This window comes from Lactuca saligna, chromosome 9 (assembly GCF_052625555.1).
Source record: "Lactuca saligna cultivar CGN05327 chromosome 9, ASM5262555v1, whole genome shotgun sequence".
In the NCBI taxonomy this organism is placed as follows: domain Eukaryota; kingdom Viridiplantae; phylum Streptophyta; class Magnoliopsida; order Asterales; family Asteraceae; genus Lactuca; species Lactuca saligna.
The window spans coordinates 68,283,733-68,355,821 of record NC_136425.1 but is presented as its reverse complement, the minus strand read 5'-3'; the positions used below and the strand labels follow the sequence as shown (position 1 = coordinate 68,355,821).

The following is a 72,089-nucleotide window of genomic DNA, read 5'->3' as shown; positions in this document are numbered from 1 at the left end:
AGCCAAATTTGTTTTGGGAAGTAGGGGTTCCATTGAAACCCAATGTCTGTGGATTCTTAGAATCCTTCAGAAAGGAGGAACCTATTGTTAGTTACTGTCCTCAGGTCCGGAGAGAGTTTTGTACCGTGTTCTCAGGATGGTCTAATTATCTCTGGAGAAGGTGATCAGTATTCCTCCAAATGTTGTGGGTATGTCATATTCTGCTGCTAATAGGTGGATGATGGGGATATGTATCGCTTTGGAATTGTGAGTGAGTTTGGATAGGTTGGATCTCGGGTAAGTTTTCTGCGAGTGGTTGGGTTATCAAGGATCATATATTCCATCTTGCATTCCGAAAAGTCCTTGATAAACCCACAGAGGGATGCATATTGCGGAGTGGGTTCCGCGTGTACCATTATCATTTTGGATCCTTGTCGAGATTTTTGCAGGAGTATTATTTGGGAGATCCTTAGTCAAGAATTAGTGGGATGGTTCTCCAGTGAAGTCAGAGTTCAGTGATTCTATCATTTATTCATATATGGTCGAATATATCTATGGATGAACTTTGGAGTTCAAGGCACTACTATTGCTAAGATAGGATTATTAGCACGAAGATGGTGATGTCAGTTGCAGGTGTTAGATGCAGAAGTAGTTGGTCCTTGGATGTTCAAGAAAATTGCATTTCTCACATGGGTTGTGTTTAGTTAGAGTTCAATGATATTGCAAGAATAAAAGTGGGAATAAGGATTCGTCAGCCGTAGCGAAGATTAGAGCCTTTAGTTATCAGCATGGGAGGTGGATTGAAGTGTCAGACTGGACCAGATTTCAAGATTACTCATCGAGATTTCCAAGTATGGGTGATCTTAGGGTTTAACCGTCGATTAATCGCTAGCATTGATAAGCACAAGTTGTCGTCAGTGGGATACTAGAAAGTGAGAAGGATTGGGAATCCCTCAATTCTCGCATGCCGTGAAGACTTAGTTGAATTTAAGTGGGGGAGAGACTTTTTATAAAGTTCTCCAAATGTGAGTTTTGGTTACACGAGGTGCAATCTCTTGAGTACCTTGTTAACCAGAAGGGTATTCTAGTTGATCCGGCCAAGATAGAGGTCGTGATTGTAACGCCCGCAGATCCGGGCTAGTCAATTTAGAGGCAATAGGGGTCGAAAATGACTTTTCGACAAAATATTATTTAGAATAAATAATCTTAACCAAGTTGTAGAGTATGTCACAAGCTTTCCGTACATATAAAGAACGCCGAAATCCGAGTTATAACGAAGAAGTTATGGCCCGCCGAAGTTTAACGGTAAAACCGGCACGGCACCGGGAGACGTAAATAGTGAATTTACGATAGAAAACTTTTTAGCCTTATCAATCTAAACAAAAGTCATAGAATATGTTAAACTAAGAACATCGATAAAAAGAACGCCCAAATCTGACTTCGTATGAAGAAGTTATGATTTTTCTAAGATTCGGCTTAGCAGTGCACGGCCCGAAACTTGAATTTTAGTTCGAGAGGTTTTTGGCTTACGCGACCTAAATGAGAGTTGAAGGTCTCATTAATAGGAACTCAACGGTAAAAAGACAGACAAAAACGGAATCCGGATGAAGGAGTTATGAACTCTTCGCGATCATTTAACAATCTAAACGCCTCCTACTGTTAAATTTGAGATCGGTCGAGAATTAGCCGACGGAGTCTAAACGAAAGTTGTAGATCTTGATTTTACCTACGCGTGGATATAAATAACGTCGAAAATGGAGCTCGTATGCAAAAGTTATGATTTATATAAGTTTGAAGGCTGATACGCGATAGGAGGTGACGTGGCACCACCAGAATTGGACACGTGGCACCACCAGAAGGCCACCACATGGACCAACTCGATGAGTCATGACTCAGACTCGACGAGTCCATCAGGTTCCTCCCCTATAAATAGAGGTGCCGGGTTCCATTCATTCTCACACCTTCAACCTTCTTCTTTCTCTCTCTAAACTCTCTCTCTAAGCCCCCTAACCCCCCTAAAAGCCTAGGTAAACCCCCTAGCACCCGAAGGAAGCCCCGAGGCTCCCAGAGTCCCGAGAAAAGAGCCTTTCGGCTCGGGAACGCTGCTCCAGCGAAGCCCGGTTTTCGAGAAAAACCCGCTGTAATTGAGCTGTACCTATCCTATCTTTAGTTTAGCTTATGTTTTAATATAAGAATGTTATTAGGTCCTTAAAATAATTATTTGGGCTATTATTATGAGTTATATTGAGTGTTATTAACGCTTATATAATAATAATAATAGTCAGATAATTAATTTGTCGCGGTTATCATTAGACTAAACCCTAGTGGTATCAATACTAGGTTTTATCGAAGGAATATCATTTTGAGAGTATCGAAGCGCTGTCCGAGTGCTAAGTCACCACCTAATCAAGTGAGTGCATGGTCCCTTTCATCTTACACATAGATATGAAGTATTTTAATATAAATTACGTGCTATGTGTACATATTATCTGAATACTTGTTGTCTATGCTGGATGAATGATTTATACATGTTTTAAATGATTTAAACTGTATATTTATTTTATATCTACAAATATGTTGGGATAGAACATGGGTAGATGAAATAGTTGGTGAGTGATGAAATAAAATAATGAGAGATAGGTGATGATAGGAAGGTGATGATAGATAGGTGATTATGAATCGGTGATGTAGGATACTAAAACCTTGTCCGACAATTTGGAGATGTAGTCATCTACCAGAGTATAGATGGTGACCGCAGACTATTATAGACAACCCCGTGGAAACACCAGCAGGCTAGTAACCTGTAGGTGATGAATTACGAGTCCAGGCGATGTTGTGGCTACGTATTCATGCGATGATAGTCTAACCCATATTATGATTTACGAGTCCAGGCGATGTTGTGGCTACGTATTCATGAGATGATAGTCTAACCCATATTATGATTTACGAGTCCAGGCGATGTTGTGGCTACGTATTCATGTGATGATAGACTAACCCTTATCATGATTTACAAGTCCAGGTGATGTTTTGGCTGTGTAATCATGCGATGATACCCTAAATCTTGCTAGACACATATTGAGTGAGTAATCCCCGGAATAGTATTGTCTATGCAATGTAGGCGATGATCCTTAGGTAAAGTTCGTAGGAACAATCATATAAGGAAATACGATGTAAGGAGATGAGAAGTAAATATGATATAGGAGATGACCCTTGAGATAATATCTTTAGGGAAGACTAAAAGAAGATAATGGGGATGGGTAATTGGGTTGAGTGTTTGATTGTTTAAACATAATAACTATATTATTGTGGGTTGAAAACCCTATGTACTCACCACGTTTCCCAACCTGACCCACTCAGTTTATTTACATCATAGGTGGCGATATGAAGTGACATTACACTGAGAGATTTAAAGAGATGTAGATCACTAGTGTAAATAATTGTAAGTTCTGTTTATGCTTATGTTTCTGTATTAACGATGACATCCCAAACGTTTTAAGATGAATAAAAATACGTTTCTTCGAAAATGTTTTAATAACGTATTTATCGTGTTTTTCTGGGAACAAATTCCGCAACCTTTTTATAAAATGAAGTACTCTGATTTTTATAAAGCATAAACAAAATCGGTCTTTTTTAGCCGTGATTTTGGGGATGTCACAGTGATGCAGTGGGAGATTCCAAGGTATCCATCTGAGATTCGAAGTTTCCTAGGTCTAGCAGGTTATTACCAAAGATTTACATGGGACTTCTCCAAGATTGTGGTTCCTTTCACCCAACTGACCAAGAAATCGATGGCCTTTTGATGGGGGCCTGAGCAACAAACAGCCTTCGAGACTCTCAGACAGTGGTTGTGCGAGGCACCGATTCTCACCCTGCCAGAGGATGTAGATGATTTCGTGGTTCACTATGATGCTTTGATCATGAGCATGGGTACAATATTGATACAGTAGGGTCACATGATAGTAAGTTTCGGGAACCAGATTAGACATCTGGTTAGGACTCAAGTTCAGTGGTTTGTTAGGTCGAGTGTGTGTTCGAACCGGTTTGGGAAGTGTTGTTTGACTATGGGGGTAGCCGTAGCATTCACTAGTAGTTAGTTAGTAGGGAAGGTGTTGTAAGACTACGGGGTTAGCCATAGCATTCACTAGTGGTCAGTTAGTATGGAGTGTTGTAAGACTGCGGGGGTAGCCATAGCATTCACTAGTGGTCAGTTAGCATGTGATGTGTTGTAAGTCTGCAGGTGTAGCCGTATCGTTCACTAGCAGTCAGATAGTATTAGAGTGTTGTAAGTCTGCAGATGTAGCCGTAGCATTCACTAGCAGCCAGATAGTGATAGACTGTTGTAAGTCTGCGGGTGTAGCCGTAGCATTCCCTAGCAGCCAGATAGTGATAGAGTGTTGTAAGTCTGCGGGTGTAGCCATAACATTCATTAGGTTGGTAGATAGCATGAGTGCGTTGTTAGGATGCGGAAGGAACAGTAGTACCCACCAGTTCAGGTGCAGCAGTGAGGATATGGAAATCCATGGATTGGATTTCGGGATTACCCAAATGGATTAGATCTGGTTGAGCCAGCGATACGACAGTTGGAACGTCACTATAGTTATGAGGTCAAGGAAGCAATGGATTGCTTAGGTTCGTGTATGATATAAGGCTACCGTTGGTCATGGAGCCATCACTTTTAGCCTTAGGTTTGGTGATGTCAGGATTCGACGCATGGAACCGATCGGTTAGATCAGAAAGTTGTTAGAGTCATAGTGGCATGATAACTAGTTGCAACAAGTTCCAGAGAAGGATTTCGTTCAGAAGTCATGTGAGGAGAATATGTGGGAGCCCTTTTAGCTCGGCGAATGGGCTAAAACCCGGTAAATTCAGATGACTGATGGATGATTTGAGACCAAGAAGGTCTCGATAGATTTGGGAAGCAGCTATGTAGTAGCATACTGCTTTAGGCAGTTCAGTGTTCAAGCAGTTTCATCATCGGGCAATGTTAGCATTCGTGTTTCAGGTTGCGAGTATGGACGGAATAGCTAGATGATTTGGGGAGTGACAAGTCACTCACAGCAGGAGTATCTAAGCCTTGGCAAAGTATTAGTAGTCTGCAAGGATAATTGGGTCTGTGACCATGTTTTATAGTGGGAACCTTAAGCTATCAGAAGTTGAGTAGCCTGTTGAGGGATAAACGGACTGGATTCAACGATAATGATTCTGTATGAGTGGTCTGTCAGGGAATCAGACAATCTCAAGAAAGCAGATTCAGATGGAGACCATGTTACTTGAGTGGGTTGGGGCATGAGAAATGGTAAGGAATGATTTCGAGGATGAAATCTAATTTAAGTGGGGGAGAGTTGTAACGCCCCGTTTATTTATTAGATAAATAAATAAATTCATAAGTGAATAGTAGCCCTAAAATAAATAATCATATATCAATGGATGGTCTCGAGGGGCTAAATGTCATAGACTTAGAAGTTAAGGACTGAAGGGTAAATTCTGTACTTTAATTAAAAAGAAATTGTCAAGCAAGGAGCGGTTTTGTAAATTCTGGATTAGTTTTGTGAAGATAGGGGTTGTTTAGTAAATCTACACTTATTGTGAAAGAAATTTATGGATTCAGTGTTTAAAAGGTAAATATTGGCCTTGCTTTGAAAGAAAAAGAGGAAGGGAGGACCGATCTTGACATTATGGCAATCTTTTGTGGATCCGGGTATAAAACGTCACCACTAGCCAAACCCTAACCCTAGATGCTTCATTCGGCCGCCATCCTCACTCTATCTCTCTCCAGCCACCATGTCTATCGCCATCGGAGTTCACCGGAGCACCATCGCCAATTGCCTCATTGTTGTTGAAGCTAGAGTCCTCTGCAACCACATCGCCAGCGAAGCTGCTGCCAGCAACGAAGTGCAACACAAAGAAGCCGGCAGACGACAGTCGCTGCTCTCCTCTGGTGAACCGCGTTGTGTTCGCCGCTATGCACGACGGGTGTGAATCAGAAGCTCTCGGGATGGATCGCACCACCCATATACTCCTTTTTCTTCATTCTTTTTTGTGATTTGGTGTTGTTCACGTCAACAGGAATTGACCGGTGGCCTTGGGTCACCGTTTCGGCGTTTTCGATCGTCACCTGCCACCGCGGTGGCTGAGTTGGGAGTAGTTCGGTGTCCAGCTCGTGCTTGCGAGTGTGTGAGTCGTTTACTCAACTGAGGACCAAGAAAGACCACTGTCACCGCCATAAGGTGGTAGCTAACATCGCAGCTGCCGCTGCTGCTGCCTTTTTAGTGTTGATGCCACCGCCGTGAGCCACCAAGGGAGTGTGGATGGACCTTTTGGGCAAATAAAAGGTGTTGATGGCCGGAAAACGGAATAGATATGCATCATGGCTGCTAGCCATGGTGGCTGCAACTTTCTACCACCACCGGCCACCATAGGGTGGTTGTCTGTGTGTTTATGTTATTTAGTGTGCATGTTTATTTTGAGTTTCATCATTGTAAATTGTAAATTACAAATTGAATAACGGAAAGAAACTGAAAACCACCACCTTAGGGTGGTGGCTGCCACCACCGGCCGTTGTGTCGGGTGGCAGTGTGCCTTGTTGGATTGTGACTTGTTTGGATGTTTGGACAAAGGGATTAGCAAACGCTAATAGGCCCAATGAGGCTTAATGGGCCTAATAAACCCTAATGGACCCATTGAAGATTAATAGATCTAAACACCCAAACAGATGACTAATGGGCCTAGTGAAACCTTAATGAGCCTAAGGAACCTTAATTGATCAAAAGACATATCAATTGGGTCTATTGGGCTAAGATGGGGTTGGAAACCCTAATTAGGGTTTAGAAAACCCTAATATTGGATTTATGGGCTTGGACTTATCGGGACCCATATTTGGGCAATGGGAATAAAATTGTGTATTAAGCCCACTCATACCATATGATTTATCTAGTAGAGTGATGGACTTAATAGATTAAGTCCTTAATGGATTAAGTCCTTAATGGGTTAAGAAACACTTAACCCTAATTATCATTTTATGTGAAAACCCTAATTTCACTTGGGTTTACTGGTGGGCCTTTTATTGGGCCTTGATGATTGGGTTATTAATGGACCATCCAAGATCAAGCAAATGGACTAGAATAATTAATGGGCTTTAAGGTAAGGCCCATATGAGGAGTTAGGCCAAATTTAGAAAATTGGGCCATAGATGGGACATAGTTGGGCCTTAAGGATTATATAATATTGGACCATTAGACTGTAAAAGGTTGGACTGGAATAAATTATTGGGTCTTATGGTAAGACCTTGTAAAGGTTTGGGCCCAATTTGGAAAATTGGGCCATATGTTGGGCTTTGACTCATAGTTGACTTTTGGGCTTTTGGATTGGGACTTGGGCTTGAATAAAGTTGAGTTAGGGGTAAAGTAGTATTTACCCAAGTATATATTTATGGTTATATGTTGGAACCCAATTATTAATTGGGTGATGTTTTGATATTGACAGTTCGGGAATCTGTCATTCAGCAGTGTAAGGTTGGGTATGCGGGACTTCAGTAGTGTGGGGTTGAGTATACGGGACTTCAGCAGTGAGAGGTGATTTACCTTCGCGTAGAAGTGGGTCTATGGCCACAATGTCGGCCCACTAGTAGAAGTTGTGTGATAGATGATTGTCTTTGTGATAATCATCTAGGTTTGCTACTACCTGATATGTTTTATGTGTAATGATGTTATGGGATAGTGGCAGTAAGGGGAATAGTCCCCGGTTACCGATCGATAGGGTCGAAGGGGGTAGTTTAGTACCCAACTATTCTAGACAGATTATGATATGTGATATGATATTATGTGGTAGTAATAGGGAGTGAAATAGTCCCCAGAGTTCGGTTGCCAGGACCGATGAGTAGGTCAGCACCCCAGAATGGCTTGACACGGTTAGGTCAGCACCCCAGAATGGCTTGACACGGGTATGTCAGCACCCCAGAATGGCTTGACATGGGTAGGTCAGCACCCCAGAATAGTCGTACCAGGTAGGTCGGGCACCCCAGAATTGTCCGACAGTATGTATACTATGTGATTGTATGGTATGTGGTATGATGGGGGAACTTACTAAGCTTCGTGCTTACAGTTTTCAGTTTTGGTTTCAAGTACCCGTTTTTAAAGGAAAGGAGCTAGCTTGATCACAGTGCATCACACTATGGTTTTCCGCACATGAGATCTTTGGGATTACACTCTAATATTGTTTGATGATAACATGTTTTGATTACTTCTATTTTGGTTTTGTCATGACATGATATTATGGATGATTTATTATATTGGTGGTTTTATAATAACGTATTTAAAAATGAACTTTTTGGCCTTGAATTTTAGGATGTTACAGTTGTAGTAGCGAGTGGGTTGCACATTGACATATGTAAATGCACCGGTAACTTGGATGTTATAAAATATATTGTTGTGTGTAATTTTATGAGTAAGTAAAAGCAAGCATTTTGTCGAAGTTTATCTATTCCTTTTACCCAATGTGGATAAAAGCGATATCTGTGGGCCCCTCGATGATTTAGTGATGACAACTCTAAGTGTTCGGCTGGGCCTGGACTGATTTGATTCGTTCAATTAGTCGGTCATTATCATAAATCGGAAATCGGGAAACAACGTATGGATAGAGAGAAATGGTTTTAATCCATGTCGTAGTCCATATGATATCATCCAGCATGGAGGAATATATGATCATTTATCTAATGGACGCGTCATTGACTAGGTTCAGAGTTCGACAACGGATTTTAAGAGCTACGATTGCCAGTCAGGATTATGGAGTCGTACTTGCAATAATAGTTACTGGACTTATCCAAGTGGTAGACTTTTGGATTAGGTGTCTAAGCCCATAACTATAATTGGAATGTAGTTTACTCGAGAGTAGCATGGTCAGTTTGGGTTGCATATCATCAGGACAATTTGTTAGGATGGACTTTTGAGAAGAGGTTGTTTATGGTTTATTAATATACTATAAGTTCTAATATATTAATATGAAATCATATGATTTAATTAGTATTGATCAAGAATTAGTTTGGAATTAATTTAGTGATCAAAATAGACTAATTAAATCAATGGGGGCTAATTGTGTAAATTAGTTATATTTATATGTTGGGCTTATGATCCATGATGGACTAAGTTTATGTATAGATACATAAAGAGTTGGGCCACATGAACCATGGATCATGAACCCATGGGTATGGATTAAGGTTAACCCATGACCTTTGGAATACCACATATAAATATGTTACTCGTAGCCAAAATCACCACTTATGTATTCTTGGAGATTATGGACGATTTTGGTGGCTAGGATTCTCTCTAAAAAATGTCAGCGTTTGTCCATGGTGTGTTGTGATTCCATTTGAGGCATCCACACTATTGGTGCTAAGTTCTTAAAGGCCAAATACTACAAGTTCTACAAGCTACACAAAGAGGTAAAACTCCCAACTAGCATTTTATGTTATTTATATCATTTGCATGCTAGTTGTAGGCTTAAAGCTTTAGAAACAATATGGCATATATAATTAGAGAAAACATAGATCCAAAGCTTTTAGGGTTGTATGTGCACCATAGGATGTTGTAGTATAGAAAACCCAACATGAATAAGGTCCATTACTCCATAAAATTGGTGACTTTAAGCCTTGGCAAGGCTAGACAAGTCTAAAACTCATAAACTCTAATCCTCTAATCATAAAGGTCCATATACTTCATGCATGGAGAGATCTTGATGACCAAGAACTCATTTTTATGAACCCAAATGTCTAAAAACACCTAAAAGGACAGGAGCTATGCTCTGGAGTTCATCAAACTCATAAAGCTTCAAGCTTGGGACATAAAACCCTAGAAATGGACCAAAACATGAACTATTCAAAACAATGAGAAAGCTTCGAGCTTGATACCTCTGGATGATGCACCAATCATAGAAAAACTCAGATCCAAGAGCTTGGACACCAACTCTCCTTCTTTCAAGGCCCCTTCTTCACAAAAGAACTCCACAAGAACACACAATTAGCCACAAATACTCACACAAGCTATGGAAACTGGATTTAGGGTATGAGGGGAGTTGGAGGCTGGAAATGGTAGCTGGAAATGAGACCATCATGCTCCTTAAATAGGGGCATACAAGTCATTAGGGTTTACACTCTGAGCCTAGTATGCCCAGCTTACCCTCTGGTATGCCCAACATACTAGGTGGCCTCCGCGTTCATGCTACAGACATGAGTACGCTGAGCATACACATGCATACACCCTGCATACTCAATTGCCACCTTTTCTTAATTAAGGACTAGTTTTGACAAATGCAATAGGGTCATCGATGCATACCCTATCTTAGGATGTTACAATTAGACTTTGTATCCAAGGCGTTGTGCCATTTTGCTTCTTATAGAGCCTGAGTATGAGTAGTGGGTGCAATGGTAAGTGGAATAGGGTGTATGGTACTATAGTTAATATGGTTGGAATTATATTACTTGGGATTACGTTTGCGGTGTCTATGAGGTGGAAAAGGGCTAGAACAAGTATTATGAGGGGCACCTAAGGCTAATATTGTTGGGGATGTAGGAGGGGAAGCTTCTATTGGTGGAGTAGATGGAGACACGAGATCAGGGGTGTCGAAATTAAAGGTCAGATAAGTATCTGAGGAGGTGGGTTTTTTTAACAAGAATGGTTGTAGGTGTGGAAAATAAAGATCGACTAGTAACATGAGTGGGAGTAAGAGAGGTGTTAGTGAGTAAGAAGTCATCTATGATGGGAAGAGATGGAGAGGTTGTGGTTATAGTGTTGTAAGGAAAATTGTGTTTTTTTAAATACCACATGGGGAGAGTGATATAATTTATGAGTGACTGGGTCATAGAATTTGTAGGCTGATTTTGTGGTAGAGTAACCAAGGAAGATACATTTGGTTGATCGAGGGTGAAGTTTGGTGGCAGCATAGGGACTTAGCCATAGGAAACACAAGAAGCCAAAAGGTTTTAATTTGTTTTAGCTTGGTAAGGCATTATAGAGTTGTTGGTATGGAGATTTTTGGTTAACTGTGGAGGTGGGTAAGCGATTTATTAAGTGAACAACTATTTGAAAGGAATGAATCCAAAAGGTAAGTGGAAGTTGGGCATGATGAAGAAGAGAAAGGTAACTTTCCACAATGTGATAGTGTCCTCTCTCTACTACCACATTTCGTTCTAAGGTATAAGGTGGAGTAATAAAGTGAAAGATGTCATGTTCTTGAAGATACGAGGTGAGAGCTACATATTCACCTCCTTTATCAGTGAATAGAGAAATTAGCGAAGTGTTGTGATATTTCTCAGCTAAGGTTTTAAACTAAGGAAATAAAAGCAAGACATTCGATTTCGTTGCATTGGGTATAGCCATGTGTATTTGGAGTAATAATCAAGAAAAATAACATAATAGGCATATCCATCATTGGATTTTTTTAATGGGACCCTAGACATAAGAGTCGACGAGTTCAAGTGGTTTAGTAACAGTAAAAGAATTACCACCAATTGGTAGTTTATGAATTTTATTAATGGAACATGAATTTCAATGAAGTGAACTAGTATATAGTTTATTGGAATCTAATTTTAAGCTTTTAAGGATCAACTTAAAGACTTTGATGGATGGATGACCAAGCTTATGATGCCAAGAGAGAATGGATATGGATGATGTTGTGGTGGAGTTTCTTTGAGGAAGACACCGTAAGGAACGAATGGTTGCATAACACATATCATTGACGTTCACTCCCTGCATTAGACACGCCCCCGTGCGTAGATTCTTAACCATGAAATGATATGGAAAAAATTCAACAGAAAAGTGATTAGATTTGCAAAGTTTTTCAACAGACACAAGATTATTGTGTAATTTTGGAACGAAAAGAACATGATTTAGGCTTAAAGAGCGAGTTTGAGTGGGAATAACAGTGTGACCAGTATAAGATGTGGGAAGACTTTTTCCGTTTCATAACACAATTTCATCGGGACCTCCATATTCCGATAGCGTGTGAAACACATCAGGATTGGAAGCTACATGATGAGAAAGCTCCGATATCAAACATCCATGGTAGTGTTGATTGTTGGAGAAGATGATGTCATGGAAAGAGTTATGTTGTTTTCCTTTAAAAAAACGAGCTAACTTCATGCATTCTTTAGTATCATGACCAGAAATATGGCAATACTGACAATAACAGAAGTTTCGATTACCGCGCCGTGGGGAGTTGTTACCATTGGATGTTCCCTAGAACCGAGTGGATCATGTACCTGAATTAGTGAACCTATTTGAGGATCAATAGTCATTATTAGACCTAGGAGTGTACCGACTTTGATGTTTTTGGGTGTTGTTGATTGTGGTTATGATCGATGGTTATTACGTTTCCTTAAGAGTTCTTTCATGATCCACGAGCTTGTCAAATAGGTCAAGGAATGTAATGGTGGTGTCTCTGACTTTTAGGGCCACAGAGATGTGAGCATAGTCTTCTCCAAGTTGGCCCAATATATGAACGAACAAGTCTTCTTCCTCTACTGGGCTAAAGCCAATTCATCAATAATTGTTTTCATCTCATGAAGAAATTCAGCAACAGGTCACGAACCTCTGGTATTGTTGCCAAGTGTGGATTTGAATGATATGACATGATATCTCAAGACACTCGTATAACTGTTAGTGAGCCTCTTGAAGGCTTGATAAGAGGTTTATGTTGAAGAAACTATTAGTTGAATTGTGTCTGAGCAACTTCCAAGCAAGACTCATAGTTGGATATGATCTTGATGGTACCATGGTCGATATGTAGGATTGGGCTTAGTGACATTAGTGGATAAGTCCTTTGATGGAGATTCTTGAGATCCATCAATATAGTTGTCCTAACCTAAACCTATCAAATTAGCCATGACTTGTTTTCTCCAAACTAAAAAATTTGTGGCTATAAGTTTGATTGGGAAGTAAGTGTGTGTTGTGACTTCAATTACGAAAGACATGGTGATCAAGAATGCATGATTAGGGCTTGGATCATTCGAGGTTCAGAGGAGCTAGTTGATCTCTAATACCATATAGAGATCAAGAGATCCACATTTACAAGAGAAATCATAGGAGCTAATCTAACTATTTGACTATACAAATTGACTTTAAGTTTTTACAATGTGATTATAATTAGTTATGTTGACTCAAGACCCTAAAAAATTACTGGAAGTGCTAATAACTTCCTGTAACGGAAGCAAAACTTGGGAGGATTTGACCACGATTTACTCTTTGGAAGGGCAAGTTAACTTATCACCAAAATCTTTTGTAAAAAAACAAATATTCAACATCTATTTGTAATTAACCCTATTTTTACCGGTCAAAATTATTTAATAATTTAAAACGATATATTCGTAAATCAACTATCCCCAAAATTTCTACTTCATTGAACAAAATGAATCAAGAATTCCACACAAAACAAAACTAGAAATTAACTTCAAACTTCTATTTACAAAAAACAAAAGATCGACCTTCAAGAATGAAAGAATCATCATCATCATCATCATCATCATCTCCAAAACTACCCCTCACTTCACTCACTCATCGAAGGTCCAGCACCACCGTCGTCACCAGAGCTCGTGGCGGCGGTTTCCGGTCTAATCTCCTCCAGCTGCTGCAACACCAGCTGCACCTCCGGCCGAGCCGAAGGTGAAGGATCAACACAATGCAACGCCAGTTTCAAAGTATTCAACAACTCATCACCAATCACACTCGCATCCTTCATCAATTCAAGATCAAACACCTCATTAGTCCACTCTTCTTTCACAATCGAAGCCACCCATTGAGGTAAATCAACCCCATTCATAGCCTCTCCTGGTGATTTCCCAGTTAGGAGTTCTAACATGATCACACCCAAACTATAAACATCGGTCTTTGTGTTAGCTTTCTTGAGCTTTGAAAGCTCCGGGGCTCTGTACCCGAGTGCACCAGCGGTTGCAATTACGTTTGAGTTGGCTGCAGCCGTCATGAGCCGAGAGAGACCGAAGTCTGCAATTTTAGGGTTTATGTTTTGGTCGAGGAGGACATTGCTTGAAGTTAGGTTTCCATGGATTATGTTATGGTGGGTGTGGAGGCTAATTAAACCTCTAGACATTCCTTTTGCTATTCGCATTCTTGTTGTCCAATCTATGGGTGTTTCTGGGCCTCGAGCTGCATATGAATTGAGAAGTTAGGGTTTTGTGGGGTTTTGTGAATACAAAATGTTATTAAATAGAAAATAAGTTTTGTCACATTGCTAAGTGGATAAAGAATATTTGTAACAACTTTATCAAATAGTAACCATGTTGAGTGGTGTAAGTAGAAGTTTCATAAGAATCAAACAAAAATAAAAGTCAAGTCAAGTAGTGAACCTCATAAAAAATGTGAAACTTAGTTGTTATTTAGTGAGATAGTGACAATCTATAAAAGTAATATCCATTACAAATTTTATAAAAATGATTAAAAAACATAAAAAGTTTTGTAAAAATGGATCAAAACTAAAAGTCTACTACTAAACATCTTGTAGATATTGAAAGTTGATTGTTATTTAATGTCAAAATTTCAAACATGAAAACTAAAATCCATTAGAAAATTTCATAGAAATGATACAAAAAAAAAGGTTAGATACTTTCATTAAAAGTAAAGCTCTTAAAAAATATGAAACTTGGTTGCTATTTAATAACTAATTTCCTCTACTTAATGTCAAAGTAGCAAGCACCTTTTAATTGTTATTTAAGGATAAAATTTCAACTAGTCAAAGTAAAATCCATTTTAAAGATCAAAATAGTAAGCAACTTTTTATTTAAGGATAAAATTTGAACTAGCCAAAGTAAAATCCATTACAAAATTTCATAAAAAAATGTATAAAAAAAGTGAAAGGGTTAAAAAAACATACCATGAAGAAAAGTAGTAAGGCTTCCATTGGGCATGTAATCAAAAACAAGAAGTTTCTCCCCTTTTGGCCCTAAATAATAAGCTCTCATAGCCAATAAATTTGGATGCCTAATTTTCCCAAGCAAATTAACTTCAATTTCAAACTCTCTTTGATTTTTCGTAATCTTTTCTCTCAATCTTTTCACAGCAACTTGATCACCATCTTCCAAAGTTGCCTTATAAACAGTTCCATAAGTGCTTTTCCCCATAATCTCAGCTGTCGCACACAATAAATCATCCGCCGTGAAACCCAATGTACCTTCGAAGTGCACAAGCTTTCCTCCCGCTTCTCCGGCCACCTCCGCATGTGGTGGCGCCACCTCTTTTCCACCGGCGGCACCACCTTCAGCGTCCTTCGGCTTAGCTCCTCCTCCTCTTTTCCTGAACAGACAACACAGGAGTATGCAGCAGATTAACAGTAGGACTGCAATCAAAGCACCGGCTGCAATGAGAATGATCTCTTTGGTGCTTAGTTTGTTGCCGCCGTGGTTTGGTGGCGGAGTGGGGGTGGTGGAAGGAGGGGGAGACGTCGGACATGGCGTTGAAGAGCTGTATCCACACAGATCAAGATTGCCGATGAAAGCAGTCGAATCGAATTTTGAAGAAAGTGTTGTTGGGACTGAACCCGATAGATTGTTGTATGAGACATTGAATGAAGTAAGATTTAATCGATCACCCAAAAATGTCGGGATTTCTCCGGTGAGATTGTTATGAGCGAAATTCAGCGAATTTAAGGAACTCAGATTTGAAAAACTTCGAGGGATGCTTCCATTAAACGAATTATATGAAAAATCGATACTTTTAATGTTAGAAAGTTCACCGAATTCAACGGGAACAGTTCCGATGAATTTATTATGACTAAATGAAATCTCTTGAAGCTCAGTCAACTTACTTAAAGAAACAGGTAGGGGCCCAGAGAAGAAATTATGGTCAAAGGTTAAAGATTTGACCATGGATTTGACGCCATTTTTGTCATTCCCCCAAGAATCTGGAAGAACCCCAGAAAAATTATTGAACTGTAGAGCAAGAAACATGAGGGAATTTAGTTTCGTAATCGGGACAGGGATTGATCCGGTTAAAGAATTCAATGTCAAATTGACCCTATAAAGCTTAGAACAATTAGCAAGACTTTCTGGGATTACACCCACCAAAGAATTATTACTAAAATCAATAGTTTGAAGCAATGGACATGAACCCAATGCGGGAGGAATCGAACCAGTAAACCTGTTGTTAAACAACTGAAGTCCTCTGAGATTCGGAAGGAACCCTAATTCCTTCGGAATCGAACCTTCAATGGCGTTATCATGGAGGCTGAGCTTTCTGAGAGCTTGAAACTGACCAATTTTCGGTGTGATTCGCCCACCTAATCCTCGCCATGGAAGTTGAATCACGATAACTTGACCTTGAGCACATTTGATTCCTTGCCAACTTCCAGAACAAGCTCCATATCCGCTATCGTTCCAGCTTTTCAAGAACCCATTCGGGTCAATGAGTTCTTGTTTGAATGATTGGAGAGCTTGAAAATCTGATTCTGTGACAATGATTCCATCCCATGATTGGCTTGAAACTGGGTGTGGGTGAATGAGAAGGGAAATTAGTAGGAGAAGAAGTAAGGTGAAACAGTGTGTGTTGTTTGTATTCTTCTTCCATTTTTCTTTTTTCTTGAAGGGAATGTTTGATTGGTCAAAGGGGGTTGATTTCGTTGAGAAGTTAGGAGTCGTATGAGAATTGGACTCCATGAAAGAGGAGGAAGAAAGAAAGAAGAAATGAAGATGAAATCAAACAGTGAGATGAAATAGTCTTGGAAGAAGGTTTTGTAGTGATAGAGACGGTGTTTCCAGACAATGCACGTGATCCTCACGCTCTCACCCAAAAAAATGTTAATAATTTGGTTAAAAAAAAGAAGTTAATTTAAGCTATTTTTTATTATCATTTATACATCTTTTTTTTTTATGAATTTTTATATTATTGTATATCTCTCATTTCTTATTACATTTTCTAATCGATATTCAGTAACATTTGCCACTAATTATAATGACAATAACCATGAAAAATATGAATTTATTTCTTTATAACTTACTTCTAAGCTATTGAAAAAACGTCGATCATGTTCAAAATTGTTTAATTTTGAGCTAGCTATATGTTATATCAAAAGTAATTTTTACTGACAAAATATATATTTTGGATTTCAGAGTTTATATTCCGGGCAAAAATTGAGACGTATTCCAAAATTTAAGAACATATTTGAAATCAAAATAGTAAGTCGAAATTAAAGATTATGTTATATTTTTATTAGAAATCTAACAAAAAAAAAAAAAATAACTACCGAAGTGAAAATGTAACGGATTGCTATGTGCAAATGAAAACAGAAACTAAATATTTCAGATTCAATGTTTAGAAAGAATTTATGAAAAAAAAAAAAAAAAGTTGTGCATACAAGAAAAATATGCACATTATACATTATCCAAATCAGTTTCTTAAAAAAAATAAAAAATAAAAAAAATAAAAAAAAACATTTCAAAACCAAATTACCCGCTTCCAATTTGAAGGTTATTTTGGATAGAAATTAGAAAATTATGATCATTCTTCTAAATACCCCCAATATATTTAACTAAAATGTTACTCTATGATATTATTTTGTTTGTTAATTTCGAAGATGTGTCCATGTGTATGTTCTAATTAAAAGTTGCACAAATTCTTCTAAACAATTCGATAGTAACTATCATCGAACTTGTATATTATTATTTATTACTTATTATTCGTTATTGCAATGAAAAATGATTTGGCTTTTTGGAAAAGGAAAAGAATGTGGTGAGACAAAGTTTATGTCAGAAGTGTCCCTCAAGATTCAGAGAGGCTCCCTCTCTCACGTGCTCCAAAGTCTAACGGCTAGTTTTCCATTTTCTCTATTTATTTTATTTTTTTAATTGATAACATCTCCCACCGACGACCGCTCCCTCTAACGGCTATCTTTTGATTACAATTTATATTCATAAACACAAATGTAAATAATAAAAGTATTAAAATTTTACATTATTAAAAAAATAATTGCTTTTTTTATGGTTATTATGTGTCAGAATAAATGAATAATAATATTATTAAATATGTTGTATGTATTGTAAAGTACATTGCGCACAACTTTCCTCCTAATTTAACTTGTTTCATCTATTTATATAAGTGTTTTGGTTGGTTGTACTTTTAAATCTAATCTTACATATTTGATGCGTTAAAAGTAAAATACATCTTAAATTGACTCATTAATTAATAAAAGAGTAAATTACACGTATGGTCCCTATGGTTTAGGGTAATTTGCATGCTTGGTCCCTAATTTATTTTTTTAACTCGGAAGGTCCCTATGGTTTGTTTTTGTTATGCGTTTGATCCCTATTGTTTATTTTTGTTACACGTTTGGTCCCTGTCTTATCTAAAAAGACTATTATTTAAAGAGGAAAAAATGATGGGGTAGGTGAGGTAAGGTGAGGAGGTGGGATTAGGGGTGTGTTTATTTAAATAAATTAAAAAATTCAAGGGCATAATAATATTTTTAGGTAAGATAGGGACCAAACGCGTAACAAAAACAAACAGTAGGGACCTTTCGAGTTAAAAAAATAAGTTAGGGACCAAACGCACAAATTACCCTAAACCATAGGGACCATTCGTGTAATTTACTCTTAATAAAAAGATCAAAATTTTAGTGTAGTTTTGTTTAGACATTTTAACAGTAGTCAAAAAACAAAATTACATACATTTTGAGACGTGGTTGAGTGGAGTACAACAAATTTTTATTTGAACATTTTCTAAAACGAATATAATAATTTTAGAATAGAAATTTAATGTAAGTTTACAAATTTGTTCTTTGATAAGCATAATAAGATAGTAATAATTTTGGTATATTTCTTTTTTCTTTTTTTTTGATATTCACTAACATATAAATAATATATGTTTTTTTTTTGAAACGGCGAATAATATTAATAAAAACGAACCACTACTAGCAAGTAACTAGCAGCGGAACGGAAGTACAAGGTCGAAGCAGAAACATACATGGAATGATATATATTATTATGAACTTAAAGTGTAAATGGAGATGCGGTCCAATTATCCCAATCACCTATTCCTTCATTGCCCCTGTACTTTGTCCAGAAGTACACCATCGACTTAATTGCCCCTGCACCATAAATGGGAGTATGAAATACTCCATTGAACACCCGCTCATTCCTAAGTTTCCACAGGTTCCAGATTAGGCCATGACATATGTTGAGGAATCTTATCGCTTTTCTTGGGTTGCTTCCCCAATTTTCTGCAAAAATGATTAATTCTCCAACTGATGAGAACTCAGCCTGTTGTAAACCACACCAATTGAAAATAATCTTCCTGACTTCACATGCGAATGGATATTGTACCAGGATATGATCAGAGCATTCCAATCTGTTAACACAAGCGCCACAATTATCATTTTCTATATCAACCCCTTTGCATTTCAATGCCACTGCGGATGGAATCTTCCTTTGCATTGCTCTCCATATAAAACAGTTGACTTTGATCGGAGTTACCTTACTCCATTTAAAAGTTGGTAAAACACGATTAGGGTATTGTAAATGTTCCAATTTTTTCCTTAGCAAGCTAACAGTGAACTGGCTGCCATTATCTAGTGCACAAGCCCATTGATCTTCTCCTGGTTCCAAATGTACCCTTGATAAGTCGTTTTTGAGATTATTGATGCACCTAATTTCGGTGTAATCAATCACGTTGGTTTTCCAATGAGCTTCAAATTGATTGTCTATAAATCTGTCAGACACCAAACATTTCTTCCTAGATTCCAACTCAAACAAAGATGGGTATTTTTCTTCAAGTGTAACCGGGCCTAACCATTTATCATACCAAAAAAGTGAATTATCACCGGATTTGATGTTTAATTGAAAAACATCCATAGTGTCCAACCCAACTTTTTTGAGATCATTCTTGCATGCTATATGTTTGTGATGCTACAAAAGATAATTAATTTTAATTTGTGATCACTTCTCTTTATAATTTTGGGCTCGGCATGTATTGAGTCAGCTTGGCAAACACTGCACCTCCAAATCACGTGCCGAGCTCAAGACCTAACTCAACAGTAGCTTGCAGTGTTTCTCTCTTCTCTTGCCAAACTCTCTTTTTTCCTTCTTCTTTTCTTCCCCACTCGGCAGCCACTCCCTTGCTATGGTAAGAATGAGTGGCACGACACTACCATCATCCTTGTTGGAGCTAAAGAATGGGCACTTTTGGCTGAGGTGGAATTCGATATTCGGTAAGATCAACATCACTCATCCCAACCTAAGGCCTTGGTACTTTATAGTTTTTTTTTTTTCCTTGTCATTTTGCACTCTTTGTTTAGTTATATTTTTAATTGCATTTATGATTTTTTTTTTCTTTGAAATGAAACAAATGAGCTTCTCATGAAGTTACAATATGCAAACGAGCTTTCTAGTTTTTTTTTTTTTTTTTTTTTTTTTTTTTTTTTTTTTTTTTTTTTCAAACAACAAAATGATTAAAGCTTTAACAAAGAGTTAGAAAATAAACATGCTACAAATTGTTAAAGGTCTATCCAATGTTGTGAAACCAACCAACCAACCTGATTAATCATTATTTTCTATTTTCTTATTACAAATCCAAAAACGACTATGTGATAAAATATATCATTTTTTGGCTTACTCGTTTAACGATCCAAGCTTTGGCGACACAATCATTCACAAACTAAGCTTAAGCTTTCAAATTTTAAAATTTTGTTTGATTATATATAAAATGATTGAAATTTTAGTAAGTATAATATTAACGTTGCATTAAATATTGTATTTACTAAAAAATGAAAATAATATGATATCGTATCCCTAAATTGATATGAAATGTATATTAATAATGTAACTATAACAATGACAAATATGTATACTTTTGACTTAGAAATGTTTAAAATAGTCTTGATAATGCTCAAATAGGGAAAACAATTAAAAATGTGATAAACCCATGGGATGTTGAAGATGACGATGGTATCCCTTGGCCTTTTTGGGAATTGAAGAAAGAGGCGTGTAGGCTTGATAGGCCTTTCTGATACGAGGTATCTTTTGGGAATTCAATCTTTGAAGTACAAGACTTTGACCATGATTATGTGTGTCGACCAATGATCTTTTACTTTCTAATTTTTCTATTAAATTAACTAGTAACGTTTACATTGGGCAATCCTTACTCAATCCCTACTCAAGATTTGAACGGTTAATTGTCTCTAGAATGTTTAGTTTAGTTTTTACAAATATGTTTAACGTTAAGTCTCTCAGATCATATTTTATGTTTCATTTATATGAAATACTAGGCGAATGTTCGTGCGTTGTGCATAAATACTTATATAGTTGAAGTCATTACAAACATATGTTTTTTTAAATATAACAATAACGTTATTTATATATGATTTGATGTTATTTATAGTTGTTTTATTGTTAAATAATTTTTTAAAATTTATTTGCTTAATGTTTTAATTTCTATCATTATAATTATTTAAAATATCAAACATTGTTTTTTTATTTTTAAGCTAACAATATAATCATTTATATAAAGTTATTTTTAACTATTGTTATTGTAAGTTATTTTAAATTACTTATTTGAAAACATGAATAAAATTATATATAATATATAATTTGATGTTATTTATAGTTGTTTTTATTGTTAAATAGCTTTTTAATTTTTTTTTTGTCTAATGCTTTAATTTCTATCATTATAATTATTTAAAACATCAACCATTGTTTTTTTTATTTTAAAGCTAACAATATAATCATTTATATAGAGTTATTTTTAACTGTTGTTATTGTAAGTTATTTTAAGCTACTTATTTGGAAACTTTTAACGATTATAAAAATATATTTTAGTTAAATTGAGATTACAATTTAGCTTTTACATTTATCACCACAATTTATCACTTTTAACTATTTATAAAATATTCTTTAGTTTTTTAAATGGAACTGAAATTTATATTTAAGTTGACATTGTAATGCGCAGTAAAACCTATATAGTTAAAGTCTTTACAAATATATGTTTTTTTTTTAATATAACACTAACGTTGTTGTTAAATTTGATATAATAACTTGTATATTAATTTGATATAATATATTGATTATTTTGAATTATATTATAATATATACATCTATTATAACGTCATAGCCTCAATCGTTTAAATGATTTCTACTCGCGAGTTATACATCAATAAAATTGAATATTATATATGGTTTAATATTATTTATAGTTGTTATTGTTAACTAATTTTTTAAAATTTATTTGCTTAATATTTTAATATCTATCCTTATAATTATTTAAAACATCAAACATTATTTTTTGATTTTAAAGGTAACAATATAGTCATTTATATAAAGTTATTTTTAACTATTGCTATTGTAAGTTATTTTAATATACTTATTTGAAAATTTTTAAAGATTATAAAAATATCTTTAGAAAATAGTTTTGTTAAATTGATATTACAAATTAGTTTTTTGAATTTATCACTATAATTTATCACTTTTAACTATTTGCAAAATATTTTTTGGTTTTTTTAGCGGAACAAAAATTTATATTTAAGTTGACACTGTAATGTTATATTTAAATTAACAATTTAAGTATTTTTGTCAAAATTGTTCAAAAGTTATAGCTTTAAATTGATAATTATTTACATATAACAACATTTCAAGTCTAATAAATTATGTATAATATGTTAAAATTTAAAGACATAACTTTATAAATAGAAGTAAATATATTATTTTAAAATTAAAATTTAGTCTATTTATGATTACACTTTAGATTTGATATTTATTTAACATTATTAACCAATTTATAATCATTATTAGAATAACACTATAATTTATCACTTTTAACTATTTATAAAATATTTTTTGGGTTGTTTAAGTTAAATAAAATTTATATTTAAGTTGAGCCTGTAATGCTATATTTTAATTAATAATTTAAGTATTTTATACAAATTGTTAAAAAATTATACATTTAAAATGATAATGGTTTACATCCAACCATATTTTAAAACTAATAAATTAAGTATAATATTTCAAAAGTTAAAAAACATAATTTAATAAGTAGAATTAAAGATATTATTTTAATATTAAAATTTAGTTTATATATGATTACACTTTAGGTTTGATATTATTTAACCTAATTACCAAATTATAATAATTATTATTATAAAAAAATTGAAAAGTCATGAAAGTTTCAAATGAATGTGGTGAAAGTAAAAAAAGAATAGGTTTCAAATGCATGAGATCTAAGAAAAAATGCTAGCTTTATAAGTATGTATGGTAATTGGTTGTGTATCTAATTATAAGCTAACTAATAATATAAAATCATATATTGAAAAATTATTGACTATTAAGACAAATGTTTCGCATACATTTTATTAAAATAAAATATAAATTAACAACTTTCGGATTATTTATACTTACATAAAAAAAAATTACAAAACCTTTACATTTGTCTTACCGGATTTCAATAAGTGGTTGGTTTGCAACTTATGGGTTTATTGTGAATACTAAAATTCATCTCCCATTATAGTTATGTAACACGAATAATAGTTTTTAGAGAAAATGATAAAAATTGTTATTTACACTAATTACATAACAAAAATAGCCACAAAAAAATCGAAATTACAAAAATAGCCTACAATTTCCCAGATGGATATGCCCCCATCTGCGAAATCACCATGCCATTTGCAAAATCCCCTTCTCTACACTATATAAACGTTTTTTTTCTCCATTTTTCACCCTTACTCTCTCTATTTTTGGGTTTTTTGTCGCGATTTTGGCTAGTTTTTGAAGAAAATGGAGGATTATGTCAACAATCCCGCAAATATGGTTATATTTTAACTCTTTTAATGTTTAAACTTTTTTTTTTATTTTATCATTTATTGTATTATTTAGTGTAAAAAAATAGTAATTATAAAGTTTTTGAAAGGGTAATTTTATTGTATTTGATAGTTTTAATATTTCTTTAGTATACTTCAACTTTAAATGCTATTTTGTTAGTGGTTGTTTGAATGTACAAGTAGAGACTGCGTAGAGTGTGCATTGATGGTTTAAATTTAACTAAATTGTTAGATAATGTTTACAATTTGTTATTTTTGTTGTTTGTTTAGTTGTTGTATAACTTGAAAACTTGTATATTCTTATCGTATAATTGTTTATATAAAGTGAAAAATAGTTAAATTACAGTATGTGCAAAATAGTCGTTTGTATATATATATTTGTCGTATAAGTTTAAGTTGAAAATTTGTATATATTTGTCGTATATATATTGTTTGTATTTGTCGTGTATATATATATATATATATATATATATATATATATATATATATATATATATATATATATATATATATATATATATATATATATAAAAGTAGAAAATTTATCATATATAGATTGTTAGATATTGTTTGTATTTGTCGTATAAGTTGAAAATTTGTATATATTTGTCGTATAACTTGCAAAATTGTTAATTAGAAAGATAAAAATTGTTTATATATTTGTCGTTTAAGTTGAAATTTTTTTTAATAAAATGTTTATATAATTATGTATGATATTGTTTTTTATCGTAAATATATTTGTTGTATAACTTGGAAAATTGTTTATATATGTGTATGTTATTGTTTTTTATCGTAAATATATAAATTATTAATTAGGAATTTGTATTTGCATCACTAATTGTTTATGTACTTATTGCAGTTCATAATCATATATTTTAAAAACAAAATATTTTTTAGTTCTCTAATTTTTTTTGTGTTTTTTTTTGCAGCATGATTTTAGTTTTATCAATATGAAAGTAATTGTGAACTTAAAAGGGTCGGACGGTAATATATGAGAAGTATTTGAAGTTTTAGATGATGTCAGACGTGCCATTTTCAGAGATACTGTATTTGGTTATTTTATGGATGTCCGTTGTTTACAAGGGGACGCATTGTTGTTCCATAAAATGTTCCTTCATCAAATCCGGTCGAACCTTGTTTTATCTCCAGATGGAATAAAACGATTAAATTTTAGAGTAGGGAATACGAAAATGGTTTATGGGCCGGAAGAGTTTTGTTTGATAACCGGCTTCAATTTTGGGGAGTATCAAAAAAACATTGGAAAAAAGCGTTGGAAAAATTATTAACTAGTAAAAAAAGATCTTTATTGCGTGGGCGGTTATTTCCGGACCATACCAATAGTTCGGTGAAAATCGACGAACTGAAACGTTTAATTTTAAATCGAACATTCTTAGAAGTTGACGACGTTGATGTAGTTAGAGTATGTTTGATATACGTTTTGTGTGAAGGTTTTTTAGGAAAAGAAATTAATGATCGAGTGCCACAAGATTGGTTTTTTTTTTTTTTTTTTTTTTTTTTTTTTTGCTGAGAATTTGGATCTATGGAACATGTATATTTTGTTTACGTTAAAAGTTTTATTTTATTAAAGTTATAATTTATATAAAAACTAATTTTGTTTTTTTGTTTTGTTAGTTTCGCTTGGGGTAGCTATCTTTGGAATTTTACTTATGTTGACCTTGAGGATACATGGAACAAAATCAATAATTATTTATCACTTCCTGAGCGTCGTCAAATTTTAAAGTACACCGTCTCAGGATTTACGGTTCCAATAAGGGTATACAAATTTTCTTATATTTAAATTGTTTTATTGTTACGTTTTTTATTTTAATTTTAACTTTTATTACTGTAATTGTAAAAAATTGTAGATATGGATATATGAGATGATTCCGGCTGTTCGTGCATGTGGATTTGTGTTGAGAAAAAATAAAGACATGCCTCAGATGAAACGATGGAGTGGAACAAAAAAATTGAAATGGGTTGACGTGAACAAGATTTTTTCAAAGATACAGGTTTATAAATGTTTCGTTTATTATTAATAAACTTGATTATTATACTTTTATATGCATTTTTAATATGTTTGATTATTTAGGAGGGGCAACCACTAAGACAAAACATGTTACCGAGTGATGGTGAGATGACATCTTGTTATTATATGTCATTTCAAGAGTATGTATATGGTGAAGGGAAACCAGTTCCATCCCCAGTACGAGACCATTTTAGGAGACAAGACGAATCTTCGTCTAGTATGTCGTCCAGTGGTCGCTCTCATCGTAGAGGCAGGGCAGTGGGAAACACAACCTAGACGAGGTGTTGAAACGGCTACATGCACTGGAGCAGCATGTGTTTATGAACCGACAACCTACAGAGGTTTTTGTTGAAGAAATGAATAATGAAGAAATTTGGAATAACATAAATTTTGAGGAGCCTGTAGTATTCCAAAGAAAATTTGATGAACGGGTTAGTTACACGCTACATTATTTTTTAAATTTTATTAACATATATGAATGTTTGTGTTCGTATTTTATAATTGAAAATATAGGTTGTACAAGATGAAGTGATAAATAAAAACAATACAACTGAAAAAAAAATTGGTGATTTTGAAGACGACAAGGTTGTTATAGATATTACCTTTACGATTTTAATAATTACTTTTTAATGTGTCTTTCGTTATTAAGTATAAAGTTTTATTTTTAATGTAGGTGTTGGAGAAGAGGAATGACTATGCGGGGAACAAATTTGATGACGATGTGTTTGATGTAAATGATTATAGTGAAGTTAAAGAGGTTCTTATACTTACATTAATTTATATTTTGTTTTTAGTAGATTGAAACATTTTTTTAATTAGAGATTTTTGCTTATTATATTATGTGTCTTTCGTTATTAAGTATAGAGTTTTATTTTTAATGTAGGAGTTGGAGGAGAGGAATGACAATGCGGGGAACAAATATGATGATGATGTGTTTGATATAAATGATTATAATGAAGCTAAAGAGGTTCATATACTTACATTAATTTATATTTTCTTTTTAGTAGATTGAAACCTTTTTCTAATTAAAGAATATTAAATTAGGTGTAGGACGAAGATGAAATGATAATTACGGGAATTGTAGATTATTTTGATGAGTATGGTGTTGATGGCAAAGAAGTTACACCCGATAAACTGATGACTCGAAAACCATCACAATATTTGTGCCCTCCTTACACCGAGGTATTTGTTCTATTTATAAACTCAAAATTTTATGTTTATGTGAATTATCTGAAAGATAGAGATTTAAACATTTGAATATTGTTTTTAGTTGCACACGACACCGAAGCAAAAAAGAAGAGCAAAAAAGAAGGTTGATATCACCTCAACAAGCCCCGTTCCTCCTCCAGCTTTTGGTGTTGCTCACGACTTCTCCATGTTGCGCCTGGAACCTTACGTAGCAGGCGGTGAGGTTGTCATCTAAAATTATTTATTTCATTCATATGATGTCCAACATCGTTTGTTTAATTTCGTGTTAGATAGAGATTTTTGGAGCTCATTGTTTGGGCATACACACAACGGATGGTTGGAGTAATCGGTAAATTAATTGTTAATTTATTATTTTAAAAGTAAATTGTTTTTTAGTCAATAACAAAAGTATCATGATTTTGTGCAGCATATAACCATTTGGTACCGACTATTGATGGAGAGACGGTTTGAGGGCGACTGACATACAATAATGCCTCCAAATTTTTTTTGTTTTTCATGCTTTGGAAGAAGGGCAAGATTGGAGCGCGTTTATGGCTGGTATTGCTACGTACCCCAACTTCATGGTTGCTTGGTGGGATGTTGATGCGGTAAACTTAATTGTTTATATTGAAAATATTATCGTTATTTTTGTTATGTTTTTGTATTGTGATGTAAAGAAACATAATTTTATTTTCTTATCCTTATACAGGTCATATTGCCGATTCATCCCCTAATCATTGGCTGTTTGGCGAACTACGATTAGCATCAATGGAAGTGCATATTTATGACAGTCTTGGTAGAGGGGCTTATGAAAAATTCCAATCTGAAGGAATCTTTTCCAAATTTGAACGTCGGGTGACAAATTATTTGGACAAGATTAAGTATTGGGCCCGGAGGAACATCCCAAGGATTCCATTGAATATGCAATTCATTTATTAAGAAAATGTTCCCCAACAAAGTAGTCATTTGGGAGAATGCGGTGTTTTTGTTTGTATGTTTATGGAGCAATTCGTTTCAGGTCAACCAATACGTGTTCTTATTGACCCAAAGAACGCAGCATTAGAGTTCCGTCAACGGATGACAAAAATTTATTGGGGGTTTACTCTTGGTCCTATGTAGTTGGATTATATAAATGTATATCTAAATTATTGTTGGATCTGATTATTAGTTTATTTTTACAGTTTCGTCAACGGATGGCAAAAAATTTAACGTTACGATAATTACAACAAATTAATGACCTACTAATAACTTATCAATACTTAAAACATAAGAACGAATACAACATGTGTTTTAACGTTACAAGTACACTCTTCTAAACATAAGTACAAATACAACAATTTATTGACCTAACAACTTCAAAACCCTAAAAACAATATTAACTTGTAAACAAGAACTGCCAAGAACAATACCCAACTACAAACCAACGCTATCTTTAACTTCTTATTTTCTTATTGAAAAAGCTTATTAGAGTTAACTACTTTAGCGATTACCATAGATGATTGGTCCTTCTCTTCATCAACCCAACTGATAAACCCGCATTTTGGTCCCTCTTAAATTTAACATTGACAGTAAGAAAATAAATTTTTCTCATGTAAACACAAGGGTTTAAATTATGAATGACGTTAACAACGTGATACCAAATATGGACAAGCGTAAAACAATCTTCCTAGGTTTTTAGCTATACCCGAAATCCTAACGATACGTTCTCCTCCGCAATTGCAATATGCCATTAGCCTTATTTTTCTTTTAAATCGGAGTTACTTTCTCAGTTAAATTTTTCATAATGAGTGACACCAATTTATTGAAGAAATCACTTTATAGATAATTCTTTTTGACTATGAAATGAACTGGTTTGACTATGAATTCAAAAAGTTGAACTACGAAATCCAGACAAGTACATTGTGCTGTCTTGTCTTTTCTTGTTGATATATGATGTTTGACTATGAAATGAATTGGTTTGACTATGAATTTAAAAAGTTGAACTATGAAATGCAGTCCAGTACATTCTGTAGTATTGTCATGTCCGTCAGTGATTTTTTACTATGAAATGAATTGGTTTGACTATGAATTTAAAAAGTTGAACTATGAACTGCAGACAAGTACATTTTGTAGTATTGTCATGTCGATCAGTGAAATTTTACTATGAAATGAACTGGTTTGACTATGAATTTAAAAAGTTAAACTATGAATTTTGAACAATAGAGATATAATATTTTCTATATAAATTTATAATTGCATTTGTGTGATATTGCATTTGTGTGTTGATTGTAAAACACCTTTCATTGGTTTTGAAAATGAGTACTTACACCGAAAGAAGCTTTTCTCAGCTACCAATATTCTTGCATAACCTTCAAAGAGTAAATCCTAATGCCTTCACAGCCATTAAGAAAACCGATACCAACCGCTTTCAATTCTGTTTTGTGGCTTTAGGTTGCGTGGTATAACATACTTCTTTTATTGAGTTATATAATATTTCATGGTAATGTATCTCGATTACGTTTTACTTATCACTAATATGTGTTCGTTTTTATGTAGATTCGTACCTTCCTTAGGGGCATGATACCGTTGATATATGTGGGTTATTTACCCCTTCTTGGGAGCTATCTGACAACAATGTATTTCGCAGTGGCTTTAGATGGAAATCATGAATCACTAATCTTAGCAGTTGGTTTAGGAACCTTAGAGTGTGAAGAATCATGGAGATGGTTCATGATGAGGTTAAAAGATTGTTTAGGTGAGGACATAGAGGTTGGTTTCATAAGCAACCTATGTGATAAAATAGACTTTGGTGTTCAGAGTGCCTACCCGGATTCCTATCATGGATATTATCCTAAAGATATAGCTCGAAAAATACGTGAGTCTGTTGGACATAACAATACGGTAGTCGAATCGTTGTTTTGGAAGTCATGCAATGCATATAGCGTTGATGATTTTTACTTGTGTTTGGAAAGGTTGCAAAGTACATGTAGGAAACCACCTTTCTGCACCTTGCTTAGGAGTCCAATTTACTGGCTTGACGATATACCTCAAAATAGACACGAGCATTTTTCCCAAAAGTACGTTACAATGTTAAATCGATTGACATCCCTGAAATTTTGCAAACTATATCCACACGTGAGTTTCGTATAACAACGATAATTGAGATAATCATTACGTCGATACAATCAAAGTATGGTGAACGGGCTGAAGTGGCGGGTAAGGGAGATTGTTATATTTAGTTTTTTTATTGTGCTATTATTTTTATTAATATATCAAATTTTACAGGGAGGTTGTCTGGTGGGTTGACCCCTTACGTTGAGAGTAAGGTTCAAAAAAGTCTCAACAAGTCTTATAATTGGAAGGCAAGACGTTTGTATGGGGATACATTTGAAGTCGATGATAATTTTTCCACCACCAACGTACAACTTGAACGAAGGGTATGTACTTGTGGTAAATGGAAAAAAAGCGGTATAGCATGTGGCCACGCTATAGCATGTCTAAGAACCCATACATCTGAATCCATTCACAGAATGGTTGATTACAAGTTCACTAATTTTGTGTATCGACTTGCATATGGATCTGAGTTGGTGAATAATATACCATCACATGTGCATTGGGAAATACCAAATGAAACGATGGTCCTGTTACCTCCCTCAATGCAGTAGTTATTCATGTAGCACCTTCATATTTTATGTAGTATTATGTATTAGTTTTTTATGTACCCCGTTTTTATTTTAGTGTCGTGTTACGTATTAGTTATTCATGTACCCTGTTTATATTTTATGTCATATTATGTATTAGTTATTTATGTACCCCATTTATATTTTATGGCATATTATGTATTAGTTATTTATTTTCACTACTAGAAAAACAGCCTTTTACGACGCTCATTGCGCGTCGTAAAAGGCTCAGACGACGCGCAAATGCGCGTCAAGGAAGGCCCTGTCATAAAGAGAGACGACGCGCTTTTGCGCGTCGTCTATAGATGACGCGCATTTACAACGCTCATTTGCGATGCGCAATTACGACGCGCGTTTACGACATGCAATGCGTATCAAGGAAGGCCCTGTCATAAAGGAAGATGACACGCATTCGCGTGTCGTAACCTTACGACGCGCGTGTTAATGACACGCAATGCGTATCAAGAAAGCCCTTATCAAGAAAGGTCATGTCATAAATGAAGATGACACACATTTTTGCGTATCGTAAATTTAAATATTTAAAAAAATATATATATATATTTATATATTTATTAACTTTTAAATTAAATTTGCATTTAATGTGTCATAATAGAAATAAAATACCATATACAAAAGAATACAATCCATTGAATAAACTTTAATGTCATACAATTCTATTTCTTACAATATATAAATTTGCATTCATCTAATCTACTCTATGTTTCATACTAACAATTGAAATGAAGAATACAACACTTGCATTTTCAACATCTTATCTCTTTCGGCTTGAGCTTTCTTTTCCACTTCTAACTCGAGAGCTATTTGCTTTCATCAACCCTATAAACACAACACAAAATCACTTGTCATTTTCATTCTACTTTTATGTTTACTAGTCAATCCTTCAACTTTCTTTACTAATTAGATTCACCTGGAACCAATATTGCTGATGTTTACTAGTCAATCCTTCAATCTATCATATGAAGTATGAAAAATATGAACAATAGGAAATGGAAGTTCAAAATGCTAACCAAAAATCCCAGATATATAACATTATGCCCTCCTGGTGCTTGTCCTCTTGACAACACAACTCCTATCTTCAAGGCATATCGTGATTCATTAGATTCACATGGCACCAATATTGCTGATGGTTGCCCAAACAGGGATGGGAAAAGTTTTGCAATTTCATCTGAAAGCATTTGAACAAGCACAACTAAAGTCATAATCCTTCATCTTTACACTCAATCTGTGCAGGTGATCAGATGTGTTTTGCAATTCTTTTATGTGATTTTGGATTATAAAAAAAAAAAACAAATCTCCATTTTGTTTAGTAACGGTTCGTTTTTACAGCAGTTTCACAAGGTATTTATCGTAAGCAGTTAACTTTAAAACTCAAAATGCAAAATTCGATCATAAAACCTAATTAACATCTACACACAATGTAATAAGTTAACATAGCTAGAAAAACACTTAAATTCTTGTTTATCGAATGCAGCAGTGACTGAATTAGAAAGATTATTATCAATCCATCATTAAAAAGACTCCGATCAATTGTGATCATAGTATAAATAGTTTTGCTTTTGGGGTTGTAAATTCAATTCAGTATCAATATGAAGTGAGAAATACCTGGATTTCTGACAGTGGAGCTAGCGGGACCATCGACGATTTTGAAGGGGCTTCTGGAGCAAGCGACAAGTCCACAGGAGTGTCTTCCACGGGTGGGTACAGAGGATAAAAGATGTTGTCACAAGCGTAAAAATATTAAATTAAGAAAAAAGCAAAAAGAAAAATATTATTCGAATTTTGAAAACATGCATGTGTCGACTCAGCATATGGTTTGTTAGTTTATTCATGCGATTCTTGATCCCAAGTGACACTACATCCATACTAAGTTCTTTCAGGACATCCACACTACAACATCTTACTTTCACCAATTTTTTTTCACTTAGTTATTAAAATTTCTCAACTTACATTTTTAAATATCATCCAAATAACAACACTTACCTTATTTGCTGAGATCATTCATGGATTTGTAATGTAGGTTATCTGTCAATCTTGATCAGCTATATTCATATCAAAAGCAGGTTGCACAATCAAAAGATACAGTTCTAAAACTTCTTAGTCATCAAATACTTAGAGTAATTTACACTTTTGGTCCCTTTGTATAGACGATGTAAGGCCCTGAAGCAATAATCTGCTCAAAGATGACATGGATAGAATCAGAGAGAAACCAGATAGTAAACTTAAAAGGGTACTTTAGTAAATTGAAGAACAAGCTTTACACACTAATGATAGATCTGATGTTATATCAGATAAATCAGCAGGCTTGTTATTTTCATCCATAGCTTGTCTCTTCTTTTGAGGAATATTTTCATCATCAGGGACTGATAACGGTACATAATCAACAATATTTGTTGCAATTAAATTGTGCCCACTTGGATTATGTCCTTCAATGCCTGCCACCTATCGAATTATGTTTATGTTAAATGTTTTTTTTATCAGTTTCCATTTTTTAACTATCTACATGGCCTGGGAAAAAGGAAAACTGGTCCAGGATCTGTAAGTCAAGGCACACACGTTGACCTCCAGAATGCTCAACTCTGTTCAAACAAGTAAAAAAGGACAACAGTAAGGGCAAATATGTCTGAAAAGAGCATAAAGATTCAACAAATATTACTTGCTTTGAAGAATGATTGGTTTTTCCTTTAAACGCCATTCTTCTTCACAGCAAATCATGCCAACAGCAAATATACTTTTCTAATAGGGAATCAAGAGATGTAATTTGTGTTGTTGAATCTCTTCAAAGATGATAAAAAAAAAAAAAGAATAATTCTAATAAAATAGAGATAGGAATTACTTGGGAAGCAACCGATGGATCAACAGGTCCCTCATAAAGCTAAGATGCAACCATGGCTTTTGAATACTTCATGATTTTATCTTCAAGATAATTAAACTAAACTTCCAAAAACTTTAAAGTTAATGATGTAAAGCATAATCATGAGACAAAAAGTAATCAAAATTAAGAGAATTCTACGATACCTTGTCTTCTATTTGATTAATCAAAGATAATAACAACTACAGTTGTAGAAAGCCTAATAGCTAGATCAAGCAGAACATCTATGCCACTTTTTTTAGCCTGGTTTGCATTTGTAACTGAATTTGAAACAAACAAAAGTAAAAATGCCATATGGTACTTATGAAATATATATACACACACACAAGAATATGATTTCAATTTTCAACAAGAGAAACAAACTGATATGATTTGAATCTAAAGCTAACCTGGTTGTGATGAAGATGGGGACATTCCAACATCAAGAAGATCTTGAAGAAAGTTGTCACCTGCCATCATGTTATTTGTATTTGGTGGAGGAGGTTCTTCTCCTCCTCCTAAATCAAGCAAGTCTACTAAAGGAGCAGCAGTTGTTTTAATAACTCCATTAGGAACACTACTTCCCATTGAAGTTGAAGGAATAGAAGTATAACCATTCCTCCTTCTACTGAAATTTGCTTCATCAAGAACTGGCATCCTTTCAACCAGTGCAAACCTTCACATACCATTACTAATTACTTCACTTCAGTCTTTTGTATTAAAAATTATCAAAATTACTATCCACAGTTCCATACCTAATATTCTGATGCTTTTCAATTATAGAATCAAATTTTGTGGATCTTTGTTGCAGTTCAAGCAGAAGGCTTCTTTTAGATTGAACAGAGCCCTACAAAAAAAAGTACAGTGAAACAGATCCCACATAGAATTTAGTTCCCTTGAGACGTCCGCCTTCGCTGTCTACATAATTCAGACCAGAGCCCTACAAAAAAAGTAACGCAGACATAAAATAACTGTTTTGCCCTTCATTTTTAATATTTTCATGATATACATATAAAGGGTATTGTATTATATAGACCTTTTCATCTCATCCCGCAATCATTGCCCCAACAGAAAAACCCATCCCACAGTAAGAATAGAGAATGTTGGCAAGCATCTTTGAAGCACCAGTCACTAAAATCCTACTCTTGTTTGCCAATTCATGCAAACAAAACTGAAATTAAAAAAAATACAAATATTGCGTAGAATATTTCAAAGTAGAAGGCTGTGATATGTAAAAAGGTGATTTTAATACCGTAATGCCTAAATTTCTGTGCCAAAACTGACAATCTGTAGCTCCTCCAGCCATTGTCCCCACCTGAGTTTATAACGCTGCATCTATGAATTGAGATAACTATTAATTACAAATTTTATGGAATTTATTATGGCAAAGATCAACTGTTTCAATAATAGCATAATTTATGTCCTAAACTGACCTTATAAACACTATCAAAGGGAAAACAATAGCATAATTTATGTCCTAAACTGACCTTGTGTGGAAGGCTAATGAAATCATAAGGAGCACATCTTCTATTAAGAACATCCCATATGAGATTTTCTAAAGGAATTTTTGAATGTGAAATTCAATTTTGAACAAAGATATAACACACCTGCAACATGGAACACCAGATGCAACAACAAGTTCAAGTGATAGAAGGGTAGTGAATGGCGAGACCAATTTCAAGAAGCTTTATGAATTTTTCAGATTTGCCACAGCAGGAGCTTTATGAAATTTTCAGATTTGTAAATTCTAATTTCTAATTCTAATATTCAAATTTCAAGAAGAGCTGAATCCAACAGATTGAGAGAATGGGGGAACAGGAGAAGAACATACCTGATTTTCGGTGACAATTGTTGTGGTGGTGAATGGCGAGACCAACGAGCAGCGACTGAGCAATGTAAGGAGGTAGGGACTAGCGACGATGGGGGAGGCACTGGGTAACAACGTAAGATACAAATCGATTTTGACTTCTTGTCGCTAGCTTTGGAAATCAGACTGAAATCGGGAGGGGCACAACCCAATTTCTACACTAACAGGCCTATAATTAAAATTTTTGAAGATATATTTGCTATTTCTAACCCAAATACCAGGGGGCCAAAGCCCCTCATGGCCCTATACATAATCTGCCCATGCTATGACCATTAGCAATCATATGGATCAGATCTAATTAGTAACTAGCGAATAATATCTCTAATTGAAGCTTTATTTTATTATAGAGGCAAATTGAAAGTTTCACGTGATAGGAAACCAGATTAAAAAAGCAATCGAGAATTCAACACATACAAGACCAAGAACAGTACCTATTGAATTTATGAGGCGACCTACTCCTTGCTGAAGCACAACCGATCCATTCTCTTCAAAAAAAAGGATATACATAGCAAGGCCAAGTACACCTTAATGAACAATTTGATTTTTAAGAGACAAACCGATTAGAGTGGAATCAGAGATTGGGGAGTGGATACTGTTCTAAGGTCTTTATTTTAGGAACGATCAAGGAGGTGATGGTGCAAATTGATGACCACCAATCAAAGCCTCCGTAGAGCTCGATTGGAGTGGAATCGGAGATTGGGGAGTGGAAGAAGAGAGGATCAGAGAAGTTTGAAGTGTGAATTGAGTTTTTAGGGTTTAATTTCAAGTCAATTAGTAAAGAGTCCAAAACGATTACACCTCCCTGTACCTTACCCAATAATCGAAACCATAGAACTTGTTGAATTCTGTATGAATAAGCGACGAAGATGCGAACTTGTGGGAAGTGAAGCGGTGGAGGTTTGAGAATCGAGAGAGAAGAAAGAAAGAAAGGGGGTTTTCAGCGGGAATGAGTTAGGGTTTTCATCCGGTGGAAAAAAAGCGGGCTTTTTAAATTTTGGATTTCATTTCCCCCTTGGATGAAACGCGTGTTTCATTAATATTTATAAAGCGACATAGCTAGACGACGCACGCTTTATTTAAGGTGCCCTCCGTGTTTTTTTTATTAGACACTAATTTTTGGCACGCAAAAATGCGTGTCTACTATGCTTCATATTTTGGAAATCTGACATCAATTTTTAGGGCACTCACAAATGCAGGTCCTCTATTAGCGCGTGTCATTGATTGCGCATCGTAAAAGACTGTTTTTCTAGTAGTGTTTATGTCGTATTTTGTATTGGCGATTGAGAAAACAACATACATTAAAAGAAATGGACATTTATTAAATAGTAACAAAACACACCTACAACAACAAGCAACTTAAATAACGAAAAACAATTAACTTAAGCAACATGCATATTAAAAATAAGGGACATTCTTTAAAAGATTCCATGCATCTAAGTGGGTAAACTCGCTACCATCATATTCAAAACGGTATAGTTCCAAAGCTACCTGCCGTAGAATGTCTTCATCCGTATTTTCGTATTCATTATCCAACTCGTTATAAATACGCTGAAATTATTTCACCTTTATTTTCAAATCTAGAAACTTCGCTTTGACATCTCTTCTTCTTCGATATTGAGTACGCCCCATTAAATGGTGAAACAAATGACAAACACGAGACCAAAATGATCCAGCACGAACTTGTGGGGGACCCGGTGGAAAATCCTCCTCTATAGTTATAATCCAAGCTTGAACCAAAGCAACCTCCTCTTCGTTCCTTCATATTTGTGGTGAGTCCATAATTGCAAGGGGGGGAAATAATACGATACAGTTACAATGGATATTAAAATCTATTTATAACGAGTCCTTATTTTCCCGGTGCAATGGCTTGTCAATTCAACTAGCAATGTATTGTGTTGTCATTCGACGGGGGATGACTTTTCAACTCGAACAGTGATATGTTGTGTTATAAGTATAGTACACTGCATTCGTTAGTTAATTTTGACTATGGATTGCAGACATATTAAAAGATTGGACTGCGATTTTGTGTAGAAACTACTATAAATTGACATTAAGTTAAATAAATAGTTTACTAAACAACCAATTCAGTTGTTCAAATATTGTTTTTTAGATACTACTCTCTTTGTTTCAATCAAAATGAGTTCTATATCATGGAGCAATGAAGAGTTCTTGGTTCTTACATGTGCTTATATTCATGTGTACGAGACAAGCAAGTTGAACGATCCAATGTTTTGGAGCCGTTTAACCAATATTTTCAATACTGAAAACCGAATGGCTACAAGAAACGATCGTGACGAACTAGACATCATAGCAAGATGGTATGAAATGAAAACCTAAGTTCTATTATTCAACGATCTTTATACCAAAATTGACGACACCCGTTTAAATGCTACTGAGGAGGTCATCTTGGAAGTTGCTAAGGAGGAATACAAGTCATTAAGTAACGAGTTGGAGTTCCAGTTTGAAGCCCCGTGGAATATTTTAAAAAATATCCCGTTTGTTTAAAATCTATTTTAGTTTATTATGTGAGTACTAGGTTATTTTCATGTACTATGTTATTTTCATGTATTTCGTTTGTTTAAAATATATTTTAGTTTATTATGTGAGCAACTCGTATGATTAATTTGAATTAATTAATGCCCATTGCATTAGTTTTCACAATACATTAGAATACATTACTAACAAGAATTCCATAAACCATTACAAACATTACAACAATTATATGAAAAACAACAACATAATACAAACAAAGCATTAAAGTAAAAACACAAGTTCATGTGTTATTCTGAACAGAAATTAGAGCGGTCTACATGAAATACTGTTTATTTTTAACAACCTTCCAAACTTCCTCATATTCAAAGTCTCTGTCGTCATGCTCACAGATGTAAAAATTTGTAACAACTTCCAAGAACTCTTCTTCGTCCCGATAACGAACATTGTTCATTTTCGCATAATTACATGCTCGATTGAACCATGTTACTTCTTCCTTTACATCCATCCACTTAGTAACAACATCTGATTTTTCTCTTCGTTGTCCTTCTCCCATCTCATGGTTAAACAAAGATGTTATGCGAGTCCATTCATCACTAATTAGGCAATGCGGGGGAGCAAGTAACGATACACCAGCCTTAACACTTAGTCAACATTGTGTAAGAACTAACACCTCGTTTGTCGTCCATGGCCTTTCAGAATTGGAACCAGGTACTTCATTCGAAGAACTTGCTGCATTCGAAGATATTTCTAATAATGGGAGTTCGTTTCGTTTAGGTGATTTGGATGTTTAGTTTTTATATCTTAAACATCTATTTATATAAATAAATACAGCACTATGAATTAAAACTTTGACTATGAAATGGTTACATTTAGACTACGATTTTCAGCTTTATGCAGTGATTTATCATGTCAAACTGTTATTTATGTCTTGTCACTTAAGGGTTCTACTACGATTTGCAGGTTACTGCAGTGACTTGTCATTACTATCTAGTCATTTCAAAGTTGGACTTGTCATTACTGTCTAGTATGTATAAATACCACTTATAGAACAAGTTGATTACAATGTCGACTTTATTATGAGTTCCTCACACAAATTCGAAGTTTGCTCATGCAACGAAGTAGATTGTTACTACTGTGATTCGGTAGACCCTTTTTTTACACCCTCTTCAGTCGGGCCATATATGTCACATGAAAATTTTGAAGAACTGAAGAAGGCTGAAGAACAACAAGAAGAGGACAAAGAGTCATCCCGACTTCTCACTCAACTTGCTAATGATATTGCACCGGAATGCAAACAAGCTCAAGAATGGATAGACGTAAATAAAAACAAAATCAAAGAGCATAAAGATTGGATAAAAAAGAGTAAAAAGGCAATCAAAACGACTGAAAACGGCTTGCTGAGAAGGATGAGGATTTTATACACATTATGGTAAAAAAGGATCGTTTGGAAGACAAAATGAGAATTAGGGATGACTATATAACAATGGAGAAAGAGAAGTACCCATTGCAGTTCCCTGAGTTTCAAAATTAGTTACAAAATTGTTGTAATATTATCATGATATAGATTAGGTTGCAAAAGGATCGTTTGTTGTTTTTTTAAATAACAAGTTGTAATTGTTAAAAAAAATCTGCAAAATAATATAAAGGCTTCATTAATTGTTATAATCAACAAACTAAACTAAAATATGAAAGCATAGCAACATCTTGTAAGATTTAATAAAAATATTACAATACATAATAAGTTAACAACTCATCATTACTCTTCATTTCAAGGTTGTTTTATATCAAAATCAGCATTATAGGTTTGTGAGCAACTTGCTGAACCACCGATATTAAATGCCATTTCTGCACTAGAAATTACGTGACGTGCTCCACTACCGGATGCCCTTCCAGTACAATTATTTCTCGTGCGTCCTATTTGACCACATGTAGAACACTCTTTTATAATTGGACCCTCGCCTTGGGATGGAATGCGGTTTGTGTTTTTTGGCCTGTCTGGCTGACGTTTATCCATTATTGGTGGCTTAACAATCATCAAATCATCGGGGATCTCCCATTCGGATGGCTTTGGCAAAGGGTTTATTGATTCCTAAGATGTTTTCCTCAGTGTTTCGGTAAAATAAGCATTTAATGCATACCTCAAGCAGTCTTGGTAATTGTTCACTGTTAAACATCTTATGACATGACCACAAGGTATCCCATCAAGTTGCCAATGCCTACATGTACATGTCATATGTTGGAAATCAACAATCATATTTTGTGCCCCCCTTTTTGACCTCGCATTTCGTATTTGAGATCATGCGAACATCCCATTTACTAAAAGTTTTCTTGTTTTCTTTTGCAATTTCATTCGCCCAAGGGGTAAGTATTGTTGTTGCTTCCACTAAAAAAACAGCCAAAATGAATAAGTTAAGATCAATAACATCAAAATTAATAAAACATTAATATTAAAAATTTACTTAGTACCTGCAAAGTTACGTCTTTGAAACCACCATTGTTGCATTGTAGCACGAAAAAAATCGATCAACATAAGTATTGGCACCTTACGTGCGTGTCTAGATAATGCATTTATAGACTCCGCATTGTAGGACGACATAAGATTGTATCGGTTCCCTTTAAAATGTGCTCTTGACCAAGTTTCTGGATTTATATTTTTAAGTACTCCCATACTGGTTCTTTAGTCTTTTTCATAACATCCATGGCAGCATCAAAAGCATCAACTGTGTACGCCCTACACGCCTCCCAAAAAATTCCTTTAACCGTCTTACTCTTGCCGAATCTAGATACTATGTTGAAATACAAATGGACACTACATATTCCATGATGAGCGTGAGGAAAAATGTTGGCAACGGATGTTGCTATAGATGGAGACCTATCAGATATAATTGTAAGCTCCTGCATATTTCCTATGTAATCATGTAGTTTTTGAAAAAACCATGTCAAAGAATCGGTACACTCATTTTTGCATATAGCATATGCAACCGGTAATATTTGGTTCTGTCCATCCTTAGTAACTTCAAGTAACATGGTACCTTTGAACTCGCCCTTTAGGTGAGCTCTATCCACTACTAGGGTCGGTTTACAAAAATTGACAAAAGCGCGTACCTACAATACATTGTATATCTATTCAAATACACCAAAATAAATATTAAAAAATTAATATAATATTATAATACTAACCGAGCTTCCCAGTGCGACGTACAAAAACTCAAAGCGATCATCAGCATCTGTTTTAATATGTGTGACAGTACCCGGATTATGTTTGACCAAGTTGTGACAATACGCCGGAAGTTTGGTAAAAGAATCCTCTTTCGTACCCCTTAACGACAACAATGCATATTGCTTCGCACGCCAAGCCTGATGGTATGAGATATTGATATTCAATTGAGCATTCATATCATTAACAATATCTTTTCCCCGATAAACTCTACTATAGTCTTCAGCCAAAACATCAACAACATATTCACCCAAAACATATTTGTTTGCTTGACGGTGATTAGGTTGCAAAAATGTTGAAGAACATGTGTGTACATCAACAAATTTATTCACTTGGAAAAGTCCATCATAATTTTTAATTGCTTTTGCTCTTAGTAACCAAGAACAATTTTTCGAAACACACACAACTTCATACCTTGATTTGGTGGATCTACTTGTCCTCGTCTGGAAACCTTCTCGAAGACATTTTTTTTACCAATACACCGCTTTAAAAGTTCTTTGTTCTTAAATATACTCTCACATTGAATCTGTTGAAGATTCATGTCTACCATCTGTGTTGGGATATCTTCAATTATATTTTCAACATATTCCGAAAAAAATACTAATCATACAACGTTGGAAAGTGGTTGGGGCATTACACAATCCAAATGGAATTCTTCGGTATGAAAAAGTGTCAAATGGACATGTAAAGGTTGTCTTTTCTTGGTCTTCCGGTGCCACCGGGATTTGGTGAAAACTGAAATACCCTTCTAGACAACAATAATGAGATTTCCCGGCCAACCTTTCTAAAATTCGGTCGATGAAAGTCAATGGAAAATGATATTTTCTTGTGCTTGCATTGAGTTTGCGGTAGTCAATACATAATCTCCACCTGTTTTGTACACGGATGGGGACCATCATACCTTTGTTATTCTTGACCACCGTGATTCCTGTCTTCTTTAGTTCAACTTGCATAGGGTTCACCCACTTTCTATCTGAGATTGGATAAATCATTCTCGCATCAAGAAGCTTCAATATCTCTTTCTTCACAACTTCCATCATTGGCGGATTTAATCTTCTTTGCGCATCTCGGCTTGGCTTGCATTCATCCTCCATCAAAATATTGTCCATGCAAGTGGAGTGGCTCAATACCTTGATATCTGCAATTGTCCAAACTATTGCTTCTTTGTGTTCTTTCAACACCCTGACAAGGTTCTCTTCTTCAAATTCAATTAAATGAGTTGAAATGATAACCTGAAGAGTTTCATTCTTTCCCAAATACGCATACTTTAAGGGTTGAGGTAGGACTTTCAATTCTAATTCTGGTGGTTGAACAAGGGATGGAGGCAATTTTTTATAAGTTAAGGGCAATTCGATTTTCTTGACGTCAAATCTTGTAGATTTCTTCACCTCCAAATTATTTACCAACTTCTCAACTTCCAGATCTAAAGAATAAAGCTTTAATTGCTCGGCTAGCTTCCCACAATTAAATCCGTTGCTTAAGATCATCTCCAACATATCACCATTAGACAATTCAAACAATTTTTGAGTTATTGCTTCAACAACATCAGCAAAGTACAAAGATGAAGCATCACTAGGATATCTTATAGCATCATAAATATTAAAACTTACTGTTTCACCATCAAACTACATTGCCAAACTTCCTGCATACACATCAATTTTTATCCTAGCCGTCTTCAAAAATGGTCTCCCTACTCAAATTAGGGCCGACTTGGAGGATACTTGTTCTTCTAGATCAATCACATAGAAATCTGTCGGGAAGATTAATTGGTTCACTTGCACCAAAACATCTTCTAAAAAACCTCTAGAAAAGACGCTTGATTTGTCCGCAAGAGAAATTATGACATCAGTTTCACCTAAAGGACCCAAATTCAATGATTTATATACCAAATAGGGCATGAGATTGATAGAAGTGCAAAGATCGAGCATAGCTCTACTAAAAGTGATATCTTCTGAGAAATGGACCAAGGATCATCCTAAAGAACAAATTATTGGTGAATCTTATGAGAAAGTTCTTACTTGTTCTCAATTAAAAGCGAAACAAACTGCATTATTCTCTAAAGTTGAGTTCTGTATGTTTAATTTGTTCATCTCCAAAATCGAACCGAAAACAGTAAATGTTGCGCTTGATCATTCTGATTGGGTTCAAGCAATGCAAGATGAGCTCCATGAGTTCGAACGTAACCGAGTTTGGAGGTTGATTCCCACACCAAAGGATGCTTCTGTGGTCGGCTTGAAATGGGTCTTTAGAAACAAATTGGACAAAGAGGGGAATGTCATTCGAAACAAGGCTCAGTTGGTGGTAAAAGGATATTGCCAAGAGGAAGGGATAGATTATGAGGAAACCTTTGCTCCAGTAGCAAGGTTGGAATCAGTTAGAATCTTCCTAGCATATGCTGCCCATAAAAACTTTGAAGTATTCTAAATGGATGTCAAATGTACTTTCTTGAATGGAGATCTAGAAGAAACAGTGTATGTTGAGCAACCTCCCGGGTTTGTAAACGAGAAATATCCTGATCATTGCTATGTGTTGGATAAAGCGGTTTATGGTTTGAAGCAAGCACCGAGAGCCTGGTATGAAACCCTAACTCGTTTTCTAAAAATGTTAAAATTTAAGCAAGGTTCGGTTAACCCTACCTTCTTCCAAAAGAAATAAGGCGAACATCTAATGATAGTTCAAATTTATGTTGATGATATCATCTTCAGCTCTACGAATCCTAGCTTAACAGTTGAATTCATAAAGTTGATAGAGACTAAATTTGAAATGAGCGTAATGGGTCCAATTAATTTTTTCCTTGGTTTAAATATTAGACAGAGTCCAGAAGGCATCTTTATCAACCAGGAGGCGTACATAAAGAACCTATTAACAAAATTTGGCATGATAGGTGACTCTAAAGTTAAGGTTCATATGGCATTTGGCACTAAGTTAACACCATCTCTGGAGAAACCTGCTGTTGACATAACGCTTTATCGACAAATGATAAGGTCCCTTATGTATCTAACAGCTAGTAGATCGAACATTATGTTTTCTGTTTGCTATTGTGATAGGTTTCAAGCTAATCCAAGAGAACCTCACATGGTGGCTGTAAAGAATATATTCCGTTATCTAAAGCGAACTTCATCTCTCGATTTCTGGTATCCTGCCAAATCAGGAAGCTTTTTCTGATGCTAAGCTTGGAGGGTGTGGTCTAGACCGAAAGAGCACTACAGGTGGATGCCAATTTCTTGACAGAAAACTTGTTAGATGGTAGTCCATAAAGCAAACTTGTGTGTCACTTTCAACAGCAGAAGCCGAATACATAGATGTAGCTTCTTGTACTTCTCAAGTTATATGGGTTCAAAGAAAGCTGAGAGATTACGGGCTGAACATGAAGAAGATTCCTCTCTATTGTGACTCAGAAAGTGCAATAAAGATTTGTCACAATCTAGTGCAACATTCCAAAACTAAACATATTGCACTTAGATATCATTTTATCAAGGATCGTGTCGAAGATGGGAACGTGGAAGTGCACTTTGTTCGATCCTCTGATCAACTAGCTGACATATTTACCAAGGCCTTACCTGAAGCATGTTTTAATAACATTTTACAAGGTCTGGGAATGATGGAAGGAGAATTGGTACCGAATCCTCGAATCCTGCATTAAAATTAGACAGGCGAAATGAAGCGACCGCTCGGTCTATTTCGGCTCCATAATTTTCGGGAACCGAAATGAACCGACCGCTCGGTCTATTTTGGCTCTGGAATTTTATGGAACCAAAATGAACCAATCACTTGGTCTGTTTCGCTTCATTCAATAACACTAAGGTTTCGGTTGGATATTATGTATATCTCTATTTTTATTTTTTTATCTTTTATTTTTCAGAAAACTTCAAAAATCTAAAAAAAAAAAAAAAAATCTTCAGAAAACCTTAAAAAAATCAAAAAATATTTTTTTTGTTTTGTTTTTTTTTTGTTTTGTTTGTGTGGTGTGTGTGTGTTTGTTCATCCTTTTCAATAGGTTCCAAGTATAACAGTACAACAAAGTTCGGAGTTGGGGCAGGTATGATGCTTATTTTATGAACTAGCTAAGGGTCCCTAGAAGCATGTTGCTGCATGTTGACCAAAGCCTCTTAGAGTTAGAGCAAGGCCTTAATGATTCGATCAATACCTATCGTTTCTTCCCAATCAGGCTGTTCTTATCTACTCAGTCTAGAGCTACCTTATCTTCTCATATGAGTTAAGAGTTTCTCTACTTTGTCATGTTTTTATAGCAAAAGGTACTTTCGGTTCTTTCACCATCCTCCTTCCATTTCCATCCACTATCGGTTCACAACTGTAACCCTTGAGACTCTCGGTTCTTATCACTGAGGTTTATGGTTACATCAAATCTGTGTTTATGATCTTAGATACGAATACCACATGCTGAGTGAAACCCAAAATTCAACACCTATAATGAATTGCCGGTGAATTGTTATATTCAAGATCTTACTGGTTACCTACTGAAATCTCTCTTTTTTTTTGCGAGGTCTTTTATGAATTTGTCTAAAACCAAGGTTTTTCTTCCCATAAAAATCCAATTTATTTTTGTTTTTTTACATTTCTATAAATTCTTTTGTCATTATAAAATATATCCTACCTATTTGTTCAACAGACCACATCGGTCTCACAAGTACTTCATCCAACACTCGGTCTTATATTAAGAATCGATGTTTGGTTGAAGATAAGTCACCTTAAGCCTATGTATTGAAAAGAATCCTTTCAATGTTTCTTTACAAACACTTGATCGTATTCTCAGGAAACTACACAAGCACTTCAAGTCATTCCTGACTTTGAAGGAAGTGATTCTTGCTCGGAATCCCCTGCTTTCTGTCTGATAATAAGACATCACTCACATCCCATATACATTTCCTTTATTTCTTTATCTTTTGTCACTCTATTGCACGAAAATTTTTAATTTTACAACATTCTGATGATGTTATGTTTGAGTTTTATTTGTCCTCTAGTGAAACAAGGAAAATTCAAGTTCGTATGGCAAGTTCTATTTCAAATGTTGATTGAGGAAAACCTTTTGGGCACGTGAATTTGAACGGTACCTATACGCATGCGTGCTGCCGCATACCTAGGAGCACCCAACCTGTCACATCGCGCTTTTTCAGGTGATGTTTTTGTGATCACATCATTATCGTCACGATTTTTCTCTCTCCTGGCAACGGTATATAAAGGGTTTCGACGATTCTTTGTCTTCTGCCAGCAACAAAGTTTCTCAACTGTAAAGACGATTTAGACTATTCATCTTCCTTCTTCGATCAACAATGGTGACTTCTTCATCCGCTCATGATGAGACTACTTCATCGGCATTTCGTTCCATTAAGCAAAATCAGAACATGATCATCGAACTCAATCCGTTCCTGTATGATTCCTACATGTTACACGTTCTTGAGTGTTTGAAGTATTCTCCGTTGGTTCTTGCCCTAACCCAATCTGAAGTTGTTCCAATGTCTCTCTTGTCCCAAGTCTACTCTTCTGCAACATACGACAAGAACAAAGAATGCATTTACTTTCAAATCCCTTCCAAAAAGGCCTCTATTTCAAAATAGAGGTTTTGTTCTTTGTTGCATCTTGTTGTGGATTCCTCCGTCATCTCACCCAACTTCATCACTACTGCACAACTACTCTTGATGCTTTATGAAATGGGATATACTGATGTGCTAACCACCATTACAAAGGTTAAGAATTCGTGTCTACCATCCCAATGGAACGAGCATCTTACTCTTCTTATTAAAAGTTTAGCGGAACAGAGTGTTAGATCTGATGGCACCAACAAAGGATTTCTGACCATTCCCTATGGCATTTACAACAGTCTAAACCTTGATTATGGGTCCATAATCTGGTCTCAGGTTGTGCAGAGTCTCAATGCTTCCACTCAGCATTCCGAAATTTCTTGCAGAAGGTTTTCGACACTTATTACAAGGAGGGCTATCGACACTCTGGATATTCCGGTGATGAAAGATGCCCTAATCGCGTCCATTACAACGTTTCATACAAAGAAGATCATTCTTTCTGATCCAATGAAGTTTCCACAATATGGCTCTATTCCGGAGACCATGTATTGAAGTGTCACAGCTGAAAGTCAAGTGATGGCTGATTATCGAAAACTTCCTCCAAAGGAGCTGAGAGTTCTATCTCTAGAGCAACAGGCTGCCTTGGATGCAGTTGACAAGCCAAGCAACCGAGGCAAAAGGGTAACAATCAAGAAGGAGACAACAAAGGAGGATCAACCTAAGCCTTCAAAATCAAAGAAGCGAAAGCCGGAGAAAGAGGCTTCTTCTAAGCCAAAGAAAATTAAGAAGATGGCGAAGAGATCCAAAAATCCAACTCCTCCTAGTTCTAACAATCAAGAAGATGATGAAGAAGAGGAAACTCATCAGGAATCTCCAAGAGGTAATACTCCACCAAGATCTCCTACTCCATCTGAATCTCCTTCTCACAAACTTCCAACCCCACCTCCATCACCGACACTGAAAGTTCCAGTTCCAGTTGTTACCACATCACCACCAACAACCTCTTTTCCACCACCACCACCACCAGTTTCTTCCGTTTCTATTCCCACAACCACCTTACCACCTCCTAGAATTTCCCAATCCACCACCACTAGTATTTCTGAACCGACAGTAATGGTCAACATATCTGATACGGGGGCACCTACTGAAACCGAACCTCCAATAATTACTAAACCTCTTTCTCCAACAACTCAACCGGTTCCGATGCCACTCTCATTGGTGCTAATGATGAGTATGACTCCATATACTTCAGTCCTTACCGACATCCCACCGATGATGATGATGAGGATCCAATCACTAGCTAGCACTTGGAGAGTATAAATGAAAAGTTGGACAAACTGCTTGCTGATAATAAGGCTTACAGTGGTGTTGTCCTGAAGGCTTTTGTGGAGACTGCCATTGGACAACACACAGACTCTATTGACAAATCCACCAAAGCAATCAATGAGTATGATTCTACTTGCAGAAAGGCCTCTGTCGATGTTGTTGACGTTGTTCATACTACACAGATCTTCTTGGGTTCTCTTAAAGGGCATACCGATAAGAATGCCACCAAAGTGTAAGCCTCAGTGGATTCTCTTTCCAAGTCACTACAGGAAGAACAAATGAAGTTTGAAGCTGTTCATTCCTCCATCCAAGCCGAAAATACCTCTCTTATCAGTTCAGTTTCCTCTTGGATGGACTCACTTCATGTTGATATTGCAAAAAGAGAGTGCTTTAAAAGAAGACATTGCTCGCCAAGCCTCTACCATTGAAGTTCAGAAAGTTCAACTTGCTCAAGCCAAGAAGGAGATTGTTTTATTAAAGACAGAGAGAGATGTATTTAGAAGTTGTGCAGGGGAAGTAAAGGATATGCTCACCAACATACTTGGTGCTCATGATTCAATACTGACTCTGACCATTCGGAACCATCTCACCACCAAACTGCTTCCAACCCTTGCTCTGTTACATGAAATTAAGGGTGTTTCGAAGAAGTTTGTTGCTCTGAAACAAGGGGAGAGGGTGTTTATGTTACAACCGAACTGAAGGATAATGTAGCTTCAGGTTCTGGTTCCCAAGCAAAGATTAAAATTGTTAAAGATGATAGTGACGATGAGATTGAAGAAACGATTGTTGATGCTCTCAAGAGAAAGAAAAGAGATAGAGAGTTAGATGAGAATTTGAAAATTGCAAAGGAAGCAGAGGAGAGGGAGAGGAGAAACAAGGAAGAAGAAGAAGCCTTAAACTGCAAAAAGGCCTTGTTTCCCTTGTGGACGAAAGAGACATTAATCCACCAAGCGATAGAATTTCCAAGTGTTTACTGGTTGGAACTTGTTGCTTCGTTCGATTGTGATAACTCTAAGGAGTCCCAGTTCGATATACCGACCACAAGAAAAGCGTTTACGTTTCATTGCTTTGATTGGACTGCCGAGGTTCCTTTCCCTTATCCGAAGGTTGACCAAGAGCTTATCGATTTTTATCTGACTTATGGGCAACCTCAGTACCTGACATGGAGCGCACATAAAATCATAACTGTCAAGGTATTGAAACCGACACCTATTGGAAAGTTTGTGAATGTGAATTTCAAAATCACTCGAGGGTCTGCAACTCGGTGTCAATGATTTCTTTAGCAGATCTTCCAAATCTTAATCCTTATGATTAGATTCTGTTGTTCAACATCCTGCTCACCAACTCGGGGGAATATGAGTCGATTCTGGAGCATTTGAAGAGGATGTTAGCTTTGTATGTTTATGAAGTTACAGGTATGGATCAGGAAATAGCAAAGGTAATGAAGAAGAAGGTGACTGTCAAGTCGACACTGAAACCAGGAGATGTGAATAAGATGAAGATTGGCCAGATTGATTCAAAACATCTTACTGTGATGTTTACTAAAGGCGAAGGTCATAAATTTTTGTTCGCTCTTGTAGATAAACATCTATTTTCATCGGACTGCTTAGAGCACATAATCAACATAATTCATCGGTGCAAGCAGAACTCCAAAGCAGATAAGAAGTACTTTACCGACATGCTTCGGTGGTACATCACATTTCGTCATCATCTTTTGGCCATTATTCCGAAGCTGTTTAAAACAGTCAAGAAGTCTTCTGCTGCTCAACCGAAGTAGACTTTCAGTCCCATTGACGCAAAGGGGGAGATAGTAGAGCTTATTTGTGTTGCATCATGGGCTTTTTGTATTGTATCTGGATTGGGCCTGTCCATCCGTGATTATCTTGTAGGGTTATACTATATATATGCATGCATGTATGCATTATATGTTTACGACTTTCATTACGTTTAATCTTTGTAACCCTAAACGCTTCTACAGTCGAAGTTCTTAGTCGAGCTCTTTAGAGGCGTTGAAGTATTAATCATATGACATATTCAAAGTCATATTCGTGTTTATATTTACGTTCTTAATTGTTTGCATGCATAGAATCAAACGATCCTGATAGAACTAAGTTCTAACAGTCATCTTTCATGTACATGGGTTGTAGGTTGGATTACCAAATTGTAAGGTTTCTTTTTTGTTTTCAAAAGAGGATGTAAAGAAATGGTGGTTGTGGGGATACTTGTCATCTCCTGTGACGTACACTATGAATGAAATTGTTGTGAATGAGTCTCTTGGGAATCAATGGAAAGGAGTAAGTCAAGTAATGCTTTGTGTGTTTGTTTATATTGATATATAAATACGAATGTATCACGAGGCTCATTTTTATTAAAAATAAAATAAAATAAAATAAAATAAAAATTGTTATAGCCATTGAATGGTACCGCATTAGGAAAAATTATTATCACATTTGGAGGGCTCTATGAGGAAGCTTATTGGTACTGGATTGCAATTATGACATTTGTGAGATTCATTTTTGTCTTCAACCTGGGTTTTGTTGGATTAATGTCTAAGTCCATAACTATAATTGGTAAGACTTGACCCGACCCGGCATGGTCCATTTGGGTTGCATGTCATCATGCACTTGGATAGACTAAAATGAGAGAAATAAGACACTTATGGTTATTAATATATTATAAGTTCTAGTATATTAATAATAAGAATAATAAGATTATTTAATTAGTATTGATCAAGAATTAATCTAGGATTAATTAAGTGATCAAAAGAAGACTAATTAAATATATGGGTTGATTGTACAAATCATCCATACTTATATAGTGGGCTAATGCTCCATGGATTATCTAGTTGGGCCAAAACCCATATGATGCTCCATGGATGCTCCATGGTGTATTTGAACCCATGGATCCAAGGAAATGGAAAGTCATGACAATTAGAGTTTACCCTAATTGTATAACTATATAAGCATCTTATTCTTGAGGAAAATCGGCCACTAGAGAAAGTAAGAGAGGGCTAGCCGATTTTCATGAAGTGTAGAATTCTCTCAAGTTATTCCAAGTGTATTTGGTGTTGTGTGAACCATTTGAGGTGTCACACTTGGGGCACTAGGCACTCAAGCTTCATGAAGACATTCTACATCAAGAGGTATGTATTCTATCTTGTTATATTGATAGTTTTGTATGCTAGATTAGGATAATACCTTGGATGTTCATATTTGCATGTATAATAGAGAAAACATAGATCCAAGGTATTTAGGGTTGCATGTACACTTAGATGTGTTAGAATGCTCATAACCCAACAGGTTTTGCTTTATCTCTAGCTATCCTTACCCATCAATATGTCCATCTTTGACTTTTTGACTTTTTGATTTTAAGTTTATTACTTAAAATGTTTCTTTTGTAACATTTTTTAAACCCTACAACATTTGGGAAAACTTAGTCCTGTGCAGTCTAGGACGATAATTATACAATGATACAGGAGTTGCTGAACTATCAGCCATGACAACCAAAAATGATGTTACTTAGACCCTAAGAAAGGGATAATTTTTCCATTCGAACCACATTTAATCACTTTTATAGTTATTACCTTCTTCTTCCATTTCTATTTAATGACAATTCTTTTTTTTTTTATCTAACTTCTTAACTTCCTAAATATTGGTATTTAGATTGCAAATGTTAATTAAATCATCTTTATTTCATGTATATCGGTGTATTTGCATAGATTGTAATCCCCGACTTGCTTACAAATTTGTTGTTTAATGTGATGCAATGTATGCAACACATGGTTAATGAACTAACTTGTGATATAACTTTGATTGTGCCCAACAGAATTTGAATGCAAAATTATTGGATTTTGGATTGACAAGGGATGGAACAACCGGTGGTAAAAGTCATGTGTTGCTCTTGAATATTTATCCACATGCTACATCTATATTCCTATTATAACATTATACTTTAATAAATCTACCCATATGTAGTGATATCAACCAAATACACAACAATTTTCATTGTTATAATCTGATAAAATTTTCAAAGTACAATTTATTTCATTACTATTTTTTTTAATTTATCAATTCTTTTGGTTATTAAACCATTATACTTAGAAAGTAGAACACTATTGTGCATAAAATGTAACCAGTAGTCAAATACATATGTAGTTCGTAAATACATCTAAGTTCTTTTTTATTATATAGATTTCTTTTGTTATTTCGTTAAACACATTGTCGTTACTCATTATGCAGTTTGTGATGCAGATAGTCAAGCAACTCAACGAAGCATGATGCAAGGTGTGACAGACATTATATATATCAGCACATCACTTCAAAAAAAATTCATCGTGGGACGAAGCCTGTGCTCACCTACTAGTTAACTTTTACTTTGTCTTCAATAATAATCATTAATTAAACCCCTTTAAGCTTTATTTTAGGCTATAACGATAGTCAACAACATTAAATCTAACATCACCATTCTTATGGTTACAAACCCTTTTCTTGAACAACACATATTTGGCTTATCCGTAGGGTTTATGATCTACTTTATATGTTAATTACATCTTATAACATCTATTATGATTATAAAATTATAGATTTTGCTCCATCATGACCTCATTCAACAACCTTGACCAAATGCTAACTTGGCTTCAATCCAATGAAAGAATAAATGATACATAACATAGATAACTGATGGTATACAATAAATTGTAATTAATCCATGTTTAAAACCCTTCATCCAACATAACTTGATTGAAATCACTATAGAGCTCTTCTATGTCATATAGAAATGAATTTAAGTGAAAACAACTCAAATAATAAAGTTGTCTCATTTTAAGACATGCATTTTAGTCAATGTTGTAAAAATCGATCTAAGCGGTGATTAGACGTTACGTAGTCTCTTTCTATCTACAATTAACGCTAGTCAGTCGAGTTAATCAAAGTCGGTCTCGAGCGGTCCTAGGCAGTCTAGGGTGTTTTTGGTGGTCAAAGTCGATCAAAAACTTAAACAGTCAAAATTTACAAAAAAAAAAAAAGGTACATGATTAGTTAAATTGATGGTAATTGGTGGCTAGATTATGATGACTTATGACTAAATTTGTGAAAAGATCATTGATTAGTCGAAAAATTATAATTGGCGTGTTTGGTACGGAGCTTTTGGAAGCGTTTGGGAGCTTCTAGCTTTTAGCTTTTGAAAAAACGATCTAATTTAAACAAAAAACTTTGTTTGGCAGTACGAGCGTGTAGCTTTTAGTTTTAACAAAACACTCCGATTTTAAAAGCTACTTCATGTAGTGTTTAACAAAACGCTCCTGAGCTTTTGAAATCAATTTTCTTAATTACCCTTAAACATATATTTATATATTTATTTATTTTTAATTAATTGTCCTTTTATGTAATTTTATATATTTGAAAAGCTTACAGCTACTTTTGTCAAACATTGGTATAACAAATAAAAGCTACAGCTTCTCACTACTAGTTACCTGTTATACGCTACCAGCTACCCGCTACCCACTTCCAGCTAACAGCTACTTTTGTCAAACACGCCCAATATATGATGATTCAAATATTTAGAAAATCGAATATCTCAATATTTTATGATTATTTACTTATTTTGTTAGGATATATGAAATATTTATTTTTATTTTTTAAATTCTATTACAATGGTTTCCGCCTAGACGCCGATTAATTCCGCCTAAATTGATTAGACCATAATCCAAGTCGATTGCCCGACCACCGCCTAGCGACTTTTATAAACTTGATTTTAGCCGATACATCTCTACTTGAACCTCACGATATTTCTTTGTACCTACTCAGACCAAGAACTATAACCCCAAATAAATTTATAACACTTTTCTTAAAATAGTTCTTACTCGGACACTTTTCTTGGATCGATCACTAACATGAACTTTGTTGTTTTATGCATAATTTTCTCATACAATGCCCAAAAAAACATGATATTTTTGTTTTGGCTACCGTTTTAACTTAGATATGTGTTTAACTACCTAGAAGATTGAAAATTTACACTAGGTTTGGACTAATAGAATTGTGCCCAAGTATTACATCATTTAGTCCGCATATAACATTCTACATGGGGAACTTTGTTATATAACATGTATATCCACTACTGCATCACTTCAAAAAAAAATTACATCATACACAACTTTTACTAATAATAGTAGAAATGAGTTTACACTATATTTTCCCAGCAAGTGAAAAAATAAAAATTACTTGTGGTTGGTAGATTGTTTGAACATTAATGTCATTCATATACTATTATAAAGAGCTCATTTCGTTATTATATAGTGAGTTAGTTTTCATATACTATTATAGAGAGCTCATTTGGTTATTCTATAGTGAGTGAGTTTTAACCGAATAACTTGTTGTACCTAAATAATTATTTAACTTGGTTGTCATTCTTTTTTAGTTGAAAACTAATCAAATAGGACGATGATAGTTCATTGATGATTCCAACCTTAGATTGTAGAAAGAATCTAACTATTGCACAACACAACTTATAATCATGCATTCTAAACAATTGAATAGTTATAATCCAAATGTCAAATATGTTGTATGCTAGAATATTAGAAAAAAAAAAGTTGTAATTTAATTGTTTTTCAAAACTCTTATATACTTAGGCTTGAGGGGTGATATCATATTTGTCACCATGCTACATCACATTTTTTTGACATCCACCTCACTTCATTATTTTTGCCACACAATAGCATGCCATTTTGGTGGGATACCAAAATTGAATAAAATAAAATAAAATAACCATTACACACCCTCTCTCTCCTCTCTCGTCAGCATTCAATTGCAGTTTCATCTTGAAGAGCTCGACAGGGCTTGTATATGCTAAGTTCGCCACCCCTATGTCGAGCCTTTTGCAATGTCACTCCCTAAAACCTCATACATATTTTTTAGTAAAAGTGTATCATCGGTGCATTATTAAATCAAATCTGAGAACCTATTTGCTAAATTCCTTGATTTCTCCATAACTATATTCTTGATAACTTTCTTTGAGCTTGTATGGTCTAATTGAGACTTCCAACTAGTTGTAAGTAACTTTCTCATGTTAAACCAAGTATGCTAGGTTCATATTTCACTTTGATTTTGTCCAACAAATTGCTTTAACACAAACAAACAATTAAAGATTTGTTTTTTCGATCAATCTCTATTCATTTTGAAAACTAATCATGATTCACTTCCATATTATAAGTGCATTCACATTTAATGAGAAAAATGTAAACTAAGTATGGTTCCAATTTCCAAATACTTTATGGGAGGAAAATTGGAGACGAAAGAACGAAATTGACAAACAGAAAATGCAAGAAAATTCTAACAACAAAACACGCATCAATGTGCTTTGATTATTGATCAATATATCAATCTTGTTTTAAGAAAAACCCCCAACAATTTCTCAAAAAAAGAAAAAAACATATATACTTAATCACCTGCAAAATCAATAGATGGAAATTTACATTGAGAAATGTGCATCAAACTTCATCCCGATCATCAAACGCGTGGCATGGGCTGAGCGCGTGGCTTAGGCTGAGCGCGTGGCATGGGCGGAGCAGCAGCGACGGCTGCTGCGGCGGTCACAGTAAGAAAAGAAAGAAATCCGACGGCAATATCCGGTTGCTGATCTTCTACAAACACTTCTTGCGGAATCCTAAATGCTCCATGAATACAAAGCATCCCTAATCCAATCAATGAGGAATACATTATGAGCGATCCCAATCCAGTCAAGAATACGATAAGAATCGTGGAAAGGATCAAGATCCCAAGGGCTTGACGATCGGAGAAATTGTGTTCAAAGAGGACTACAGGCTGATCTGGTGATCGGAAAAGGTAGAGGTAAAGCCACGCCCATACAACGCCGACAAAGAAGAAGAGAGAAATGGGATGTGAAAGGAGAGATAATGCAACGAAGACGGCGAGGATGGCGGAGTAGTTAACACGAAAGTAAGATAAGTTTTTCCGAACACGAGATACCGCTTCCGAGAAGGTTTCCGGACAAGAGAAGTTGGAACGGTCGATGATTTCGAACCATGGGCGGCGTTGTGCAAAAGATTCGCGGAGGGTGGCGGTCATGCGGGAGAAGAAGGGGCGAAGGTCGGGATTATTGTTGACCGGGATTTGTTGGGGGATGATGGGGGTGGTGGCTGTGATGGGGGTGTATTGATGGATGCGTGATGGCGCCGTCGCCTTTGCCATGACCTTGGCCTTCGACGTCGCCATCGTGCGGTGGCGGTGTGGAGCGGAGGAGGTGAATTGATTTGCAGGTTCGGATGTGGAATGTGACAATGAAGAGAACTGTCGTTGATACAAAACGCGTTATTGTTATTTCAGTTACTGATTTCTATTATTTACCCCTGAACTTTTGTTTTGTGTGCATTAATGGTTGCATTGTTTTATATCTGATTTATTAATCCCTAATGAATATGGGAAAGTTGTAGGGTTTTTTTTGGTGATTTTTTTTTTATTTAAACCGAAAAATCATCAAATTTATGTGTTTTTATAAGAAATATTTTTGATAAAGTTTCAAGATTTTGGGTCTGTTTAGGGTTAAATTCCAAATTAATTTTTGTTTACAAAAAGAAAAGAATGTTGACTAAAACTTTGGTATAACCATTTTTGATTGATTCGTAAATTTAGATAGTATCCTGTCCTATTTCGTTAATTCGGTCAAAATATTAAGATTTTTCTAAAGATTGTGTAAGTTTTAACCAATAACCAAAATATTATGATTTTTCAGAACATTACCTGTGAACTAATGTATATTTTTATTAACAAATCATTTATAAACATAACATATATTTGAGAAGGGAAATGTGATAATGGGATCAAAGTTTATCAAGTAGGTGGGGACACCATCATAAAGGTTTAAATGAGTCTTCGAATGAGGTGTTGGACCTTTAGCATGATTGAGAAGGGAAATGTGATAATGGGATGGGGAGGTTGTGAGATATTTATGATTAGACCTAGCAAATGTGCCGTGTCGGGTTTGTGTCATGTTAAAACAGTAAACGGGTGGAGATAGCTTGACCCTAACCCGACCTGTTTAATTAACGTGTCGTGTCGTGTCAACTCGTTTATTTTCGTATCGAGTTTTGTGTCAGGTTTCGAGGTAGTTGTATATCTTAAAATATATCGTAACATGTGAGGTTGAAACATTAAATATATTGAAAGAGTATGGTTTGGATAGGTGGAAAGGAAATGTAATAGTTGGGATGCGGAGGGGAAATGTAATAGTAAATTTACATAGTAAATGGAATTAATATGAGTTGGAAGGAGAATGAGGGATCATGAAGAGGAGGAATGGTTGAGAGGATTGTGTAATTTTGACGATAACAAAAAACTGAAAATAAAAATCTTGACTAAAACGGCTAAGTGTATTCCACGTTACAAAACAAGTAAACCTAAAAGTTTTTTTTACATATTATTTTGTTTTTTTTTAGTTTATTTAAAATGTTCAGAAAACTTACATATAAACAGGTCATTTTTTAGTCATATTTGGGTTGAAATTCTCAACCTTAATCTTACGCGTTTATTTTTCGTTTTGTGTCGTATCAACCCGTTTAATTAAACGGATTGAAATATCTTACCCAAACATGCTTATTTCATGTCAGGTTTCGTGTCGTGTAAGTTTTTGTCACCTATTTGAGTATTATAAAAAATAAAAGTTAAAAAAAAAAAAAGTTTAAAAAAAACCATATAAAGATAAAATAATATTTTTAACTCTAATAATGACCAAAAAAAAAAAAAAAAAAAAACTTTCATGGATGGTCTGTACTCTGGATGAAAAAAAAAAAACCAACTAAAGATCAAAATTGGATGTTGGAGTAAATTACAACGACTATTTATGTAATTTAATCTATTTTTTAATTGATTGGGGACGCTTCAGAAGAGAACACCCATACCATACCGACAGCAGTGCTCTTTACACTCTTGCAAATGCAACATCGCACAACATGCCACCTCATTCATTTTCTTCCATTCATTTTCCGTGTGTAAAGTTTTTTTGTGGGCCAACTTTGGATTAACGAACGTAAATCTGGGTATTTTTATGCACCCAAAAAAATTATTAGTACGCCCGTTAATAGAAAATTTCGTACCACCCCTTAATAGAAAATTTGGGTAAATTAACTATTATAATTTTATATTTTTTTTCTTTCATAAAAATATGATCATTTACTTTTAAATGCTTTCCGATTTCATATTGAAATTTTAAAGTATTTTTTTGTTTTTTTTTTTTTTTTTTTTCAATTCTACTTGTGTCCGAAATATCAATTATCTTTCAAATGGTTGGTTTTATGCCTTAATTTCCTAAGTAGTTCTTAGAGTAAATTACACGATTCGTTCCTCGTATAAGTGTCAAAAAGCACGTTTAGTCCTTATTTTCAAAGATTAATTCGGACCGTCCTTCCTATCATTAAAAGTTGTACGTTTCATCTATAAAATCATTTACCAGACATAAAATGTATGCTTTGCCCTTTTCTATTTATTTTTGATATATTTTTAGGTTTTTATTATTATTAGTTATATTTAAAAAAATTCAATAAATAATTAGGACTACCCTCACATTACCTACCCATCTTCTTCTTCGAGTCCCATGTAAAACATCTTTTTCCCTCTTCATCTTTTTTTTTTCTTTCAAGAACCTAAACCACCACCCTTCATCCCCACAAGCTTTGAGGTACCGAAACTCTCAGCTTCTTCTTCTCCATCTCAGGTGCGACACCTACACATCACCGATTTGGAGAAAAGGGGAGAGAGTCGTCTCTGCAAATTAGTTGAAGAATGGAACCTGGAGCCTCATCGGAAATCTGGACTATTAACACCGCAACCCTTTCCGACTGTGAAGCACCATCATGAAACTTTGGCCACGTGTCGGTCACCCTCTTGAGCGAACCACCATCGACGAAGCTAATGAGAGAGAAAATATCATCACACCATCACTGCAATCTCCATTTACATAACCTGTGAACCGCTGTTTCCACTGATCGAACATTGTTTCTTATCCACACCTCTATCAGATATGTAACCCTTCATCTTTTTTGTTGTTTGTTCCACCATAAATCAATTTTGTTCTTGTTTTATGAACGAGTAGACGTATTGAATCAATTAGGTTATTATCGTAACCTTTTCATGGATGAAACATGTTGGGATACGTTTAAATTTCTAGAACAATTCCAGAAATTTCTACTTTAGTTTCATTCTTAATGTGACTGTAATTTCGAAAAGAAAAAACAAATACCCCTTTCCCCTTTCGTATCAATTTATGCATATTGAATTAGGTTTTGTCCATTTTTATAGGTTTTATTTGTATGTTTTGGGTGGTCGCTGGAGGTAAAGGATGGTGGATATTAGAGATTTTTCTTATAGTTTGGAGATGGATGGTGATGGTGGTGGTGGCGGTGGTGGTGGTGCCGAAAAATGTGTATGGTGAAGAAAGGGGGTGGCCGGGAAGATAGGAGGGGAAGATAAGAGGTGGTGGGACCCACCAAATTAAAAATCATATAATTCAATTTTTGTAATTTCTAAAAAAACAAACCAATATTAAAAAAATGATAAAGAAGAGACAAAGGGAAAAATAGTCATTTCAGGACTTTCATGGACTAAACATGCAACATTTAAACTTACAAGGGACGCTCCGAGTTAATTTTTAAAAATAGGGACTAAACGTGCAATTTGAGACATGGACCAGGGACAAATCGTGTAATTTACTCTAGTTCTTATTTATTATATTTGTTTATTATTATTATTTTTTTACAATTAAGTAATATATATATATATATATATATATATATATATATATATATATATATATATATATATATATATATATATATTCAAATTCTAGAATTGCTCATCGGATTTCAGATTTGTTCTTGAAATTTTAAAGTTTTCTTTCCGAACTCCAAATTTTCAGTTTGAAACCCGAAATGTTGGTCGTGAATTCCGGAATTTTGGTCGAACATTCTTAAATTTTTTTAGTGTTTTTTTATCGTTTTCAAGTTGTAATTCTCTAAACGTTGGCCTTAGAATCTCATGGTTGTGTTGGTTTTGAAAAAAATGAAAAAAAAAAAATACAAAATGTGTATATATGTACACTTAAAAAAAAGTCTGTAACGTCCCAAAAATACAAAGTAAAATTTTAATTTTTAAACAACCAAAAACATTCATTCAATTTCTCAAAAGACCATCATAGTTTAATGTATTCCCAAAATCAAAATAAATCATAACAAAAATGCGGAATAAACTTCGGGGGATGCAGTGCGATTAAGCCAGACCCTTCCCTTTCGAACCAGAAGTACCTGAAACATTTAAACACAAAATTGTAAGCACAAATCTTAGTGAGTTCCCTAAAATACCACATACCATACATACAACGGGTCTATTACAACCCTAAGTGAATGTTTTGAGTAAATCATAGTCTAACAATCACTTCTTACCATCGGTCACATCATGGTCTTTCCTTGTAATGCCAATGGCCAAATCTTAATCTTACAAGCAAGTGTCAGAGGTCATATCCTAGTCTTCCATAAAATTATATGTGGCCAAATCCTGATCTTTCATGCAAACATCACAAATATAACTAGCATCCTACACATTATAGTGAGAAAGCTCACCTCACACTCGAAGTCAAAGAAACAACTCGAACAGTCAAGAAACTGGTGCTACGCCCCACCTATCGAAACACCTAAGGTCAAACCTTATACTACCTTCTAAAACCAGTAACTTGACCAAAAATCAACCCGGTCAAAAAGTCAACAGTCAAAAGTTAACTTAGAAGACCACCATGTTGTAGCCAACCCATGGTCACGTCAACTAAATGCCAAATGAGTTGCAAAAACTATGCTCACAACGTCGTGGCAAACACCATGCCACGTTGTGGTTACTGCTTCTAAACCGCTTAACGGATTAAGCCCTTAATTCGTTAAGTCCTTCATTCCAACTTTCCAAAAAGCTTTTAGGCACTTCAAAGGCTCATAAAAATATGGACTTTATGGACATGCATGCCCCATGCATTTCATTCACTCAAACTACTTCAAATGGTAAGATAATAACCTAAAACTCATGCAAAGCTTAATGTAACACCCTATTTCGGTACATTCCTTAATTCAGGGTTTGTAGACAATAATTCAATCATGTAAATGTTTTGGGCTTTGAGGAAGTAAAGTTTGGACCTTATTGAAGGTTGATAATATTGGTTATGAGATCTATGCCCTTGTTTTGTGTGCTGGAACCAAAGGGTAAAATGGGAAAAGTTATATGTCGGGCTTCTTTCATGGATTATGGTTTTAGTTCAACATGTGTTAAGCTAAAAGCAACTAGATAAAGTTATGGGGATCTTCAATACCTTTCCACGCATATAAAGAAAGCTTAAAATGGAGTTGAAACGAAGAAGTTATGGTTGTTTGAAGTTGAATTGGAGGTTGGCGGTTTTGCCATATGCAGGGCGTAGATGTTGAATGGCGAACGCGCTTTTAATGATCTACTCATGGCGTAGGTTTTTCTATGTAGGGCATAGCCGCTGCTGACCAAAACTCTAATCATAAGGCTTTAAGCCTTATTTAAGGGCTCTAACTTCTTGGAACCCTTCCCATTACCAGCCTCCATCACCTCATATCGTTCCTTTGAAACCCTAGACACCAGTTGTGAGATTTAGAGGCATTAGTGTGATTTTTTGTGTGCATTATTGAAGAAGGAGTCCATTGGAGAAGCAAGTGTGAGCTCCAAGCTTTGTAGATCCAGACTTTGCACTTTATCATCTATCTCCAAAAGGTATAAAACTTGCATCTTGATGAGTCTTTTTTTAGATCTAATTAGGTTATGGTTTTTTATGCTTTTTGTCCATTAATCTTGGTCCTTGTGAGTATGGGTTACTCCAAACCATTTGAATGCCTCCTTTTGATGTTTTAAGGTTATAAAGTCATAAAAATGGGAGCTTGGGCACTCCTATTTATCCATTCATGAGTTCTTGAGTAAAAGGTGTCATATTGGACTTAGAGTTTGGTTGTGTGTTCATCTTGGCCATGCAAAGGGATAAAGTCAGAGACTTTATCCATTAAGACATTAATTTAGATTAGATTTAGGAGTTTTAGAGTTTTGGCTTGTTGTATTAAGAGCTTAATAAAAGGTTTCGGATCAGATGCTCTACGCAGGGCGTAGCTATATGTTAGGCGTAGATTAGTTAAGCAGGGTGTAGCTCTATGTTGGGCATATATTAGTTACATAGGGCATAAGTCAACTTAGGTTTGACTGTTGACTTTTTTACCGGTTTGACTTTTGGACTTAGTACTGGAAGGAAAAGATGGTCTTTTGCCCAAAGGAGGTTTAATTGTGAGTCTAGACCTCTCATGGGTTAGTCTTTTCCTTAATTGTTAATTAGGGTTTAATTATGGATATGTATAGCAAGATGATGCTTGATATCGTCAGCTCGAGTGGATGGTTTATCTTATCTTCAGGATTGAGGTGAGTCTTCTCATTATACCATGTAGGCAGACCAAAGGTGGCCCCTGGCAACTTTATGAAAGACCCAGATGTGGCTCCCGACAATTGTATGCAAGACCATGGTTTGGACCCTGGCAGTTATATGTAGGATGTTAGTTGTCTTTGTGATGCTTGCATGAAAGACTAGGATGTGGCTCTTGGAACTTTTATGTAAGACCCAGTTTTGGCCCCTGACCTGGCAAGGAAAGATAATGATGTGGCTCATGGATGATAGTGATTGTAAGACTATGGTTATCACATAGCATTCCCTATCATATATATAGTATGTGGTATTTTGGGGAACTCACTAAACTTTTTGCTTACAGTTTGTTGTTTAAACATTTCCAGGTACTTCTAGTTCCATATTGAAGGGCTCGACTTGACTGCACAACATTCCTTGATGGCTTTTTCCGCACTGAATACTTTTGATTTACTCCAATGTTCGATAAATATGTTTTATCATGTTTAGTTTTGGAATAAATTGTTGTATGAATTGATGGTTTTAACTGAAAATTTTATTGATATTTTTTGGGACATTACAAGTTGGTATCAGAGCCTTGGTTTGAGGGATTCGGATACACTCTTGGGTGTGTCTGAACTCAAACTGAGGAATTGGTAATTTTTTTAATAGGAAATAAGTTTTCTAAAAATATTTTTATAAAGAAAGGGATGCGATGAGTGCAATCAGCCGAGCTCAAGTAAGTGATTCCTAGAATACCCATACATGTTGTTATGTTATATGTTTTTCATGCTAAAAGTTAGCATAGGGATATGTTCAAGGTTGCATTCTAGAATGCCTATTAGAAGAGATGCATATTATGAAGGATGCATGGTGATGTTTGATGGACTATAGAGTTCTACTGCTCGAATGATGCTTGCTTCGTGCTTTGTAGGACTCATGTTGATGTTAGTTAATTATTACATGAATATGTTAAGTTACATGCTACGAAGGTTAAATAATCGTAAAGTGATTTATGTGGCCCTATTGCACAACTCTCGTATGAGTCCAACCATTGTAGGGTTGAGTCTATTAGTTGAAGGATTATTTAAGTTTTGTTGCATGTAATTGTATTCATGGAGTAGTTAGCTGACATTGATAGGGGTCTTTCAGTATCTAATGGCAAGGTGAGGTGGGAATCCTAGGAGAACCTAGGAAGTGCTTTAGTGCAATTGGTTCGTTGTTTAGCGGGTATTAGGAGTATCAGTATGAGAATGTTGTTGGGTTATGAGCATTCTAATACTCCTAAGTGTACATGCAACCCTAAATACCTTGGATCTATGTTTTCTCTATTATACATGCAAATATGAATATCCAAGGTATTATCCTAACTAGCATACCAAAACATTGATACATATGAATGTAAAATGTTAGAATACATACCTCTTTGATGTAGCTTGACTCCATGATGCTCGAGAGCCTAGTGCCCCAAGTGTGACACCTCAAATGCTTCACATAACACCAAATGTACATGGAATGACTTGAGAGAATATACACTTCATGAAAATCGGCTAGCCCTTTCTATCACAAGTAGTCGCTGATTTTTCCCAAGAATAAGATCTTTATATAGTGTCACGATTAGGGTAAACCCTAATTGTCATGGCTTTCCATTTCCTTGGATCCATGGGTTCAAATACACCATGGAGCATCCTATGGGTTTTAGCCCAACTAGATAATCCATGGAGTCTTAGCCCACTATAAAAGTATGGATGATTTACACAATCAACCCATATATTTAGTTAGTATTCTTTTGATCACTTAATTAATTCTAGATTAATTCTTGATCAATACTAATTAAATATTATTATTAATATATCAGAACTTATAATATATTAATAAACCTTAAGTGTTATTTCTCTCATTTTAGTTTATCCAAATGCATGATGCCATGCAACCCAAATGGACCATGCCGAGTCGGGTCAAGTACATACCAAATATAGTTATGGAATTAGACACTAATCCAACAGTCTCCCACTTGGATAAGTCTAAAACTATTATTGCGTACGACTTCAAGAACCAACCAGCAATCGTAGCTCTTAAAAGCTACTGTCGAACTCTGACCTTGCCGATGAACTCTGACCTTTGTCAATGACTTGTCCATTAGATAAGGGATCATATATTCCTCCATTATAGATATAATATGGACTGAGATATGAATTATTAATCATTCTCTCTATCCATTTGTTGTTTCCCGATTTCTGATTCATTATGACTGACTGATTGAACATATCAAATCAGTCCTGGCTTGGCCAAGCACTCACATGTACCATCATTAAATCATCAAGGGGCCCACAGATATCACTTTTATCTCGAAGGTAAAAGGAATGGATAAAATTCGACTCATATGGCTTGTTCTACTACTTATTGAATCATACACAAAGGCACGTTTTATGACATCGAGTTACCAATGCGATTTCATGCAATCAATGTATAACCAACTCATAGTAACAACTCATATCTCTAGGTTTGAAGAATATAAGATATTATCATCTCATGATCACTCATGATAAAATCCATGAAGTGATTCCAATGAGCGTGGCTTGAATCTAATACTCAGAAGTTATGAGCACTCATGAGTGTTGTAGCACCACTTTGTCCAACATCTTAGACCTCTATAAGCCAACCATGACAGTCTTGATTCATATCTACTTCCAACATATGACCGATTGTGGATGGTTTGAATAACTTAGTCATTCAGGAAGAATGACCTAGTTTATTCTGGAAGTCAAAACATGCAAAATGAAACACACGAATAATTGAATCTGATATGGTATCAAAAACTATGAATATAAATAAAACACATTTTATTTATTACCATACTGATTACTCATTATTCATTGTTTTAGTTTTATCAACTTTATACTTTGAATTAAAAACACTAGTCGTCCCATCCTCCAAGCATGTACACTATGTTTTTCCTAAACAATAGCTTTGCCATACACCAAGTATGCACACTATGTTTGTCTATGATCCTTACTTTGTGAAATAAACCAATTGAGCAAACTTTCAATGATTCTAATTTCATACTCCCAAATCGAAATCTGTTAGATTTTAAACTTAAAAGCACTACCCTCTTGCAATGAATGTGTACAAAGTCACAAAGACTTGTCAACAACCATTACAGGGTATTCCAATGAAGACCCACTCCATGGACACAAAGCCTTATGTTTAAAGTATGCATTGCTTTAAACATGCTTCTTGCACTAAGTTTTTCTAATCTTACACAGATTGCTTCTATCTATGGAGACAACTCCATATTCCCATTTTGACTATCATTTTTGAACAAGAGTTGCCTCTTTTAATAATATGTCAATAAGGTCCTTCCAAAAATTAACAATATAGTTCCAACTGTCCCTGAGCAACCAATCTTTGGTAAACCTTAGATTGTCCTCGACAATTGCTTGATTATTTTAGTCATATCCAATTCTTGACCTTTTCCCTCTTAATGCCCCAGGCATTTGGAAAATTTAGAAAAGAGAAATATTATAGCACATGTAATCGATCTTGTACCCAAAACAAATGGGACATGATTCATGATGTCTCACATAAAGACATGATACTAAACCAGTCTTTCGCTACAATATTTTTTATTTACCATGTTCTCAAAATTTGACTATGAAGAGGGATGTCGTAATCATAATCGAATTTTAGAACGCTAATAATAGACCCATATATAGAATTTCCTTATATTGAGCCATTCCAACACAAAATTCATATATATCCTTGACTAAATATGATTAAAACCTCAATCTAAGCGTTTAGAATTGAAATGAAGTATAATTTCCTCTCCCTTAATTATAGCAAAACAACTTTTCAACCCCTGCAACTCCACGAATTGAAACTTTTGTTTTCTATAATTAACATTACTAACTTCCAACCTTTATCATAATTATGATGCGCCCACTAGCATGATGATTATTAGCATAACACTTATGATCCCACTAGCTTTGACATGTACTCAGAAATCAACTCGACTTCTTGAAATCAGTACTTTATTGACTTTCTTACCAAAGTTCAGATTAATGATACTAGATTGCTTTGATAAGAATTTATCAAAATCATACACCTTGTCTTAGATAGCTCACAGGTGTGTCTAAACAATTTTAGAACTAGGAAAAGGGATGTCGTAATCATAGTCTCAATGGTTTAGATCTTTGCTATCTGCTTCAAATCTACTTGGTGGAAGTGTTTCCTCACCATCATTTTCATGAATCGGAGAGAAACCTTATGACCCTTAGATTTTATGGTGTATGTGTTCTTATCCATGTGAATTTGTCAAAACCATAATCACAAGACAAGGATAATGACAAATCTAAACTCATATGGATTGAACTCAATCCTATTTTCCTGCCACCTGGCAGCTCAAGGGCCTACCATTGCTTCCAAGTTATTATGCAACCAATTAAGAACTATAAGAACTCATATGCAAAGCCAACTTAAATGGAATGGGCACAGAAATAGAAATATATCAACACGATAGGTTATAAATCTCACGTCGTGTGCTAATGTTAAACTACAGGTTTTTATTCTTGATTAGATCTTGAAACCCTTTCATGATCTTTTAGACTCCCACTGTCCTCTTGACATATAAGACTATCTTGCCAAATATTCAAGAGATAGTGCAGATTCTTTATCAAGACAAACGCTTCACACAACTGGCCTAAGTTGGTCTTTGTTTTATCCAAAACATCACAACTTGCCAATTTCAAATGTACAAGAGTAGAAAACTTTTAATCTTACATTTGCCAAGTGTTTTAAACCTTCTTTAAGACATGTCACTCAAGTTACAATCTTAAAGTATAACTCTAAGAATTGCTTTTGGAACGAAGTATGAATCATCTTCTTGATTTAACCACTTCAACAATTCATAAATCCTCTTCTTAACTATCAAAATGCACTTAGAGAATGAATTGTGATAAGGTCTCAAAATCATTAAGATGATCTTAAAACATGATACTAAAGTACTCTCCCATCTTTTTCAGATTTGAGAAACTTTTATCCTTCTGCCTAATTTAATTCTTCTTATTCGTTCTATCGTACATTGAAACTTTTCCAATGTCTCAGAATTATACTTAAGCTTGTAAGTTTAATCATATTTACTAAACTTTAGTAAATCATGACGAATAGTCTTAACGATCATTTGTGGTAGGCTTAATCAGTGCACGAGAGTGTGTACTTGATCCCTTAGTCCTTTACTTGACTCACATCCATGTGAACAAGAAATTAGTCTTAATTTTCCAATGCTTGAAACTTCTCATTCATCATACTATACAACTTGCATGATTCCAAGTTTTGGTCCAATTGAAACTTGAGTGATGAGAATCTTTCCTTATTTGGTACATTTAGACACCACCACAAATGAAAGAATCAAATTCATACTTCCACTCTTGCTATTAATGGAATCTTATAAGCAACAAAAAACTTTCATAAATGCCATTGTAAGGATATTTTAAAATAAATAAAATCTAAATTTTTCCTTTTATTTTAAAAACTTTGCGGAAAAACTATCCTTACAGTGCAAAATCACATGAAAACTTTGTTATTATCTATTCCTAAGCAATATATCATAACTCCTAAGTAACAGCTCAAAATTATGATCACCGAACCATGCGATCGAAATCCATCTTCGCGATCAAAATCAGCATATACTTCCTTATTCACCTTTTCTTTGATTCTTAAAACATCAATATGTGACCCAGTCACATCATGTAATAAGAATCTCAGAATAGAAACTTAATGGAGTTTGACAATGCACTTTACCTGAAGTAGAGTCCAACTTATTGATTTTATCAGCCTTATGATCTTTCAGGTAAATTTGGCAGCTTCGCAACCAATGCCCTTTCCTTTTGGCACTTTAACATACGAACCCTTTGGTAATGGTACATGGGACTATCACATACTTAGTCTTTATCTTTACCATTTGGTCAATCGAGGTGACTATGGCCGATCCATTTCCATTGGGAAGAGAATGCCTTTTTCTGGATTTCTAGTGTCACCATTATCAATGTCCATAAAGTTTTGGGAAGTCGATCTTCTAATCAAATTTGTTTTACTATCCTTCCAAATCATTGCTGATTCATCAGCACCAAGCAAATAGATAAGATCATTAAGGGTCTTGTCATAGTCTGTTTCATAGGATTCCCAAAGGAACTCATAATGTGACTTAGAAAGTGATTGAACCACCAACTTTATCAAGACTTTGACACCCAACTCTCCCGGCTTGTCAATATGTGACTTCATCTCCAAGATGCGACCACACATAGACATTGCTTACCAATAGGGCTTGAGTGACCTTGAACTTGTGGGTAAAGGAGAATAATTGGAGGAGGTGGAGGAGGTGAAGTTTCAAGAGTCTTAGGAAGATCATAGATGTCTGAACCAGACATCTTTTTGGGAGATATTCAAGATAGTTGATTTAAAGTCTTTAATTTAACACCCAATATAAAATATTAAGGCTAGGACCCAACACAATATTTTATAACTTGGAAGAGGGATGCTGTAATCTAAGATATAGAATATTTGAAGGTAGGTGAAGGACGATTCACTAATTTCCACCATGAAATCGAAATAATTAATTAGGTTTTTTTAATTGGATTTGAAACTCCTAGATCTTTTGAGATTCATTGAACTGTTCAATGACATGTTTGAATCTCGAGTGTGCCCTTCAGGTTTTGTGACTGGGATGCCAAGGATCACAAAACAAGGTGTGAAGTAACCATGCAAATTACTTGGTACCCTTAAGTGTTTACCCCTCAATTGACGTGTCGGTTAACCACATACGCCCCATCGATACTATGATAAACATTAAGTTACCCTTTGCCTACCTTGTTAAATCAAGCTAGTGTGCCGGTTAACCACACACACTCCACTAACCGACTTAAACAAAGTGCAAAGTGTATTTTCATGGATTAACACCTTATTCACATTTTCCTAAAGTAACTAAGATTGGGAATTATAAAAAACATTTAGTTACTTTATATTTATCATTAATACTTTTAATGAAGGGAGAATTATAGTCTTGTTCCTACCCGTTCGTCTAACGACCCTCCACCAATCAAGGAAGCGGTGGGTGAGAGTGGACACCCATTAAACTGCCATTTTATAGACAGTAACCTTATACCCCCTTATAGATCGGCTTCATGAATGAGGCCTACTAATGGTAAGACGACTTGCTCTTATATATATATATATATATATATATATATATATATATATAAACTTATAATATTATAAAGTATAAGGGTTGAATTTTAACTTTTAAAATTCTAAGAGTTAAACTTGGAATTAAAGTATTCATGGGAAAACTTTACAAATTCCAAAACTTGAGGGTAAGTTTTGAAACTATTCAAAACTTTTCATTTCATAACTTATGAGTTTAATGGTTCATTAAAATGAAGACTCTTCATTTTTTATGCAACCTCTTATTCTTTAATAATACTTTTAAAGAAGTGACTCATAAACATCCATAACTTGAGGACAAGTTATGGAGTCATAATACTATTTAATGAAAAAGGCTCTTCATTTTTATGTAACCTATGACATTTTTATAAGTTTTAAGATTCATAAATGTGACCTTTTGTGTAACATGAGGACAAGTTACAAAAACACATTTTATGAACTACCTCTACATTAATAGGATTGAAAACAACTAAAACACAATTTTTTTCCATTAATCTAAACTAACTAAAAAATCAAGGAAACATAAAACTTTTGGTAATCCATAACTTATGGAGTTAAATGCTTGTTTTATGATGAAACTTTTCATGTTCCATAACTTAAGAATAAGTTATAGAATTCTTTAAAACATTAACACCAAATTTTGTAACTCCATAAAAAACTTTGAATCAATTTTTTTTAAAACCTTTTCATATCCATAACTTATGGAGGTTTAAAAGAAAACACTCTTTAGATTAAACTTTTAAAACTAATAAAATAATCATATCATTTTATATTTTACTAAATTTGACCTAATTCAACTCATATAGCAAATGATTTAAAATTTACAAATAATTAGTTTTTCACAAAAACAAGTAATTATCTTAAAATTTGACAAACGTCATGGTTTTTTCCCTTTTTTTCCATCTTTGAAAATAAAACATTTGCATCAATATAACAGAAAACAACCCATGGCTCTGATACCACAGTTGGGTTATGAGCATTCTAACACTCCTAAGTGTACATGCAACCCTAAATACCTTGGATCTATGTTTTCTCTATTATACATGCAAATATGAATATCCAAGGTATTATCCTAACTAGCATACCAAAACATTGATACATATGAATGTAAAATGTTAGAATACATACCTCTTTGATGTAGCTTGAATCCATGATGCTCGAGAGCCTAGTGCCCCAAGTGTGACACCTCAAATGCTTCACATAACACCAAATGTACATGGAATGACTTGAGAGAATATACACTTCATGAAAATCGGCTAGCCCTTTCTATCACAAGTAGTCGCTGATTTTTCCCAAGAATAAGATCTTTATATAGTGTCACGATTAGGGTAAACCCTAATTGTCATGGCTTTCCATTTCCATGGATCCATGGGTTCAAATACACCATGGAGCATCCATGGAGCATCCTATGGGTTTTAGCCCAACTTGATAATCCATGGAGTCTTAGCCCACTATAAAAGTATGGATGATTTACACAATCAACCCATATATTTAATTAGTCTTCTTTTGATCACTTAATTAATTCTAGATTAATTCTTGATCAATACTAATTAAATAATCTAATTAGTATATTAGAACTTATATTATATTAATAAACCTTAAGTTTATTTCTCTCATTTTTGTCTATCCAAATGCATGATGTCATGCAACCTAAATGGACAATATTGAGTTGGGTCAAGTACATACCAAATATAGTTATGGAATTAGATACTAATCCAACAAATGTGACTTTAAGGAAAGTATGGATATGTGTAGAAGTTAGTATTGGGCCCGTACTACTAAAAGCACATGATCCGTACTTAAATCGGGGAAAGTCACAAGGATTCTAACAAGCCTGTAGTGTAACACCCGAAGTTTTAAAGGCCAAGAAAGGAAAGGAAGCCCTAATTTTAAGGGTCGACTCGGCGAGTCCAAGGAGGGACTCGGTGAGTCCGAGCGGGATCCGGGTCAAGGTGTAAGTGGCCAACTTGGCAAGTCGGCCAAGTGGACTCGGCGAGTCTGGTCTGTGCAAGGAAAACCCTAAATACGGGAATTTGGGCACTATTTAAGCTTCTTATTCTCTCCATTAGGGTTCCTTAGAGCATCTCTCATTCAGAAAACAAAGCCTAAGCCTCCATTGTTGTGCATCCAAGCTTCTAAGCCATTTTTGGGTAATTTGAAGGAAGAAGAGGGAGGGGAATCAGTGAAGCTTCAAGGATTGGCTTTAGATCTGGAGTTTGTGGGGTCTTTTTGAGGTATTGAAGGTATTAAGTCATTTCCTTCCCTTAGATCTATTTTGGTTGTGATTTTTGGGCTTTTTAAGCCATGATTAGCCACCCTTATGGGTTAGAAGCCGGATCTGGAGTTGCTACTTCAAATCCAAGTGTGTTATGGCCTGGAGAAGCAAAAAGTATCAGCCCTTGAGTCGATTTTGAAGCCCCTTGGCCTTAAACCCTAGTTTATGGCATATTTTGCCTAGATCTCCTTCTC

The 72,089-nt window shown here is 34.9% G+C and overlaps 2 protein-coding genes and 1 pseudogene across 2 annotated transcripts; all 3 read right to left on the bottom strand.

Moving 5' to 3' along the window:
* Positions 1–13,306: 13,306 nt before the first annotated feature.
* MRLK (meristematic receptor-like kinase) lies at positions 13,307–16,692 on the bottom strand. The gene is made up of 2 exons (XM_078975346.1): positions 14,854–16,692; positions 13,307–14,129 (listed from the first exon to the last, which is right to left on the bottom strand). Exons 1-2 carry the CDS (start codon positions 16,628–16,630, stop codon positions 13,513–13,515), a joined length of 2,394 nt encoding a protein of 797 aa, XP_078831472.1. The 5' UTR covers positions 16,631–16,692; the 3' UTR covers positions 13,307–13,512.
* Positions 16,693–18,958: 2,266 nt separating this feature from the next.
* Positions 18,959–19,819, bottom strand: LOC145016433 (uncharacterized). Its single transcript, XM_078974750.1, has one exon. The coding sequence runs from the start codon at positions 19,817–19,819 to the stop codon at positions 18,959–18,961; it is 861 nt and encodes a 286-aa protein (XP_078830876.1).
* A 35,461-nt stretch (positions 19,820–55,280) lies between these two features.
* On the bottom strand, positions 55,281–56,265 carry LOC145014388 (PRA1 family protein B2 pseudogene; annotated as a pseudogene).
* Between the last annotated feature and the right edge of the window lie 15,824 nt (positions 56,266–72,089).

What these genes read in the sequence shown, in the direction of transcription:
- LOC145016433 (XM_078974750.1), bottom strand. Translation starts at nt 19,819, where the DNA reads ATGGATGTTTTTCAATTAAACATCAAATCCGGTGATAATTCACTTTTT.
- MRLK (XM_078975346.1), bottom strand. Translation starts at nt 16,630, where the DNA reads ATGGAGTCCAATTCTCATACGACTCCTAACTTCTCAACGAAATCAACC. An exon ending in CCTTACTACTTTTCTTCATG is followed by an intron (nt 14,130 to 14,853) that starts GTATGTTTTTTT and finishes ATTCATATGCAG; the next exon opens with CTCGAGGCCCAGAAACACCC.